This window comes from Mangifera indica, unplaced genomic scaffold, assembly GCF_011075055.1.
Source record: "Mangifera indica cultivar Alphonso unplaced genomic scaffold, CATAS_Mindica_2.1 Un_0001, whole genome shotgun sequence".
Taxonomy (NCBI): domain Eukaryota; kingdom Viridiplantae; phylum Streptophyta; class Magnoliopsida; order Sapindales; family Anacardiaceae; genus Mangifera; species Mangifera indica.
Window position 1 is genome coordinate 1,356,520 of NW_025401093.1, and position 71,782 is coordinate 1,428,301.

Genomic DNA, 71,782 nt, shown 5'->3' on the forward strand with positions numbered 1-71,782 from the left:
TCGTACGTTTGTGTTGTCTTGCTTCGTTGGTCTTTCTAATTCGTAACGCTATTGTTTAATTAAATTCGAGATCGTATCCGAATTATTAATCAATAAGAGTTAATTGGAATACATGTTTTTGGTTAACTAATCGTAAGGAATGACAGGTTAATTTAATACCACAACGAATATTTAAATAATTAATTTGATATTTTTGGTTTCGATGATCAATCGTAGTTCCAATTGTGGATGTGACCGAAGACTAAGGTTTGTTAAATTGATTTATTACTTTTAGATTATTTTACTGAATTTATTGTTTTTCATATAATTTGTATTCACCTCAAAACCCCCCTTTATTTCTTTGTTTCGATTTATTTGTGACAACGTACTAATCAAAGCTTTTCGAGGGAATGATCCCTACTTTCCTTTACTATATTTTTGTTGCAGGAATTTAGGATTTAATTTGGGTGTCAATGACAGCACGTACCAGTAAGCCTTGTAATTGTGTCATCCACAAAAATACTAAACCTATAACACGACTCATGCTTTAAAAGGTTATGTTGTGTTAGTTTTTAATAGATTACCTGTGGGCGTTGTTATGGGTCGGTATAGTTTTTTATTAATAAATTATTTTTAAAATTAATTATTAAATTTTACTAATTCATATTTACTTTTCAATTAATACAGTTTAAGATAGTACTTTGTAAATTGTGGATCGATATTCTAAATCACATTTTGTATTTATTTTCAAATGATATAAAATAATTTTTTATTAGTTAATTTCATATTATAATTAAAGGAAACTTTTCATTTTATTAGTGACTTAGTATTAGAACTTGTTTTTTTTTAACTACATTTTCTTGACTTACTCGATACTTGATGCAAGACAATTGTCACTTATATGCTCTCTCAACAAGAAGAACCAAAAAACTCACGTGCATGACCTTCAAACACGGTCGCAACTTAGTTTTTATTTTGTTTTTACGATTTGGTTAATTTTATTCCTTTATAATACTTTGGTAATTAAAAAAAAAAACTTAATATGTTCTAAACAAAAAAACTGTTCAAATCATTTAGAACGAATTCACTTTCGTAGATTCAATTGAACAGGAATAAGTGCAGTATAAACACTAAAAAAAATATTTGTAAGAACAAGTAAGAGTAGTGCAGTATAAACACTAAAAAAAATATTTGTAAGAACAAGTAAGAGTCTCTTACTTGTTTCTACAAGGTCTCTCATACAATGTTTGCACTAAACTTATTCTTTCTCATTTAAGCCTAAAAAAATAAATTTGTCTCAATCATTTGAACGCATTTTTTATTTAGAACATATTAAGTTTTTTCATTCCTAAAATCTTATAAAGAAAAATAATAATTAACAAATTGTAAAAATAAAATAGAAACTAAGTTGCTATACATTAAATGTAGAGTAGTAGATAAAGTGAAAAAAGAGAAGTGACACTGTCTAGAGGTCACACACGTGAGTTTCTTGCTGCTTATGTTATAAGAGTATATGAACAACAACTATCTCAGATTAAACATCGAGTAAGCCAAAAAGATGTAGTTAGAGAAAAAAATTCTAACACAACATCACCAATAAGATAAAGGGTTTCTTTTTATTATAATACTAAAATAAATAATAAAAAATAATTTTACATCATTTAAAATAAATACAAAATATGATTTGAAGGGTTGACTAAACATTTACGAAGTATTGTCCTTGGTTATATTAATTTGATAATAAATACAAGTTAGTAAAATTTAATAATTAATTAAAAATTAATTTATTAAAAAAATTGAGCACAAAATACAATTGAAAGAAATATAAAATATTAAACAATTAGAAACTAAATTATTAGATAAAATTAAAATTAGATTAAGATTTGAAAAAGTTTAAGATTGACATTGAACAAAGAAAATGTAAAGAGATTAAAAAATTATATTTTGAATGTGATTTGGAGAATGCAGAGAAGAGGTTTACATAGAAAATAATAAAAAATTAAAAAAAAACAATCCAAGCCAACAACTGCAGCCTTGGAGCCCAATGCCTATGAGGGTGCAGACCATTCTGCACCTGCAAAAGCATCCATTTTGTTTAAAAATATTTTTATATTTTAAATGGCCTGTTAAAATTGCAGGTCCTACTCCCACCGAAGGATTGAGAATGACTAAGGTGTTATCTAACAAAAGTGCCATTGTTTTAATGGAAATAAAAATATATGTAAAAAATTATTTAAAAATAATAATCTATCATCAGTTACATCGTTTTAGATTATCAATTATACCAAATTAATTCAAGGATATGACATTGTAACGTATGTTGTATTATTGTAATAATATTATTAATTAAGTTTTGATTTGTTTATATAATTATATATATAAATATATATTATCAAGTGATTAGATATTATTTTATTTTTAATTTAAAATTATATAATCATATAGTAACATATAATTTGTATAATCAATCATATATTAAAAATTATATACACATAATGTAATTGATATTTATTTATCTATTAAAAAATTTTCAAGAAATTGTTGTAAGTCAATTAAAAGAACCTCAACTTTGAGTTTTTATTAGTAATTATCTGAATATCTTCTTGTTCTTGCAAAGTAAATGTATGTATTCCTAAATATAACAATAGAATAAGACTGCATTATTGAATTTTATTTTGTCCTTTTATTTTACAAGTTATTAGGACAAGTGTCGCTAGGAAATTATTTACAATATAATGGTAGAATAAGTAATTATTTGTTCTCACATTTTAATTTTATGTTAAAAGATAAATGTCAGTATTATTATATTATTACCTCAGAAAGTTTAAGGGTTTTTGACATTTTTTATTTTTCAAAATTTTTCTTTTCTATTAAAAGAAAAATGGAAATCACTTTTGTTGACATTTTTGGAAATTAGGATTTAAAAAAATAATTTATAAAAAATTTATTTGCCCCTACGATTTTCCTCTATAACCATTGGTATATGTTTTAAACAAGTAAATATTCATGGTCAAATGACTATTCTCCATCCAAAATTTAAAAAATTATATTTTAAAGTAAATATTATTTAGTTTTTATGAAAATCATAATTTTACTTTTTTAGTGATATTATAAAACTTCTATTAATATGTAATATAAATATTAAATAACAAAATATTTTTATCAATTAAAAAATTTATCAAGAATTTCAAAACTTTAACTAACTTTAAAATACCACATTTTATTAAATTTTTTAGGAATATAACTTCTATTTTTGAAACTATCAAAAAAATATTTAAAAAATTTTTAAAACACCCTTAATTTTTTTTTTAAAATTTCAAAAATACTCTAAAATTTTAATTATACTCCTAACATTTTTCAAAAATGATAGTTCACCTTCATATAACCCCCATTTTGAAAATAAAAATCGAATAAAAAAATATATAAAATGACATTTTTGTCTTTTTACTCAACAAAATTTACTAATAGAATTAGATATTGATAAAAACATGACCTTTTGTAATTTAATAATAATAAATTTATCGTTTCAACAAACTTTTTGTGAAAATATTTTAATTTATAATTAGACACAAAAAGTTTTATTAAATAAATTATAATTATCGATTAGTCTAATACTTAATCATCCGGTTAACACAATATGATAATTGATATTTATAGCAAGATGCAAAAAGATTCAAGGAGTTTTGATAATCATCCAATGCTGCTATTCCTGGGCAGCTTGGGCATTGGCAGGATTTCACCCAAATGGCTGCAATGCTGCACAATCCGGAAAGGCAAAGTAGCAGGCAGACTGGTAGTGCTTGCTTCTTCCGAGAACTGCACAGACAGCTTTCTTGTGCAGACTTCAGCTCCAGTAAAAAACAGCTCAAGAGGAACACAGCAAAAATAAATCTCCATCGTAGAACCCAGCAACCAGTAGAAGAATAAATTCAGTCAAACAGACTGCAGCACTGGAGAAGAATAAAATCTGGAACAGACTGCATTAGAAGGAAGGCAGGATTCTATTGCAGTGAAAACCAGGAAGCAGAAACGTTGAGCTGCTACAGTCGACCAGAGAAAGCAGGAGAGTAGGACAGAAAATCTGGGCAGAGAAGTAGAGAAAATCTGGGACTGGATCCTGCAGAAGAAACCTACAGCAGCCGTAATCCCATGACAAGCACAGCAGGTAAGCAATTGCAGAGGTTGGTTCTGGAAAGACAGGACAATACAGGGAACCAAGGAAGCAGAGGATCCACAATCTATTCTGGAGCAGAACACCTGGAACCAGAAGCTGGACAAGATAAACAAAAATATCAATTGAAATTGATTTAGAACTTGGCTCTGATATTTGATCTTGGACAGAAATGCCTTTGCAAGTTCCAACAAATCAACGCAAGGAAACTTGCAGTATGCAAGCACAAACTTCCCATTTTGATAGCTTACCAAGAAACGATAAGCTGCGTGGCCAGGAGAGAGCTTTGCGACAGAAAGGATGATCCCAGAACTGCTTCATAAATAAAACAAAAGCAGGAAATAAGTTCGATACCAGATAAATGTTACCAATTTTTGCAGAAGAACAATCAAAAGACTTAAAAGAGGACCTAAGATTCAACAAGGTGATCTCAGGCTCTTTTGTACCCATTACCACACCCTTCTAAATCTGTGCTTGCAATAGGGAAAGGTTTTATGAAACAAGTTGAAGTTTACACTTCAATGAATTATTTGTCATTGAGATACCAACTTACTTGAGATTTTCAATGAATGCATGAATTTCAACAATATTTCATGTTTGTTTGAAAGGCATATGTGAACCCAATAATTGCAAATCAAACAGAGATACCAACAGAACAATGATCTTGCACAGACAGGATGGCTAAGGATATTCAATTAAAATGGTTTGTGTGAGGTCAGAACTGAAACAGAGATCAAGAGAAATGATTATAACAAAAGGCCTCCCATCTCTGACCTCAACTCAGGGAACCTGAGCCGCAATAATGCCTCACAAACCACAAACAAAAGAGCCTTATTCTGGAGAATTCATCGAAGTAAGCTCTGCATCCTTTCCAGAACTCTGAATATTCTATAAAAACAAAGCACAACACAATGAAGTGAACAAACGAAGTGCAGAAAATTATCGTTCTGAATTTTAAAATGATCTAGTTTGGTAAAGAGAAAACAAAGCACGTTTCCTTAATCATGACATTTTATGGTTGTAGTAGTACATATATCAAGGTTGCCTCAAATGACCTTCACGCTACTATTAAATTCAATAATTTTTTTGTATATTTTGTCTACAGAGTTATTGACTACTTCCAAGATAATGTTAATATAAAGGAAAGTTAATGATAAGGTCATGAGGACACAAGACCTTATTCTCAAGAAATAATGATTAGATGTAAAGGGAATGAGATAATACAAAGATAAGTAACTGTTAAATGAATATGTACCACTTTTTTCTGTGTAGAAATTGAATAGTAGTATTAAGGGCACCCTCCCAGCATCCTAATTCGTCATGCCATCCTTGTTTTACTTTTCGTAAACTTGGTACACTTAAGACTCCTTCAAAGAAAGTCTTCATATTGTGGCATTCCCAAACTATCAATTTTTTCAAAGCTGGAAATTTGAAGACGTAATTACCGGAGCTGAAGCTTGTGAGATTTTTTAAATCATAAAGTGACAACAGCTTTAATTTGTCAAAAACAATTTCCTCGGCTTTTGTACCCCCCTCACTTGATACTACTTCTGCCATCATTTTACATTCTGACAAGCTCAGTTCTTCAAGTCGTACCAGACTTTTGGCTGTTGAAGAGGATACTAAGTTTATCAGTCCATCACAATACGACACTCTTAGAGTTATGAGATTTTCAAAAGTTGTTGAAGACGACACTATACTAATCAAATTGTGGCAAAACTTCACACCTAACATTTCAAGATTTTGAAGAATTGAGTCCAGATGAGATTTTTCTTTCCACATGTACTCCAAATTGAAAAGCCCCCATAACTTTAGTTCCTTTATTTGTGTGAGCATGCTTACATCTTTCTCATCTTTTTCACATGAGAATATCTCTTTATATGAACTCGATTGTAGTACAAGTTTTTGGAGATTGTTAAATCTCTGAAGAATTCCAATTGAAATGTTAGATGATTCATCCTTAATGATCTTAAGAAATTTTACTTTGGAAAATTGATGTTTTGAAAACTGTTCTTGCCATATAAGTGTGACGTCTTTTCCACTTAGTATCAATTTCTCTGACTTGGAGTTAACCTGATGATTGATCAAATAAATTATAAAAAAAATTAATGTTTTTTTCAATATTTATAGAAAAAGTAAGGAGAAAAAAAAATTATGAATATAGACAACTAATATGTTATTGTAATATCAGTTGTACTATTTAGCTTTAATTTGTATGTTGAACATAAAAGAGAATCCACTTTTAGTGCATGTAAAATTAAAATTTTGTAACTTAATATTTTTTCTATAAAAAAAATTTCAATTAATTTGTACGCCGAGAATTCAAGTTTGAAGGCGGATAAGAAAATTCAAAGAAAAGCAATTTTAAACTAAATACATACCTTTTTTTCGTACAGTTGTTGTATGGTGGCATTTAGGTTACCCTTCCAACTCCGTTTGCTTGCATCCGTCCAATCTTCTCGAACTTTCTGTAAACTTGGTGTGTATAAGTTTCCTGCAAAGAAAGTCTTCATCCCAGGACAACCAGATACAGTCAATTCTTCCAAACATGGGAATTTCAATGCATAACTCCCAGAGCAGAAACATGTGAGACTTTTTAACCCTACAAGTGACAGCAACTTCAGTTTGCCAAAAACAATTTCATCTTCTGCTGCTACATCTTCTGTCTTATTTGATACTATTTCTGTCATCATTATGCAAAAACGAATTTCCATTTCTCTCAACTGCACCAATATTTTTGCCATTGAAGGTGTGAGTAAGTTCATCAATCCATAACACGAATCTACATTCAAAACTGTTAGATTCTCAAAAGATGCTGAGGATGGCAGAACATTTATCATTCTAACACAAGAATTTACTTCTAGAACTTCAAGATTTTGAAGAAGAGAGTCTAGTTTGGAGCCTTTTCCCCAAAGGTACTTTGCATCAGAAAGACCACGCAACTCCAAACTTTTTATTTGTATCAAGATCTTTGTATGTTTCTCATCCTCTCCACGTGTAAATATCTCCTCGTATGAGCAGACAGTGAGAATGAGTTTTTCCAGCTTAACCGGTCTCTGAAGGATGCCAACTGAAATATTGGTAGATTTATCCTGTTTGATCTCAATTGTACATCTACAAAAGTTTTCTGGAAACTGATGCAGCAATTTTATCATGTCATCCGCTCTGCTTAGGGTTAATTTCTTCAAATTGAGGTTAATCTGCAAACAAATTAGACAAAATAAAGCTAAAGTTGAAGTTCTCAAACAATTTGACACAAAAATATTGTATTTTATTTAAGCAGAAATAGAATATGAAAATATTTTGAATCAATGCACGGGTAAAGTAACTCGGATTTAAGGCAAACAACACTGGCAAAAGGTTAACAAATAAATATTTTTCATGTTTTATTTTTTGAAAAGTAAAAGTGAAAATACCACACTTAGTTTTCGTTCGTGCCCTGGTGATCTTTTTGGGTCAGTAGTAGTTGGTGCCCAGCAGGTGTTTGACAAAAGGCCACTGTTCATATTCTTTTTTATTTTGATTTTTCCAATGATTTTACTAATATATCATTCAATTGAAGAACACTTCCTTCTCGTGATTTTGGGAGATTGTGTGTTATTTGTATGGATTACTTCATTTTGGTTGGTTTCATAATTTGATTTTGAAAGATTGGTTTTTGATGCCATCTGCTTCATTTGCTTGATGCTTTAGGAAATTAATCAATAAAAAATTCAATAAAGAGGACCATTAATGTTCAAGCCTTAAAACGAAAAATAGCTTTTCAAATCTTTTCAAATCCATTTGATCAGAGGACAAACGCCATTACACATAATGTATTTTAAGGAGGGGAAAAATAACTTTTCAAATCTTTGGGTGAAGGAAATTATGCAAATTTTAAATAAGGGAAAAAATGAAATAAAATTTTTGTTTATTAAAAATTTTTATTTAAGTGACAGTTAAGTAAAGACACATATGGATACCAAAATGCAGCCTCAACAAATTCTATAGCGAAAAAAAAAAAGAAGACTTGTACCTTATATTCTGAAGTAAACATGTCTAGTCTACCACAATTATGCACCTCCAACTCCTTTAACATGGGCCAATTTGAGTTGTGTTTTCCATGGTAGAAAGTTGTAAGCTTTGACAATTCTTTGAGTTTCAAAAAGGCTACCCTTGGAAAAATAAATGTAGTAGTATCCTCAGTTTCTTCTTTAGCAATAATCTCCTTTAATTCCTCGCAACAACTTATCTCAAGGTGTTGAAGCTGCTCAAAGCTTTTGATTATAGATGATGGAAATACAAATTTTAGTTTTTGACAGCCATCCACAATCAATTTTTTCAAATTCTGATAGCGACAAGAGGTTGTTGGAAGTTTGTTGTCCCAAATCTTCTCAAAATTAGTTGCTCCAAGCTTCAATATTTTCAAACAAGGAAAAACAACCTGTCCAAAATTTAATGCCATTAAAAAAAAAAAGCATAAAACCTCAAATGAAGTCCATTTTGAGATATTCAAATCTAGAAATATAGTAAATTAGGATAAGACTATCATAAATCAAACCTTTTGGTTAAAAAATGGTATGACAGTATCAATTTTCTCATCCTCCGAATTGATATCACTGGACTCCAAATAAAGCTAAAGTTGAAGTTCTCAACAAATTTGACACAAAAATATTGTATTTTATTTAAGCAGAAATAGAATATGAAAATATTAAATCAATGCACAGGTAAAGTAACTCGTACTGAAGGCAAACAACGTTGGCAAAAGGTTAAAACATAAATTTTTTTTCATGTTATTTTTATTTTTTGAAAAGTAGAAGTAAAAATGAAAGGCACTTACCTTTTCGGCCAAAAAGAGGGATTGTTTCTCCCAAATATCATGTTGACCCTCATTATTATCAGAGAAGCTCATATATTCTGAACTGAATGTTTTTATTTTGTCACAATTACACACCTCCAACTTCTTTAACACCGGCCATTCAGAAGTGTGTACTCCAGGATAAAAAGTTGCAAGTTCGGGCAAATTCTTCAGTTTTAGGAAGGTTACTCGTGAAAATACAAATATCTTGTTTGCCTCCACTCCTTTTGAAATAATCTCCTTCAAAACACTACAATTGCATATCTCAATGTGTTCAAGCCGCTCAAAGCTTTTCACCATGGATGATAAAAATACATATTGAAGTTTTTCACAACCATTCAGGATCAAGCTTGTCAAGTTTTGATAGCAAGAAGAAGTTGCCACAAGTTGACTATCCCAGAGTATTTCAAAATTGACTGAACGTAGTTTTAAGACCTCCAAATTGGGGACAACAACCTGCACTCAGATTTTTTTTGTTGTAAAATATTACTAAAAACATTCAAGAATCATAGAAATACCAAGTTTTTTATTTTATTCTTTGTTCATTTTCAAAAAGAAATTGAAATAGTTTATCTAATAGATTTTGATTTTCTTGGACTATGCATTATATATCTCTCTTAGATATATAATGTTATAAAGCTCTCAGAACTCAGAATTAATTGCTCCAAGCTTTAAGGCTTCCAAACTAGGGAAAACAACCTGCCCAAAATTTAATGTTATTTCGATGTTTTCTTAGATTAAGTAGAGAAACAAAAGTTGTATTTCATTCATTTTATATATTATGACATGCCATATTAATGTTATAAAACTCTCTCTTGCCACCACGCTTATAAATATGTTCTTAGGTATCTTTCTCCCTATCTAACAATCATATGCAAAATTTCTTGTACTGAAATTCTAATTTCAAACAATTTTTTCTTTTAATAATTTGAACATTAAAAGAAGACTTTAATTCTTCCTTCGGTCAACGCACAGATTCACCTCAAGCCACTGCCACCTCATCACCCGCCACTGCCGGCGCTCCAGCCCTCTTCCATCATCACCGCCCGTCACCGTCAATCATCCACCACTGGTCTATTCATCCCGTTGCGTCACCATCTTCCCTCTGTGCAAATGGGTTTCCTTTTCTTATTTTGGTGACTAATTTGGTTTAACTTGAGGCTTTAATTGTGTTAATTTTGGTGTTGTGAATTAATTATTGTAGTTGGGAATTTGTATTGTGGAGTTTGTTGTGATTTGGAAGTTGCCCTAGTGATTTTTTGGGTCTATAATAGTTGGTGCCCAGTAGGTGTTTGACAAAAGGCCACTGTTCGTAACCCTATTTAGTTTTCGTTCTCTCAATTTTCTAATTCATATTCTTGTTGATTTTGATTTTTCTAATGATTTTACTGATATATCATTCAATGGAAGAACACATCCTTCTTGTGATTTTGGGAGATTGTGTGTTATTTGTATGAATTACTTCATTTTGGTTGGTTTCATAATTTGTTCTATTAAGTTGTTGAAAGATTGGTTTTTGGTGCCATCTGCTTCATTTGCTTAATGCTTTAGGAAATTAATCAATAAAAAATTCAATAAAGAGGACCATTAATGTTCAAACTTGAAAACAAAAAATAATAAGTTAAATTAGCAATTTGATGAGAGGACAAACCCCATTACACATAATGTATTTTAAGGGGGAAAAAGGTAATTTTTTAAATTTTTGAGTGAAGAAAATTATTAAAATTTTAAATTAAGAAAAAAATAAGATAAAATTTTTATTTTTTAAAAAATTTTATTTAAATGGCAGTTCGGTAAATACGCACGTGGATATCATGATGTTGTCTCAATAAACTCTATAACAAAAAAGAAAAAAGACTCATACCTTATATTCTGAAGGAAATATGTCTAGTTTGCTACAATCACACATCTTCAACTCCTTTAACATTGGCCAATTTGAGTTGTATTTTCCATTGTATAAAGTTGTAAGCTCTGACAATTCTTTGAATTTCAGAAAGGTTACCCTTGGAAAGATAAATGTAGTAGTACCCTCTGTTTCTTCTTTGGCAATAATCTCTTTTAATTCTTTGCAACAACTTATCTCAAGGTGTTGAAGCTGCTCAAAGCTTTTGATTATAGATGATGGAAATACAAATTTTAGTTTTTGACAGCCATCCACAATCAATTTTTTCAAATTCTGATAACAACAAGAGGTTGTTGGAAGTTTGTTGTCCCAAATCTTCTCAGAATTACTTGCTCTAAGATTTAATTCTTCCAAACAAGGAAAAACAACCTGCCCAAAATTTAATGCCATTAAAAAAAAAAAAGCATAAAACTTGAAATAAAGTCCATTTAAAGATATTCAAATCTAGAAATATAGTAAATTAGAATAAGACTATCATAAATCAAACCTTTTGGTTAAAAAATGGTATGACAGTATCAATTTCCTCATCCTCCGAAATGATATCATTGGACTCTAAATTAATTGTCAATTCTTTCTGTGTCTTTTGCGATGTTGAAACTGTATTTGCATTTGAGTAGAAGCTCGTAATCCTTGGAAGATTAATCAAAGTCAAGAAGCGTAATTGACAAAATTCAATCTTATCAATTACCTCATTCTTGTCTGCTCTATTTTTACTTTCAACAGCAAAAATCTCAGTCAAATTATTGCAATCTTCCACCTTAATTAATTGAAGCTGTGGAAGGCTTTTGCTAGCATTAGAGAATGAGAAGATATTTTCCAACTTATCACAACTTTTCACTTCTATAAATTTGAGGTGGAAGAAAGACTTTGTTGAGGGTAGACCATAACATATCTTTTCCAAGTTCGTCAAGTTGAAAAAAACCAAAGACTCCAAGAGTGGAAAGACATCATGAGGTGTGCACTTTGTTGAGTCAATAATGCACGAGATGTTAAGATTATTATGGACATAAAGATATTTTAAATGAGAAAAACCCTTCTTGTCTAATTCAGAGAGATCATTCTTGATACCCTGCAATTTGTCTAAGCATAAGAATTCAACATTCGATAACAACTGCAACTCCTCTTGCCAAATGAAAAAATTAAGATTCAGTTTCAATGTTCTTAAAGAAGCAGGCTTATTTAATGAATAGCTTTTAACCTTCATGTACTTCGAATAATCACCACCATATATGAAGTGCCTACCAAAATCAATAGCCTTATTTCCAATTGATATTTTGTACCTTTCTAACTTTTTGGAGATGAAGTCTTTTGGCAATATTTGATCATCAGAAATATCCATTTTTAAAGCTGTCAAATTGGACAAACCCATCAACTCTTCAAGTATGTCAAGCTTCCATGAAATAGAGCATCTGCTCATATATACTTCTTCCAATAGGGATAAGCTTGATATAACATTTGGTACTATAACTTCTAATTTCCAACAACAACTTAAATCTAATAACCTCAACTGAGTCAATTTACTTATTTCTCCAGCCAACTGTTTAATCTCACAATATCGCAAACTAAGAATCTTTAGTTTTCTCAACTCTCCAATAACTGTTATATCTGAAAATGAGCCATTATCCAAACATAACGTTTCAAGATTTGTGAGAAAAGCAAGAGATGTTGGCAAGGACAATACATCTAGGTGAAAGAAACTTAGAACCTTGAGGCTTCGCATCCCCGAAAAAAAATCTTCGAGGACTTCAAAAGAATCGTCCATCACCAAACTGAAAAATTCAAGTTTTGGACAATCCAAACCTTGAGACCAAATCTCACTAATCATATTACAATCTATTAGTGAGATTTTAGTGCATTTTTTCAATTGCTCTTTATCTGACCATTCCACCCTTATGTCATTTCGCTCTGTAAATACGTGATGATCTTTATATGCAATTGTTATGACAACTGAACGAACAACATCATGCATCGATAACCGTTCATTGGTTGAACCATCAAGCAACAAACACGAATACTTGAGTTCATAGACAAGACTTTCCAGCTTATTTCGTGTTTCTTCCATAGTGAAGTTAGCTCCTTTTAGTATATTTAAACTCATAATGAGTTTGAACAAGTCTAAAATGGTACTATTATTTACCATTAGACTACAAATTAGTAAAGTTTCCTTGAGCTCGTCACGTTTTAGATAATTGTAACTCAATGCTATCTTTGCATATTCCTTTTCTGGCAAGCCAGCAAACTTTGTTGGAGAAGGCTTTTTCAATTCTCGTAGGGCATCTTTCCATTCAGATTGATGTCTCTTGTATCTTAATGCTCTTGCTATGGTAGTAATAACAATTGGCAAACCCCGACATTCGATGCATACATCATTTGGCAGAGAATTCAGTTTATTTGTTCGATCAACCACATCACCTGCAAGGGAGACCCTGGATTTTAGATCAAGAGGCAGAGATATGTCTTCTATATGCTTCAAATATAATAAAATTGTTCCCATTTGAATATTGAAATTTTTTAAATAACAAATTCTTTATTACAGATCGTGCATTTAACAAAAGTATTAATAGCATTTCTGCTATGTGCTTCGAATTTAAAAACAAAAAGAGTGTATTTTTTTTTTTAACTGAAATAGTATCTGTGAAATTTTATGAAGTATATATTGAACATCTTAAGAACTAGATAATATTAGTTAATAAAATACAAAAAAAGAGATGTTTAATTAATTTACTAGTAAACTAAATTTGTATTCAATTTCAAAAAATTTATTTTTAAAAATGACATATAACAAGAGAAATTGAAATTTGAAGTTTAATTAGCACAATTATTACAATTATTTTTTAATTTCTCGGAGTAAATTTTCTTTTTATTATTTCACGTAATATAAATTAATCTGAATGAATATAATATGAAACAATTCTCTGATTACCTGCCATCTTCTTGAATAAGCTCCAAGCTTCTTCTTCCTTTAAGACACCCATCGAGAAATTATTCTTAGAATCCATACTCCATAATACATTAAGATCTCTTGCTGTCAGCAATAATTTACATCCTCCACGGTCATCTCCACAAGGAATACCGAGAGCCTCCAAATCTATTTGTTCCCATATATTATCTAAAATTACAAGCACTTTCTTATCATTCTTCAGTCTCGCATACAACTTGCTCGCTCGATCAGCCTCCGGATCAAATTTCACACCTAACTGACGCGCAAGTTCATCTTGAATCTTTTTAGGATCTGGTTTATCAGATACCTCTACGAAAACCACCTCATCCAAGATCAGGTTTTTCTTGGCTTGATGACCAACTTCTTTGACCAGTGTGGTTTTACCAATTCCGCCCATCCCATTAACCCCAATAACTCCCACCTCAGGATCATCTAATGCCTTAAGTACATCGTTGAAAATTGACCTTCTTGATTCAAATTCCTCATAATCTTTGTTAGTGAGCCGAATGACTTCATCAGTGGTAGGAAGAGAAACTTGAGCAAATGTTTCTTTTTCCTGAAGAAGTTCAGTTATAGCGTTCAGCTTTTTCCATGCTTTCCTGCCATTTTTGTAGCAAGTGATCAAGTTGAAACAACTGCTATTTGATTTCTCTTGAATCAGCTTCTCTGTTTCTTCGATGGTGGAATCCACATCCCCCTCCCAGTCCTTAACATTCTGTTTGACCTTTTCCACATTTTTTTCAGCAGCAACAACCTTAGCCTTCACTTCATCTCTTGCATCCTTCAGCTTTCCAGCTCCTCTTTCAAGATTGTGAAAGTTGGTTTTGTAGTTGTACAAGTACATAAACTGACGCCCGATCGGAGCACTTAAGCACTTTCCAACTTCTAAAACAGCATTCCCAGCAGTTTCTTCCATTCTCAAGCACAAAGAAAGATTTGGTATCAGACAGATTAGAAGGAAAAAATGGAAAGGAAAAGGAACTCACAGATCAAAACGACAGGGTCAAACAGATACAGGACATTTGTAGTATTGATTGGTAATTTTAATTAAATTATTCTTCTAAATGAGATATAGATGAAAGACTAAAATGTTTGGTTAGTCAACAAGAAGACACAAAGAAAGCAACATGCCAACAACTTTATGCATTATTCAGCAGACATTATAATCTATAATATTTACAGTTATGAAAAGAAATTCAATTTAGGAGTAAATTTTACTTTTCTTCCTGATAGCAGGAAATAATTTCCACATCCTAATTTCTAATTAATTTATGTAAGTCTTTAACATACTTTATAGCAAAGGGGGAAACTTGAACATGCATTATTCACCATGGTAGTGCAGTGATTATAGATTTTAGTCATAGAGATTTTTAAATTTATGATTGATAATACTATAGATCAAATATTTAATATTGGAATGTATTATTGCTTCAATTTTTCTTTTTCAAAAGGAAAAAAGAGTTAGTAAATATCAAAAATTTAATCCACTTAACTTAAAAAACAAAACATTAAAGGCATTAAACTATTGTCATAAACATTATGAAAAAAAAAAAAAAGAGGAAGAAGTTAATTCCACAATTAAAAAGAAAAAATGGGCTTGTCCAATTTCTTTAATAATCAATTGTAGTGATACTCTTGCATTATATGATCAATAATTGTGGTAAGCAAATTTTTTAAGATGGTCACTTTTTCTGCATACAAATAAAACAATATATATGAAAAATAAGTGTGAATTTATGTATTAATTATATTATATTATTATATAATTAAATATTATTTTATTTTAATATTAAATTATTAAATTATATAATTATTAATAGATAAATTAGTTGTGCATAATTTAATTGTATACGTTGGTAGAGTACAATTAGATTATGGAGGAGAAGCATGACAATAATTTAGAGTGAGACAAAGCTATCTATGTCCAAACAACCTTAATATCTTTTTCTTTATCAATTCCTTCGTAATTCCAGCGTCTTCTTGTGCCATTCTTCCTCAGGTAAACTCCCTACAGTTTTAGCAACAACGTTAATAACCACGGTTCAAAAAATCGGATTGAATTAATCAGTTCAATTGATTAAATTAAAAATTAATTTTAAATTCAAGCTAATTAATATTAAAAGGTCATTTATTTATTAATTTGGGTAAATTTAATAAATCAAACAAAATTAATAAAATTAAATTTGATCAAAATTTAAAATATTTTTAAAAAACTTAATTATTTTTAAGTAATTTAATTATTTTAAATTATATTGGATAAATTTTTAGAAATATATAAAAAAATAAGTTCAAAAATAAAATAAAAAAGTATCTCATAATCATAAAATATCTTATATAGATAATAATTTATAAAATTATATATTTTTTTTAAAAATGATAATTTTTTAATCTAATTATTTTTTTAAAAATCAGATAAGTAATAATCATTATTTTTAAATAATTAATAATTTTAAATTAAAAATAAAATAATATTTAATTATAAATTAATAAATATTAAATATATATTTATTTATCAATCTAAATACATAAACATAATATTTTTAATTCGCTTCAATTTTACTTTAAAGTTGAGGAAGACAACCATGAAAAAATCAAAATTAAAGTAACTTTGAAAAATAATTTCGTGATTAAAACTAGATTCTGAAAGAGATGCAGTCTGCAGTAAAATAATTTAGAATGAGAAATAATTTATATTTAAAATTGGGTAAGACGACAATGAGCAAAACAAAATTAAAGTAATCACAAAAAAAATGTACGATTTCAGCTAGATTCTGAAAGCGATACAGCCTGTGTCAAGACAATAATTCAGAGGCCAAAAAAACCTAAATTTTCATCCGTGATTATTAAAAATCTAAATTTTTATTAATAAATTATTAAAAATAATAATTCTAAAAATAAAATTATTATTTAATTAATAATAATTTAAAATAATAAAATATTTTTATTTTATTTTATTTTTAATTTTAAAAATTAATTTTTTTTTTTCGTAATTAAACTTTTAAATCTAAATTGGACCTAGGTAGCTCTTTCTCATTCTAAATTATTGTTCTAAATTGGTGGACCTAGATAGCTATTTCTCACTCTAAATTATTGTCCTGCAGACTGCATGTCTTATCACTTTAACTCACAGTCGTTGGCTCCACGCTTCAGTATCTGGCGTGATGTCACGCCTCTTTTCACTCATCCACAAAAACTTCGTTAACTAGCGCCCGCTCCTCGCTAAGATACGCCGCATCATTCCTTTTTCACCATGACATTGATTAGCTCTACTCCACGCCGTTGTTAAAACAGCCGAGTTCCAACACACCGACAACACCTCCAATTCAGTAAAAATAAAATAAATTAATAAATAAATAAAATTACCAAAAAAAATGGATGAAAATTTGTTTGAGGCTGCAGACATGTTAACATGAATACTCAGGAGACATCATAATATCACTAAATCTATAGTAATAACAGTAATGTAAAGAAATTCACCATAAAATATTTCAACGGTTCAATTTAGGAGTAAGGGTTTCTTTTAACTTTAATGTTGGACATGAATCAAGTTGGCCTATACTCAAAAATTAACTTAATTTAGTTAAAATTCATTTAGGTTGAATTTAAATCGAGTTCAAATAAAAAAGTTTAATTCGTTTTTTAAACTAAACCAAATTTGAGATAGATAGAGTTTGACTTGTAAGCTAAAAATATGATTCAATTCAGTTTGAATTTGACTCACGACTTAATTCAAATATATTAAATAATATTATTTTGTGAATGAGTCATGAATTTGAATCATGAATAAAAGTTACATATATATTTAAGTCATAAATTTAAATTATAAATTTAAATCAAAATCAAATCAAATTTAAATCATCTTTTATATTGACTTGATAAATTTAAATCAAATTATTTTTTATTCAAATTAAACTTAAATTAGAGAATATTTAAATTCAATTTGATTGTGGAAAATAATTTTCACATCCCACTTTATAACTATTACATATAAGATGGTTTAGCAATAAATGTAAGGGTGGGTAATTGAATGTGAACACAAAACAAGGTGGGTCAAGAATCTTAGACAATTGACTTTGGAGGAAGAATTTATTTCCTTGCAGGAAAATTTGTCTATGTGTAAAGAAGCTCCAAAACTTTCAAAAACTCTATGTTCTTAAGCAAGGGATCTCCAAAAAATTGTTGCCTTGATCAAATGGTAAAGCATTATGAAGGAAAATACGTATTCTCGCTACTAAAAGTATCAACTACCATAACCTGATTAGAAAGAAGAAAGTCTGTCTGCATAAATATTTCTCTTCACTGCTCCTAGTCTTTGAGGAGGCCATACAATATGGGTGATCCTTCCTTGAACTAGGCCCAAAGGAATCTGCCAAGAACAGTTCGCTTAAGCAGAAAAAAAAAAAAATTGCTGAAGAGAATCAATTAGCGACTATAAACTTTTAAAAATAGCAGTAAATAATAAATCAGAAGGATCTAAACAAGTAAGTTGGATTGAAATACTCTGCTTAAGAATCTTGAGATCTAATCATAAGTAGGGTTGGATTCAAACCAAACCAAGCCCTAATATGGACTACCTCGCATTCAGTTCCAATCCTAAATAGTCTGTTTGAATTAGAATTGGCCGAAAATGTTGTCGATGGTCACCAGTCAAATGAATAATACCATTGATGCATAAATAGTGTTTCCAACTAAATGCATAATTGCCAATAGAATAAATCGTGTTGCCAGAGGGAGATGCAAGCCCAACTCAAGCTGAATTACAGAATTGAAGTTCCAACTCAAATCGAACTAAACACTAATTTGAGTCGAATCCAACCCTAATCATGAGGTTATTCATAAGTATGGTGCTTTGAAGAACTTACTGGGCCATAAGTTCTTGACTCCATGCTAGAAGAAGGATTGTCTCTCTCAACCCAACAATGTCCATCCGGAACCTTCAAAACATCATAAGAACTGTGAGTTCCAATCCAGTCACCTGGCAAACCAACAATTCTCTTCACATGTTTCTCTTTGTGATTGCGAGGTGATCTGCAAAAATTTGCAACTACTAATGTCAGGTTCCAGCATCAAAATTTTGCATCAGTGTATGCTTCACCAGCTTTGAAATGAATCTCACTGAACATTTCAACACCATCGCATAACAAAATTCTATAACAAGAACCAAAAGCGAAGAGTGATGTTCAACAGAACACCAAGAATGCATAGAGCATATCATATTAAAAGAGTCATTCAATTCAAATCCATTTCAAGTAAAAATAAAAAATCATTTTACATTTTCTTCGCTTAAAACATGTGCAATAGTTCACTGAATTCGCATAATTCACTAATAAAGTATAAATATTTCTAAGCATCATATCAAAACAAAACGACTAACCGAAAAACAATCACATCTCCATGTGAAAACTTGTAATTTCCCAGACAAAATTTCTCAACTAGAACATAGTCATCTGCACGAAAAAACTACAATCAGAGAATGAAAATTACCAGAAAAAATCTTTTCGAAAAAAAAAATTTCAGATAATGATCCCACAAAAGAATCAGCTCTAGGATTAAAGGCGGGTGCCATAGATGCGCCGCGTACCGGAAGAATGCTAGCATAACGATCTGAAAAAGTAAGGCCTATGAGTCCGAATGTGAGGACGTTCTTAGCAAAGCTCCATAAAAAGCTGTGAGATGCCATACCCAGATGAAATTTCTCACAAATTGATGCATTTCAAATGAAAAATGAAACCTTCTGCAGCTGAAACTATCAATGTCAGAAGAAATATAACAAAGCCCAGAGACAATTTTGTTGACAGGCAGATAGATATGAAGTTATACGTTAATTTAAACTCATAAAATTGGAAATAGAACGGGGGATATTGAGAAGAAGGGTTTAGGGTTTATCTTGCGGTAAAGAGAACAGCAATGCCTAGGCAGAGCTCCGTACTGTTCGGGCCGGGCCTTCGGCCTCTGTTATTTGTTTTAGCAGTATTATTTAAGCCCATGAAGTTTGAATCCTGTCAACAATACTTTACAATTTGAGAAAATATTTACATATAAACAAAGTTTAAATTAATTTCCAACTTTATAATTTTGCATTCTTACCCCCACATACTTGGGGTCATTGCGCAACCCTTTTTATCAAACTCAAGATTTGGCAATTCTGCTCTTTTTTTATTTGACAACAAAATAAGCAAAAACATGTTAGTAAATCATTCATTATTATAATTGATAGCTTATAGTATATAGATTTAAGCATTTTGATGTAAATTTAGAGTGTTTTTCGCCGAAGTTTTTATGATTGTTTTTTCCTCTGAAATAGCTTGAATCCTTTGGGCATTTTGATGAAATTTATTAATGAATTTGTGTTAGAATAGGTTTAGGATTGATTTGAGATAAAATTATAATTGAAAAAGATAAATTTAAGATGATTTAATCACTGTGCATGATTTGTAATCATTATGCAAAGCACACGTGGTGGTTTGGGCTAAAAACATGGTTGTATTTGTTATTTTTCAAATCAAGCAGGTGAGTGGGGTTTAAAGTAACTTTTAAGTACATGGGGAACAAGGGCTATAGAGCATATGGTTAGTGTATTTGGTTATTTTTCACCATAAGTGTTTTATTCAGTACATGTGATCCTATTAGTAGGGGTTTTTAATATTTTCTAATTTTTTGGGGTTTATGATTTTTTTATTGGGGGCAAATTGATTTTTGTTACCTTAGGGTTTTTTATGTGTAATTTTCCAATTTTTTATGCATCTTTTCAAATAAAACAAATATTACTCTAATTAAGAAAATATTTAACTAAAAATATAAAATATAATTTTGAAAAATTCGGTACAAAATTTGGTAAATATTAATTTATCTCTACTAATTAGAACATTAATTTACCTATGATAAAATTTCAATTTTCTCCCACACAATGAAAATCATATCTCCACATATTTATAATTGTCAAATAACCTCAATATGGGGATAGTGAAAATGTGAAATTTCCAAATTTATAGGATGTATTTGTACTACTCTTTTATTGATACAAGAGTAAAGTTTATTTAAAAAAAATGGAAGAAAAATTGAAATTAAATTAGGAGTTTCACTCATATCTATTTATCACTCATAAAGTATATTATTATCGTTTAGGTCTTGTTGGGTTAATTTCTAATTAAAAAATATATATTTGATAAAAATTAATTTTCAATACTTAAATTTTATAATAAATTTTTTAACTTAAATACTTTTTATTCGGTTTGAACCATAAACCGAACTGCACCAAACTGTATATTTTCAGTTTGGTTTGGTTTGGTTTGAAATTTTCTCAAACCATTTTTTTCAATTTGGGTTGAAAAATATTGTAAACCGCACCAAACCGGACTATGCACACCCCTAGCTGCATATGTGCTTGTGGGTTTCATCAAAGTAGAGTTACGTGGCATGTAATGTTGATTAACATTTTTGGTTAAATAAGAATCGGCTTGCAAGCCTTCACGAGCTTTTGTCTCGCGAGCCTTCATGAGCTTCTGGCTCGTCAACCTTCACGAGCTACAGCTTGAGAGCTGAGTCAAGCTTCTGGCTTGCGAGCCTTCACGAGCTGCAGCTTGCGAGCCGAGTTGAGCTTCTAGCTCTCGAGCTTGACGAGTTGCTCGACTTACAGTTCGTATTCGGGCTCGAGCTTGATTTCTCTGAATATTTAAGCTCGGGCTCATTAATACCTGGCTCGTTTCGAGCTCATTCAAGCCAAGTTCGATTTTGAGCTCGAGCTAGCTCGGTTCGAATCAACCCTAGCTACAACACGGCCTCATATAATATACGACAACGGTACTCTCCCAATGCCCAAATAGGGAAAATGTTTCTATATGCAGCATAAGTGATCATACAATTTCTATTGAACACTCCCATGATCTCCTGCAATCAAAAGATATGTAAAAAATATGTCGATAGTCATGAAAATTATATTGACTACACCATTCTGTTAGTACTATAATTGAATATTTTACTTTCTCTAAAACTGATTATAGATTTGTTGTTGGAGAACTTGTTTATGCTATGATCACAATAATAAGACCATCGAACATGCATAAGATCAACGAAATTACCTCCTGTGGAAAATCTCCATTCTGCATTTGGGAATTTATCAAATATCTTGCAGCGCGATGCAACGGTGTTGGATCTCTATTGGCCTACTCCAATAATTTTAAAACTATGTCAAGCAGAGAAAAATACCATAACCACAAGAAATATATAACAGTTAACAGAATTAGCTCATGAATGACAGTTTCAAAGAACAAAAGAAACTTGACACACAGATAGATGCAGCATCCTATGTCAAAAATGTTAACATGACCCAACTCTACCAATTCAGAAGATTTTCCCATTTTTATTATTGCTTCCTTGCATTTGAACAATTTTAATGACAGGCAGCGTTAATCCATGTAACATTTTAGGAACTGAAGAAAACAGTTGATATATACCTGTCCAGCATCAATAAGAGCCAACATAGCCCATCCAGTATTTACTATATGAGACCTGTCACCTTCAAGGTTTGAATAAACCTGTAGAGAAATCATATGAAAATGTAGAAATTAAAACATTTTGCCTATAAATTTGGCAATCTCCAGCCTCATCAAATTACACCATTATGTATATTATGACTCCATCTCCACATGCTTTCCCCTTTCCAAAGGAAAGGGGAACAATCAGACAATATGTAGGCGCGTTTCATTAGCATTTTGTTAAGAAGGCACTCAGTTCTATGCCCCAAGGTAAAATAATGTTACAGATACATCAACCCTTTCAAATCTCTAATACAGGAAATGTATTTAATCCAACAATATTTAATTTTTTTATATTTATTTGTATAGAGAGAAAGAGAGCACCTTACAAAATTTACTTATAACAATTATTGATCATATAAGACAAAATAGACTACCACTTTAATAAATTATTAAAAAAATTGGGCAAACCCATTCTTTCTTTTTAATTATGGAATTAACTTCTTCCTTTTTATTGGTTGTTTTTCGTAATGTTCATGATAATAGCTTGTTGCTTTCCATGTATTGTCTTTTTAATTAATTGGATTAAATTTTTGATATTTACCAAGTTTTTATTCTTTTTGAAAGAGAAAAATTGAAGCAAAAATACATTCCAATATTGAACATTTAATCTATAGTATTTTTCATCCGTAACCTTATCTCAAGCGTGTTAGGAGTTCACTTTCTGCTATAAAGAATGTTAAAGCCTTACATATATTAGTTGGAAATTATTTCCTGCTATCAGGAAGAAAAGTAAAATTTACTCCTAAATTGAATTTCTTTTCATAACTGTAATTATTATAGATTATAATGTCCCTTGAATAATGCATGAAGTTGTTGGCATGTTGCTTTCTTTGTTGACTAACCAAACATTTTAAGTCTTTCATCTTTATCTCCTTTAGAAGAATAATTTAATTAAAATTACCAATCAATGCTACAAATGTCCTGTATCTCTTTGACCCTCTCTTCTTTTGATCTCTGAGTTCTCTTTCCTTTTCAGTTTTTCCTTTCTAATCTGTCTGATACCAATTCTTTCCTTGTGCCTGAGAATGGAAGAAACTGCTGGGAATGCTGTTTTAGAAGTTGGAAAGTGCTTAAGTGCTCCGATTGGCAGTCAGTTTATGTACTTGTACAACTACAAAACCAACTTTCACAATCTTAAGAAAGAAGCTGGAAAGCTGAAGGATGCAAGAGATGAGGTGAAGCTTAAGGTTGTTGCTGCTGAAAATAATGTGGAAAAGATCAAACAGAATGTTAAGGACTGGCAGGGGGATGTGGATTCCACCATCGAAGAAACAGACAAGCTGATTCAAGAGAAATCAAACAGCAGTTGTTTCAACTTGATCACTTACTACAAAAATGGCAGGAAAGCATGGAAAAATCTGAACGCTATAACTGAACTTCTTCAGGAAAAAGTAACATTTGCTGAGGTTTCTCTTCCTACCGCTCACGAAGTCATTCGGCTCACTAACAAAGATTATGAGGAATTTGAATCAAGAAGGTCAGTTTTCAACGATGTGCTGAAGTCATTAGATGATCCTGAGGTTGGAATTATTGGGGTTTATGGAATGGGTGGAATTGGTAAAACCACACTGGTCAAAGAAGTTGGTCATCAAGCCAAGAAAAACCAGATCTTGGATGAGGTGGTTTTCGTAGAGGTGTCTGATAAACCAGATACTAAAAAGATTCAAGATGAACTTGCGACTCAGTTAGGCGTGAAATTTGATACGGAGGCTGAACGAGTGAGCAAGTTGTTTGAGAGACTGAAGAATGGTAAGAAAGTGCTTGTAATTTTAGATAATATATGGGCAGAATTAAATTTGGAGGCTCTCGGTATTCCTTGTGGAGATGACCGTGGGGGATGTAAATTATTGCTGACAGCAAGATATCGTAATGTATTATGGATTATGGATTGTAAGAAAGATTTCTCGATGGGTGTCTTAAAGGAAGAAGAAGCTTGGAGATTGTTTAAGAAGTTGGCAGGTAATCAGAGAACTGTTTCATATTATAGTCTTTTCTTCTGCATATCTATGAAAAATATTTATATTCATTTAGATTAATTTCTATTTACTGTTATATATTACGTGAAATAATAAAAAGCAAATTTACTTTGAGAAATTAAAAAATAATTGTAATAATTGTGCTAATTAAACTTCAAATTTCAATTTCTCTTGTTATTATATATATATGTGTCAGTTTTATAAATAATTTTTCTGAAATTGAATACAAATTTAGTGTACTAGTAAATAAATTAAACATCTCTTTTTTAGTATTTTATTAACTAATATTATTTAGTTCTTAAGATTTCAATATATGCTTCATAAAATTTCACCGATACTATTTCATAAAAATACTCCTTTTGTTTTTAAATTCGAAGCACATATTAGAAATGTTATTAATACTCACTTTAAATGCATGATCTAGAATAAATAACTAATTGTCTCAAATATTTTTATATTCCAAAGGGATTGCTTTTATTGTATTTGAAAAATATGGAATACATATCTCTGCCTATTGATCTGCAGTCTAGGGTCCCCTTGCAGGTGATGTTGTTGATCAAACAAATAAACTGAATACTCTGCCGAATGATGTGTGCAACGAATGTCGAGGTTTGCCAATTGTCATTACTACAATAGCAAGAGCATTAAGGAAGAGGAGACATCAATCTCAATGGAAAGAAGCCTTCCGAGAGCTAAGAATGCCTTCTCCAACAAAGTTTGTAGGCTTGCTAAAAGAGGAATATTCAAAGATAGCGTTAAGTTACAATTATCTAAAAGGTGATGAGCTCAAAAAAACTCTGCTAATTTGTAGTCTAATGGGAAATAACACTACCATTTCATACTTGTTTAAACTCATTATGAGTTTAGATATATTGGAAGGCGTTAATCTTACTATGGAACAAGTACGAAATAAGCTGAAAAGTCTTATCTATGAACTCAAGGAATCTTGTTTGTTGCTTGATGATTCAATCAGTGAAGAGTTTTCCATGCATGATGTTGTTCGTTCAATTGTCATAACAATTGCATATAAAGATCATCACGTATTTACAGAGCGAAATAACATGGTTAAGGAATGGTCAGATAAGAAGCAATTGAAAAAATGCACTAAAATCTCACTAGGTGATTGTAATATGAATAGTGAGATTTGGTCTCAAGGTTTGGATTGTCCAAAACTTGAATTTTTCAGTACGGCAATGGATGGTTCTTTTGAAATCCCTAAAGATCTTTTTTCGGGGATGCGAAGCCTCAAGGTTCTAAGTTTCTTTGGCCTAGCTGTATGGACCTTGCCAACATCTCTTGCTTTTCTCACAAATCTTCAAACATTATGTTTGGATTATGGTAGATTTTCAGATATAACACTCATTGGAGAGTTGAGAAAACTAAAGATTCTTAGCTTGCGATATTGTACTATTCAACAATTAGATGAAGAAATAAGTAAATTGACTCAATTGAGGTTATTAGATTTGAGTAATTGTACGACACTAAAAGTTATAGTACCGAATTTTATATCAAGCTTATTTCGATTGGAAGAATTGTATATGAGTGGATGCTCTATTTTGTGGAAGCTTGAAATACTTAAGGAGTTGAAGCATTTGTCTCAATTGACAACTTTAGAAATAGATATTTCAGATGATCAAATTTTGCCAAAAGACTTCTTCTCCAAAAAGTTGGAAGGGAAAAAATTGATTGTCGATGGCTGTCAAAAACTAAAATTTGTATTTCCATCATCTATAATCAAAAGCTTTGAGCAGCTTCAACACCTTGAGATAAGTTGTTGTAAGGAATTAAAGGAGATTGTTGTCAAAGAAGAAACAAAGAGTACTACTACATTTATTTTTTCAAGGGTAGCCTTTCTGAAACTCAAAGAATTGCCAGAGCTTACAACTTTCTACCGTGGTAAACACAACTCAAATTGGCCCGTGTTAAAGGAGTTGGAGGTGCATGATTGTAGCATACTAGACATATTTACTTCAAAACATAAGGTACAAGTCTTTTTTTTTTTTGTTGGGACTACATTTTGGTATCCATATGTGCCTTTACTTAACTGTCACTTAAATAAAAATTTTTAATAAACAAAAAATTTATTTCATTTTTTCCCTAATTTAAAATTTTCATAATTTCTTTCACCCAAAGGTTTAAAAAGTTATTTTTTTCCCCTTTAAAATACATTATGTGTAATGGTGTTTGTCCTCTGATCAAATTGCTAATTTAACTTAATATTTTTTGTTTTAAGGCTTGAACATTAACAGTCCGCTTTATTGAAATTTTTATTGATTAATTTCCTAAAGCATTAAGCAAATGATGCAGATGGCATCAAAAACCAATCTTTCAAAATTAAATGATGAAACCAATCAAAATGAAGTAATCCGGACAAATAACACACGATCTCCCAAAATCGCCAGAAGGATGTGTTCTTCCATTGAATGATATGTCAGTAAAATCATTAGAAAAATCAAATTAAAAAAGAATATGAATTAGAAAATTGAGAGAACGAACAGTGGCTTTTGTCAAACACCTGTTGGGCACGAACAGTGGCCTACTACTGACCCAAAAAGATCACCTGGGCACGAACGAAAACTAAGTGTGGTCTTTTCACTTTTACTTTTCAAAAAATAAAACATGAAAAATATTTATCTGTTAACCTTTTGCTAATGTGGTTTGCATTAAGTACGAGTCACTTTACCTATGCATTGATTCAAAATATTTTCATATTCTATTTCGGCTTAAATAAAATACAGTATTTTTGTGTCAAATTGTTTGAGAACTTCAACTTTAGCTTTATTTTGTCTGATTTGTTTGCAGATTAACCCCAATTTGGAGAAATTAACCCTAAGCAGAGTGGATGACATGATAAAATTGCTGCATCAGTGTTAGGTCCCAATCAAAGCTTAAATAAATAGAGTTCAGCTTAGGGTGAGAACAACCCAAATTTTATATCGAAAATTAATGACTGCTGTACATCTCCTGAAAGAAAGTTAAATACAAAAACAACATAACAGTGTTTTCCCACTAATTCTCCCACTACTTAATAACTTCTCCCACTACTGCTTGCATGGCTACGTAATAACTGCTTCTCCACTACGTAATAACTTCTCCACTACTGCTTGCATGGCTACGTAATAACTGCTGATCCCACTACTTGATAACTGCACTGTTTGCATCCCACTACTTGATAACTGCACTGCTTGCATGCAACGCCATCACGTCGTGTAGTCCATGGCCGAATATTTTGGATTCTTGTGCGGCACTCGTACAGACCTTCTGGGTTTATCATTGCCCTCCTCTTTCAGTGGAACCTTGTCCTCAAGGTTCAGAAAGCGAGTCTGCAGTTCCTGCGAATTTTCCCAGGTAGCATCTTCAGCGGGAAGACGTTTCCATTTAACTAAACTTTCTTCCACAAATTTAGATCCACGTTTTATCCAACGTGTATCTAATATGGTTTCGGGCTGCAAAATGAAGTCACCATCCGGTGAAATAGGCGGCATTTCAGAACTGATAACATGAGTATCACCCACGTGTTTCTTGAGCATGGACACATGAAAAACTGGATGTATACGAGAGCATGAAGGAAGCTGGAGCTTGTAGGCGACAGTGCCGATTCGTGCTTCCACCAGATATGGGCCGTAAAAACGACTTGCAAGCTTCTGAGAGGCCCGCTTAAACACTGATTGTTGACGATAAGGATGGAGCTTGAGAAAGACCAGATCGCCGACCTGAAATTCGACATCTCGGCGCTTCGAATCAATCCGTTGTTTCATCTGATTATTGGCAGTATGGAGATTTTCCTTGAGTTGTTTCAGTAAGGCATCTCGAGCAACCAGGTTTTGATCGACGTCATTTACCGAACAGGTTCCTTCATGATATGGGGGAATGGTTGGTGGTGGTCGACCGTAAAGGGCTTGAAAAGGAGTCATGCCAATGGAGGAATGATAGGTGGTGTTGTACCAAAATTCAGCCCAAGGCAAGAAAGAATACCATTTTCGTGGTTGGTGATAAACAAAACACCGAAGGTATTGTTCCACACAACGGTTCACTACTTCGGACTGGCCGTCGGTTTGAGGGTGATAGGCTGAGCTCATTTTCAATTGCGTTCCAGAGAGTTTAAAAAATTCCTGCCAGAAATGGCTAAGAAAAACAGGGTCGCGATCACTAATGATTGACCGTGGCATTCCATGTAGTTTAACAACTCCGTCGACAAATTTCTCGGCTACTATCTTTGCTGTATATGGATGGGACAAGGCTAAAAAATGTGCCGATTTGCTTAGTCGGTCAACGACAACCAAAATAGTTTGCTTGCCAGTTGAAGGTGGAAGTCCGTCGATAAAGTCCATGGTGATATCATCCCATATCTGACATGGGATCGGTAGGGGCTGTAGGAGTCCGGCGGGCGCCAAGGTGTCGGCCTTAACGCGTTGGCATGTTTGGCAAGAAGCAACATACTCCTTCACTGATTTGTACATGGCAGGCCAATAAAATTGCTGAGCTAATTTTTTATACGTACGAAGTACACCCGAATGGCCTGCCCAAGTGGAATCATGAAACTCTTGCAACAGCTGTTGGATGACATCTGAATGGGGAGGAAGGACCACCCGATTATGATAATAAACCAAATTATTGCGCCAAATGTAAGGGCTGCCTGGGTGGTCGAGTGCTTGCTGGCGGAGTCTTTGCATGTAGGGATGGGTTATAGCTACAGTTTTGATAACGTCCCATATGTGCGCACGAGAAACGGTGAGTGCATCAAGGCTTGGGCTACCCACTACTCGTGATAAAGCGTCAGCTGCGTGGTTTTCCTTGCCTGGTGTATATGTGATTTCATAGTCATAGCCAAGCAATTTAGAAACCCATTTTTCTTGCTTCGGTGTCGCAATGCGTTGTTCGAGTAGGTACTTGAGGCTCTGGTGGTCGGTTTTGATGTAAAACTTACGGCCCAGCAGGTAAGGTCGCCATGTTTGGACAGCTTGGATGATTGCTAGCATCTCTTTGGCGTAGGTGGACCAAGACCGTTTAGTGGTTCCCAATGCTCTGCTCATGAAGGCAATTGGCTGCCCTTGTTGAGTGAGAACTGCGCCTATGCCATCGTCGGATGCATCCGCTTCAATGATAAAGGGTTCAGTGAAATTCGGCATGGCTAGTGTTGGAGTTGTAGACATGGCTTGTTTAAGAATCTGAAATGCATGTTCCGCGTCGTCGGTCCATCCGAATTGTCCCTTTTTTAAGAGATTAGTGAGAGGTCGAGCGATGACGCCATAATTACGGACAAACTTCCGGTAGTAACCTGTAAGGCCTAAAAATCCACGTAACTCAGAGACATTAGTAGGCTTAGGCCAATTCAGCATAGCTTGTATTTTACCTTGATCCACTTTAACTCCTTGTGGAGTCACAATATGGCCTAAGTATTCCAACTCTTGTTGACCAAAAACGCATTTGCTCAATTTAATATAAAACTGATGCTGCCTTAATATTTCGCAAGCTTTCTGAACATGTTTAAGATGCAGATTCCAATTGGGGCTATATATTAAAATGTCATCAAAGAACACTAGTATAAATTTTCGAAGATAAGGACGAAATATGGAATTCATAACTGCTTGGAAGGTGGATGGGGCATTGCAAAGACCGAAGGGCATAACTAAATATTCATAATGACCATTGTGAGTACGGAATGCTGTTTTGTGGATATGTGGAGGATGAATTCGTACCTGATGGAATCCCGCCCGTAAATCAAGTTTGGTGAAATAGGAAGCCCCATGGAGTTCATCAAGCATATCATCCACAGTAGGAATTGGGAATCGATCTTTGATGGTCATTTCATTAAGTGCTCGATAGTCCGTGCAAAATCGCCATGTCCCATCTTTTTTTTTGACCAACAATACAGGTGATGAAAAAGGACTAGTACTAGGTCGTATGAATCCCAACTGTAACATGTCTTGAACCTGTTTTTCAATTTCAGCTTTCTGAAAGTAAGCATACCTATAAGGTCTCACGTTAATGGGCTCAGTCCCGTCTTTCAAGTTGATGTGATGATCCACTGCTCGAAGAGGCGGTAATTGCTTAGGCTCCTGAAATATGTCTTCAAATGCTTGCAATAATTGTTGCATTTCGGAATGAATTTGTGGTGATAACGGTTGTGTTGTTGCTTGAAAACACAAGGCAAATACTGAGCTCCCATGACGGATGTCTTTGGAGATGGCTTTTAGGGATATAGGTTGGATCGCTTGGTTGTTGATGCCATGCAAGATGTGAGTTTGATTCCCCAACGTGAACTCCATCGTCAATTGTTTCCAATTGCATGATACAGTTCCCAATTGCTCCAACCAATGAATACCTAACACCAAATCCAATCCACTTAATGGTAAAGCATAAAGGGTAAGGATAAAAGGAATTCCCTGAATTAAAACAGGAACATTTTCGAATCGCCCTTGACATTTTAATGGTTCTCCATTTGCCACCTTTACACTAAAAGGCCTTGTAGGAATTGCCGGCAATTGTAACACGTTGGCCACTTTCTCACTAATGAAATTATGGGTAGAGCCACTATCAATAAGCACAACCATTTCATGGTGTCCAATTTTTGCCATCACTCGCATGGTCTGAAAGGTGGACCAACCTGAGAGAGCATGAAGAGATATTTCGGGCTGGGCATCCAGATTTGCTTCATCATCTGAATGATCATCGCCACCTTCTAGCAAAAGGAGTTGAGGGCTGCGACACTTGTGTCCTGGTGCAAACTTGTCGTCACAATTGAAGCAGAGTCCTTGTGCCCGTCGTTTCTGCATATCCTCCCAAGTCAACCGTTTGATTGGAGTTGATGGTTTGATTGGTGTTAAGGAAGACGAGTCAACTAGTGCCCGAGCAAATGGCTTGTTGAATCTGCGCTGGCGGTTAACTTGATCATCCTTCATCCGAGCAAGACTGATTGCTTCCTTCAAGGATTTCGGTTTGAACATCCGAATTCCTTCAGCTATCTCAGCCTTGAGTCCGCCCATAAATGTTCCAACCAATGCCTTTTGTGTCCAACCTTGCACCCGATTTCCTAACCTCTCAAATTCTTTCTGGTATTCTCGTAAAGAGCCGACTTGTCTTATTTTAGACAAAGCTTCATCAAAGTCGTCACAATCGGTGGGACCGAACCGAGCCCATAGTTCTTCGACGAATAATTCCCACGTTACTTCTTTGCCTTCTTCCGTGTAAGCCCGACGTAGCCATTGCCACCATTGATTTGCTTCTCCTTGCAGATGGAAGGAAGCCAAGGACACTTTCTGTATTTCTTGGGTGCCTTGATATTCAAAGAATTGGTCCACCCTGGTGAACCATTCGGTAGGGTCATCACCAGAGAATCTGGGAAAGTCGAGTTTGGCTAGTTTGGAGGAGAACAGAGGGCGCCCCCCTTCATTGGTGTCCCGAGTTCCCTCTCTTGTCTCATGGAAACGGCCACTGGAAGGATTCCCATGGCGACCATTGATGCTTTTGGTGGGTGTTTCTTGCTTAGAAAGTAAGACTTCAGACATCTTGCTAATAGCATCCTCCAATTTGTGCAGCCGATCAGCGACGCTAAGTTCCAAATGGGAAAAACTATCTTGCAGTCCACCGAGTCCTGTTTCGAGGTGTTCGATCCGCTCTTTATTTGTAGCCATGGTGTCTAGCTCTGATACCAATGTTAGGTCCCAATCAAAGCTTAAATAAATAGAGTTCAGCTTAGGGTGAGAACAACCCAAATTTTATATCGAAAATTAATGACTGCTGTACATCTCCTGAAAGAAAGTTAAATACAAAAACAACATAACAGTGTTTTCCCACTAATTCTCCCACTACTTAATAACTTCTCCCACTACTGCTTGCATGGCTACGTAATAACTGCTTCTCCACTACGTAATAACTTCTCCACTACTGCTTGCATGGCTACGTAATAACTGCTGATCCCACTACTTGATAACTGCACTGTTTGCATCCCACTACTTGATAACTGCACTGCTTGCATGCAACGCCATCACGTCGTGTAGTCCATGGCCGAATATTTTGGATTCTTGTGCGGCACTCGTACAGACCTTCTGGGTTTATCAATCAGTTTCCAGAAAACTTTTGTAGATGTACAATTGAGATCAAACAGGATAAATCTGCCAATATTTCGGTTGGCATCCTTCAGAGACCGGTTAAGCTAGAAAAACTCATTCTCAGTGACTGCTCATATGAGGAGATATTTACATGTGGAGAGGATGAGAAACATACAAAGATCTTGATACACATAAAAAGTTTGGAGTTGCGTTTTCTTTCTGATGCAAAGTACCTATGGGGAAAAGGCTCCAAACTAGACTCTCTTCTTCAAAATCTTGAAGTTCTAGAAGTAAATAATTGTGATAGAATGACAAATGTTCTGCCATCCTCAGCATCTTTTGAGAATCTAACTGTTCTGAATGTACAGTGGTGTTATGGATTGATGAACCTTCAATGGCAAAAATATTGGTGCAATTGAGAGAAATGGAAATTAAATTTTGCAAAATGATGACAGAAATAGTATCAAATAAGACACAAGATGTAGCAGCAGAAGATGAAATTGTTTTTGGCAAACTGAAGTTGTTGTCACTTCAAAACTTACAATGTCTCACATGCTTCTACTCTGGGAATTATGCATTGAAATTTCCATCTTTGGAAGAATTGACTGTATATGAATGTCCTATGATGAAGACTTTCTCTGTAGGAAACTTAAATACACCAAGTTTACAGAAAGTTCAACAAAATTGGTCGGATGAAGGCGAATGGAGTTGGAAGGGTGACCTAAATGCAAACTTGAATTCTTGGCATAAAAATTAATTGAAATTTGTTTAATAGAAAAAATATTAAGTTATAAACTTTTAATTTTACATGCACTAAAAGTGGATTCTCTTTTATGTTAAACATACAAATTAAAGCTAAATAGTACAACTGATATTACGATAACATATTAGTTGTCTATATTCAGAATTTTTTTTTCTCCTTACTTTTTCTATAAACATTGAAAAAAACATTAATTTTTTTATAATTTATTTGATCAATCATCAGATTAACTCCAAGTCAGAGAAATTGATAATAAGTGGAAAAGATGTCACACTTATATGACAAGAACAGTTTTCAGAACATCAATTTTCCAAAGTAAAAATTTTTAAGATCATTAAGGATGAATCATCTAACATTCCAATTGGAATTCTTAAGAGATTTAACAATCTCAAAGAACTTGTACTATGATCAAGTTCATATAAAGAGATATTCTCATGTGAAAAAGATGAGAAAGATGTAAGCATGCTCCCACAAATAAAGGAACTAAAGTTATGGGGGCTTTTCAGTTTGGAGTACATGTGGAAAGAAAAATCTCATCTGGACTTAATTCTTCAAAATCTTGAAATGTTAGATGTAAAATTTTGCCACAATTTGATTAGTATAGTGTCGCCTTCTACAACTTTTGAAAATCTCATAACTCTACAAGTACAATACTCTGATAGATTGATAAACTTAGTATCATTTTCAACAACCAAAAGTTTGGTGTGACTTGAACAACTGAGATTGTCACAATGTAAAATGATGACAGAAGTAGTATCAAGTGAGGGGGTACAAAAGCCGAAGAAATTGTTTTTGACAAATTAAAGCTACTGTCACTTTGTAATTTAAAAAATCTCACAAGCTTCAGCTCTGGTAATTACGTTCTCAAATTTCCAGCTTTGGGAGAATTGATAGTTTGCAAATGCCACAATATGAAGACTTTCTTTAAAGGAGTCTTAAGTGTACCAAGTTTGCAAAAAGTAAAACAGGGATGGCGTGACGAATTAGGATGCTGGGAGGGTGACCTTAATACTACTATTCAATTTCTACACAGAAAAAAGTAGCACATATTCATTTAATAGTTACTTATCTTTGTATTATCTCATTCCCCTTACTTCTAATCATTGTTTCTTGAGGATAAGGTCTTGCGTCCTCATGACCTTATTGTTAACTTTCCTTTATATTAATATTATCTTGGAAGTAGTTAATAACTCTGTAGACAAAAGACACAAAAAAAATTATTGAATTTAATAGTAGCGTGAAGGTTATTCAAGGCAACCTGCAACCTTGATATACATACATATATATACACTAATACTAGTACAACCATAAAACGTCATGATTATGGACACATGTTTTTGATTTTTTTTGTCTTCACATTTTTTTTTCTTTACCAAACTATAGATCATCATTTTAAAATTTAAAATGGCATTTCCCTGCACTTCGTTTGTTCACTATCATTGTGTTGTGCTATATTTTTACAGAATATTCGGAGTTCTGGAAGGATACAGTGCAAACTTCAATGAAATCTCTGGAATAGAGCTCTTTTGTTTGTGGTTTGTGAGGCATTATTGCGGCCCAAGTTTCCTGTGTTGAGGTCAGAGATGGGAGGCCTTTTGTTTCCATCTTTATTATTCTGCTTCTGCTTTTTCGTTTTGCCTATTGTGGTTCTTGCATTTATAATGTAATTTGAATTATTTGTCTACATGAATGAATGTCTATATTTAATGAATCTTTGGTGTATGATGATTCTATTTGGTGATATTGTCTTTGTCAAAGTTGTTAACAACAGACTAGATGTAAACTTCAACTTGTTTCATAAATCATTTCCCTATTGCAAGCACAGATTTAGAAAGGTGTGGTAATGGGTACAAAAGAGCCTGGGATCACCTTGTTGAATCTTGGGTCCTCTTTAAGTCTTTTGATTGTTCTTCTGCAAAAATTGGTAACATATATCTGGTATTGAACTTATTTCTTGCTTTTGTTTTATTTATGAAGCAATTCTGGAATCATCCTTTCTGTCGCAAAGCTCTCTCCTGGCCACGCAGCTTTTCGTTTCTTGGCAAGCTATCAAAATGGGAAGTTCATGCTTGCATAGTGCAGGTTTCCTTGCGTTGATTTATTGGAACTTGCAAAGGCATTCCAGTCCAAGGTCAAATATCAGAGCCAAGTTCTAAATCAATTTCAATTGATATTTTTGTTTATCTTGTCCAGCTTCTGGTTCCAGGTGTTCTGCTTCAGAATAGATTGTGGATCCTCTGCTTCCTTGGTTCCCTGTATCGTCCTGTCTTTCGGGAACCAACCTCTGCAATTGCTTACCTGCTGTGCTTGTCATGGGATTAGTGCTGCTGTAAGTTTCTTCTGCAGGATCCAATCCCAGATTTTCTCTACTTCTCTGCCCAGATTTTCTGTCCCACTCTCAGATTTAGAAGGGTGTCGTAATGGGTACAAAAGAGCCTGAGATCACCTTGTTGAATCTTGGGTCCTCTTTAAGTCTTTTGATTGTTCTTCTTCAAAAATTGGTAACATATATCTGGTATCGAATTTATTTCTTGCTTTTGTTTTATTTATGAAGCAATTCTGGAATCATCCTTTCTGTCGCAAAGCTCTCTCCTGCAAAAATACTGCAATTTTCCTTGCGTTGATTTATTGGAACTTGCAAAGGCATTTCTGCCCAAGGTCAAATAACAGAGCCAAGTTCTAAATCAATTTCAATTGATATTTTTGTTTATCTTGTGCAGCTTCTGGTTCCAGGTGTTCTGCTCCAGAATAGATTGTGGATCCTCTGCTTCCTTGGTTCCCTGTATTGTCCTGTCTTTCCAGAACCAACCTCTGCAATTGCTTACCTGCTGTGCTTGTTATGGGATTACGGCTGCTGTAGGTTTCTTCTGCAGGATCCAAACCCAGATTTTCTCTACTTCTCTGCCCAGATTTTCTGTCCTACTCTCCTGCTTTCTCTGGTCGACTGTAGCAGCTCAACGTTTCTGCTTCCTGGTTTTCACTGCAATAGAATCCTGCCTTCCTTCTAATGCAGTCTGTTCCAGATTTTATTCTTCTCCAGTGCTGCAGTCTGCTTGACTGAATTTATTCTTCTACTGGCTTCCTTCTACTGGTTGCTGGGTTCTACTATGGAGATTTATTTTTGCTGTGTTCCTCTTGAGCTGTTTTTTACTGGAGCTGAAGTCTGCACAAGAAAGCTGTCTGTGCAGTTCTCGGAAGAAGCAAGCACTACCAGTCTGCCTGCTACTTTGCCTTTCCGGATTGTGCAGCATTGCAGCCATTTGGGTGAAATCCTGCCAATGCCCAAGCTGCCCAGGAATAGCAGCATTGGTCACCTCATCCTTGCAGTTCTAGTTTTTTTCCCAGGCGCAACAATTATGCTCGTTTCTTCTTGTTTGTTGTTACTGTTGCCCAGGAATAGCAGCATTGGATGATTATCAAAACTCCTTGAATCTTTTTGCATCTTGCTATAAATATCAGATTTATTTATTTAATTTATTTAATAAAACTTTTTGTCGTAATTATAAACTAAAAGATTCTTACCCAAGGTTTGTTGAAACGATAAATTTATTGTTATTAAGTTATAAAAGATCATATTTTTATTAATATCTAATTCTATTAATAAATTTCGTTGAGTGAAAAGACAAAAATGTCATTTTATATATTTTTTATTCGGTTTTTTTTTTTCAAAATGAGGAATATCTAAGAGTGAACTATCATTTTTGAACAAAGGTTAGGAGTATTAATAAAATTTTAGAGTATTTTTGAAATTTTAAAAAAATTAAGGGTGTTTTAAAAATTTTTTAAATATGTTTTGATGGTTTAAAAAATAACTATTATATCCTTAAAAAATTTAATAAAATGTGATATTTTAAAATTAGTTAAAGCTTTAAAATTCTTAATAAATTTTTTAATTGATAAAAATATTTTATTATTTTGATATTTATATTAAATGTTAATAAAAATTTTATAAGTAAAATTATCTTTTTTATAAAAACTAAATAGAATTTATTATCAAAAGCAAATGAAGAGTTAAAATTTTGTTTTTTAAATTTTGGATGGAGAATAGTCGTTTGACTGTGAATATTTACTTGTTTAAAACATATGAGGATGATTATAGAGGAAAATAGTAGAGGCAAATAAATTGTTTATAATTTTTTTTTTAAATCCTAATTTTAAAAAATGGCAACAAAAGTGATTCCCTTTTTCTTTTAATAAAAAAGAAAAATAAAAAAAATAAAAAAAATGAAGAAAATCCATAAGAAACAGGTCTTTAAACTTTCTCAGGTAATAATACAATAATGTTAACATTAATCTTTTAACTTAAAATTAGAATGTGAGAACAAATAATTTACTGACAAGTTACTAATTATTATCAAATTATTCAAATTCCAATATATGTAAAATAAAACGATCAAATAAAATTCAATAATACAGTCTTATTCCATTGTTATATTTAGGAATTCAATAAATTTTTTTAGTGGATAAATAAATATGAATTAAATTATATGTATATAATTTTGAATTGATAATTGATTATATAATTATATAATTTTAAATTAAAAATAAAATAATATTAATATTATTATAACTATACAACATACGTTACAATGTCAAACCTTTGAATTAATTTGGTATAATTGATCATCTAAAATGATGTCATCGATGATAAATTATTATTTTTAAATGATTTTTTACATATTTTTTTTATTTTCATTAAAACGATAGTACTTTTGTTAGAGAATACCTTAGTTATCCTTTAAGATTAGACATAATAGGGGGTCCCCTTATCCTCTGTCCTTTCGGTGGGAGTGTGACCTGCTACTTTAACAGTCCATTTAAAAAATAAAAATATTTTTAGATAAAATGGATGCCAAGCCAATAACGGTTGGGCTCCAAGGCAGTAGTTGTTGGCTTGGATTTTTTTTTTATTTTTTGTTATTGTCTATGAAAACCGCCCTCCCCCCCACTCTCCAAACCACATTCAAAACATAATTTTTTAATCTCTTTACATTTTTTTTTAATTCAATTTCATTCTCAAACTCTTTCAAATCTCAATTAAAATTTAATTTTATCTAATAATTTAGTTTCTGTTTGTTTAATATTTTAATTTTTTTCAATTGTATTTTGTGCTCAATTTTTTTAATAAATTAATTTTTAATTAATTATAAAATTTTATTAATTTGTATTTATTATCAAATTAATATAACCAATGACAATACTTTGTAAATGGTGGATTGACCCTTCAAATCACATTTTGTATGTAAGTAAATCAAAGTTGAAATTTACAGTAAATAGATTCAATTATATGCTTGTGTGAATTCCATCAAACATGTTCCATGAAATGGCTTTTAACAAGCCCACAGAGTCAAAACACAAATGCTACACCACAAATGTCTTAATAATAGAAAATTATCCCTATTTGTTTATAATAAAATTATATGTATTTATTTTAAGTATATAAATAAATACATATTTATGTATATTATCACACGATAAGTAATCAACCAATCATATAACGATGCATATAAAATGTATACTTATTTGTATATTCAAAATACAAGCACAGATGCATTCAGTTGTTGCAAAGTTGCAAATACTCAACTCAAGGATTGATTGTTGACTTGATGTAAGCATTGTTCTTCCGCCCAGAAAATTTATTTAAAATAAATAGACAAGACACTTTTTAGAGAAATTTTCTTTCCCACCCAAGGTTTGGTCTCGAAACACTTTTTCACCCCAAGTTGGCATAAATAACACTTTTCCACCCAAAATCAAGCATATTGAACATCTCCCACCCAAAATTAAGTTCTGTTAATGAAATAGTAATATTATAAAGTGAAATTACCATTTTATCTCTATTATCTCATTTTTCAAAATTATTATCTAACCCTAAATAAACAAAAATTAAAAATAACTTTTAAATATTCAAATTATATAGCAAACCTCTTATTTCTATTTCTTTGCACTCTCACTTTGTCTTCCTCTCCTCCTATAAATATGAGTATCTTTGTCATAAAATTTTATATCATAGGGGTAAAATGTAATTTTTTTAAATGTTTGAGGTCATATGGTTGTTTGAGGTCTTTTTGAAAAATTTTAAGGGGTTATTAGTAACTCAAAAAAGTTTGGGATCTTTTAAAAAATTTTAAAATATTTTTCTATCCCTATAGTTTAAAAAATGACAGTTACATTACACTCTCCAAAAGTTGAACACAATATAACAAATTATAAACATAAATATCATATTACAGTTGTTACGATCATATAGTAATTTTAAAGTACATAGGAGTTTGAAACTTTTTAGAGATTAATTTATGAATTTTTAAACATTCTCTTACATCTTTACTCGGCAAAAGTTCCAATGCCCTCTCTAGAGTGATGTCCTTCGCTTCCATATTCTGCACTCATAATTCAAAAATGAAAAAAAACAGGCACCAAAATTATTGTAGGGAAAATCCATCAGATTTTTTTTCCATTAATCACATTATAATTAGTAACAATGCTTTGAACAACACATTCCAAGATTGATGAAGGTGAAGGTGAAGGTTTGGGTAGTTACAGAGAATCATAAAGGTAACTTTTTTATTTTCAATTCTGTACCTTTGGAACAGAAGCTATAGTGCGTCGATGTCAAACAGAAAATCCAGCCTTTGTATGCTTTAATATAACTGGATGTCCATCCTTTGGATGGTTTCCCTGACAAATGATAACATAAATGAGTTTAAGAACAACCCAACACATACATAAACATTAATCAATATAGAGATTAACAACCGATACCAGTTTTTTTTTTTTTTTTACTGGAAACAAAAGGAATATTACTAATAAAGACAACAGAAACAATCGCACAGGGATGAACTTACTAATGTTAAAGGTAACGCAGCAGCTCCAGCGCGTCTTCAAGTGTAATAGAGTCCACATCCTTAATCTAAAAAAAAGATATATCCCATCCAGTTTTACGTTTGTTTAATGAATTACAATCAACAAAGTGGCAATACAAGTATTTGCAGTACTAAAAGAAACAGCCTTGCATGGGAAGCAGTGGCCTCCTAGCTTCACCAAGCTGTACATAGAATCCATAAGGACCCTTCTTCAAAAGAACCTGAAAGAAATTATTTCCATCTTCAGTTCATTAAATTATGCAACTCATTCAAAGCGAGATAACAAGTCACCAGTCCCATAGACAAAGAAGAGTAAAATTTGAAGCAAACCTTTTCATTTGAAACTGGATGAAGACCAATTAATTTTGGCTCATCAATGTTAGTGTTCTTTTGCGGAGCATCTTCTTCATCATCATCATCAACCATATTGTGTCTTGGCTATATAACTGTAGACCAATGCAAATAATTCAAGTATTAACAGCAACTCAAATATATCATATGAGATTTGAATAGTGAATTTTTATAAAACTATCAGGATAAAATTTTGTTAACCCCCTTTATAGCATAAAGTTTTCACTTACATCCCAATTTGATTTTTCGCTTAAGGATTAATGAACCCATGTTCTTAGAAAAATTACCTTGTTCGCCTATAAAGTTTATAGTTACAGCCCTATCTTGCCTAAAAATTAATGTAATAAGCTAAATGTTACCCTATTCACCTGTAAACTTATTCAATCCTATTTAAATACAATCCAAACTCAATGAATCTCCATCACATTCATAACTCAATCACCAAAGCACTCATAATCTTTTATCAGTTCTAACTACCTCCTCTATCTCATATTTAACTCTTTCTAGGGAAAGAAATACTAGACTCTTGTGATTCGCGTAGACGTTATACTTAAACCTATACAATTAATACCGACAAATTTTTAATGCAAAGACAACTGCAACTAATTCCAGAGCATAGGTTGGGTATCGAATCTCATAATCCTTGAACTGTCGGGAAGTATAAGTAATCACTTTCCCTTTTTACATCAGCACAACTCCCAAACTCTAGTGAGAGGTATCTGTGTACAAATCATACTTCTTGCCCTCAGTCGACAACGCCAAAACCGGTGTCAAAGTCAATCTTTCCTTTAATTCCAGGAAGCTCCTCTTACAAGCATCTGACCATTTGAAAGGAACATTGGTTTAGGTCAACTCAATCAACGGTTAGGCTAACTTAGCAAAGCCTTCTACGAACCGTTTATAATAACCTGCCACTCTTAGAAAACTATGCACCTCCTTAGCTATTTTGGGTATCTGCCACTCTAACATAGCTTCAATCTTACTCAGATCCATAGAGATATCATCAACAGATACCACATGTCCTAGAAAAGTCATGCGGTCCAACCAGAACTCATATTCCAAGAACTTGACATATAACTACTTCTCACGTAGTCTCTATAATACAAACCTTAGATGCTACTCACGCTCCTCATGAGTCTTGGAGTTTACCAAGATATCATCAATAAACATCACAATAAATTTATTAAGACAGTCTTGGAACACTGTTCATTAAATCCATGAAGACTGTAGGTGCATTAGTCAATCCAAAGGGCGTAACCACAAACTTATAATGCTCATACCTCGTCCATTTTCAAGCACAATAATTGGATCATCAATAGTTAATGGCATTGATATTTGTTGCCACTATATCATCTCCAAAAGCCTTTCATGAGCAATGCAACTAATATGGTAACCTTACATGATAAATATCACCATTTTTCCTCTGCTTTAACATGTCAAGGAAAAAAACAATACTCTGGCTTCAATCCATTTATACTTGATTGGTATTCAAAATGTTAATCATATTAGGCTTTTGTCTGTAACAACAGTATGACTTGCAATTTGCATTCTAAGATCATGTGACTTACCTAATTGTCCCTAGACACCGAACAAATTTTGATCTCATCAACAAATAGGAAATTTATTTTAGTTAGCATAAAAGAATTAGATTAAATTACATGGAAGAGCATTAATAGAAGTAATAATTCTATACCAAGTCAAAGTACTAGTGGTTGATGGATGAAACATAAGGTTTAAAGTATCTAACCCTCTCTAGTCTACAATACGGTGCATAAGTTCACATTTCTTATACAATAAGTACCAGAAAAGAGAAAAGAGTCATAAATACTTGAAAGAATACCTAATCCAAACATACTCGTCTTTTGGATGACTAGACAACTCATTTTAGATCTTCTGATAGATCTCAAAGTCTATGTATCTTCTTGCTTCCCTTTAAATTTGAGAAATTCTCCTAGAACATATTTATTACCTTTAACTTCCAACCTGCCAATGAATAGAGAGGTTTTTATCATTTTCCCTCAAGTGGCTACAATGTATAAAACATATCAAATTTATGATGGAAAAAAATTCAATCAAAGAATAACCTAACATATGAGAACATTATATCTGTTCCATAAACTTGGTGGGATGCAACATGTTTGACACAAGTCAAACCTAATTTTAAGGCTATTCAAACCAACAAATATATACTTAAATTAGAGTCAATGAACAAAAATAATTAAGGGTGAAGGGCACCCTCAATGCTCTAGATTTTGATGCTGCTCACGGTATCAATGCCAAAGAGGATCTTGCCTAAGTCAAGCAAGAGTGAAAGACTCTAAGCAGATATTTTCAGAGAACAACACAAAATTAAATTTATCCATTGAATTTGAATCCTAATATAAATTGAATTATAAACAAGTTATGCATTTTAAAAACCTAAAATCAGCTGGTGGCAGCCTACCATGCGAAAGCTATGTGCTAGCATGCAATTTCGGTACAAACATGGATTTTTCATATTCTTTGGAAAAAGATGGACCATAAATCTACAACCCAAAAACTTAGAATAAATCATCACGGTCTGGATATCTATGAGATAATATCTAGCACCAGCTAAGCACCATTTTATACCATAAACTATGGCCATTTTATCAGATCACAATCTTTTTCCACTATGAGAACTGAAGCAAGGATGATAGGTCCATGTAAAACAGTTAATTATTGCTAGTTTTGTTTTAATTTTACAGCAATCGGGAAATTCAGGGAGATGGACCAGAAATCCTTGGAAAAAAATTAAACATCGTAACTTTAACAAGTAATCACAACAAACTTGTTTTCGTCACTGTTTACATAAGTGCTTTAATCTCTACTATTCAGGGTCATCTTTACATACAAGAGTAACATACATATGACTAATATGTAAACATGTTTTCATCACTATTTTTGTAAGTGCTTTAGTCTCTACAATTCAGGATCATCTTTACATACAAGAGTAACATACATATGATGCAGAAGATTGGATTGCAGGTTTTACTATCTATGAACTAGGATTTTCTTGATTGGTATCTATGTTATCTACCAAACAGTTGATTGACATAAATTCAATATGACAATATGCAAAAAAAAAAAAAAAAAACACAGAATATCAAGGTACAGAAAAATCAAAAGGAAAAAAACAAAACCTGTCCCAGATTGGAGCTGTGCTGAGAATGAAATTGAGTTGCTGATTAATAGATTCCTGCATCTCTTTTTTTTCCACCACTAAAGGCACCTTAAGCCAGCCAGACAGCATATTTTTTTGTTCTGGTTTCAATAGTGTCCACTGCTCAAAGGTGATAACCGCGGGTGGAAAATTGTTTGAATAAATGGAGCTAGAAATATAAAACCAAATTTCATAAGTTAATCACTGATAATCCTAAAATATTTTAACAACCAAGTATAACACAATCAGTACTTCACACTCAGAATATAAACAAAGTTAAGGGCATAACTATGGAAATGGACTCCAAATTATGTAACTTCCTTTTCTGAAATATTTTCAATGTCATAATCAAAATCATTCATCTTTCTCTCAGTGCAACTACTATTTATGAGCAATAAAAAGCTCTGTGAGTCAAAATATTTATGTTGAGTTTCAGCACTATAATGAACCAGGTCAAGTTCATAACTAAGAAATTTTTCCACCCAAAAATTAGTCTGTCTTCGGCTGCTTCAAACATACAGATGACACATTACAGTTATCACCAATAGCAAAGGCATAAATTTATTGTTTAAGAAATTTCATCAAAATTACAGTAATAGATACAGGACAATATAAAATCAGTAATTCTGTCATAATGTGATATGCATTCATCAGTTAAAGCAACTGAAAAGTAAATCAATGCTCCCCAGTTACAGCAGAATATACTAAACTGCAATCCTGGGCACACCATTATGGAGATTTAAACACATACCAAAATTTTGGATTAGGAAGCATAACTTTGTACAAGAAATATCCTTTTGACAGGGCAACTCCCCTTTGTTAATAAAAAGAACAGAAGCTTGTTTTTTAACTTCCTCCACCTGAGACATAGAAATTACAAAAGAAAAAATAAATTATTAATAAAAATATCTGTGTAGTGTATTTTCCTCTGTGAAGCTATAGATATCAGATACTTAAGGACTGGTAAAGAAAACCAAATGAAAAGAAATATTTCAAAATCTAATCAAAACATCTTCTGAAATAATGGAGAACAAGTGTTCCATAAAGGAGCTGTACACAATGAAATACTACTAAACTCACAACATAAGGCAACAAGTTTTAAATAATGAAAAACACCATTGCAATACTTTAGATCATTCACATAATTACAATTTTGTTACAAATTAGATTTCCCACAAAATATGAAGTTCAGAAATGATTAAGATATAGAATGCTATGCAGTTAATACAGACACAGCAACTGCAACAAGAAAGGATCAAAAAAATTTATAGTCTTAAATTCATCATAGATAACAGTGATTGATTTTTAAGAATAGCCATGTTGCACCATCAATACAAGAAGCATGCCTAATTAAGTCACTATAGAACAGACATATATAACTATGACTTACAGGGTCAGGTAATGCTGTCATCTGTGCCCATGCTAGCCTTCACAAACCCAGCTGCCATCTCCATTGATTGATACAAATCCTGAAAAATTCTTCACAGAAACCACCACGGCCTCCCTCTAAGAAAGCATTAATTATATTGCCATGAATGTTGATAAAAGAAAAAAAGAATAAATAAATAAAGAATAAAACTAGGATTATGCTACCATAACAGGGGTAACATATACGTGCAATTTCATTACATGAAATGTCAAACTAGACATTTACAAGTCTATTTTGCTAAACACTTAATTCCTCTTGACATCTGCATTTTTATTTTCCAAATCAACTCATATAAGTACATAAGTTTAAAAAAGCGGCATGGAATTATGGAGTTCACGAAATTTTTTCTTATAGAAAATTCAGTTGACAGTAAATTCAGTGTCCTTCGTTAACTTATGACACCAAATTAATTCAAGCATTAATGTGCCAAAGGAATGGATATTAAAGTGCAAGATTTTAGGTCCCCACCTGAGACTTTCTATCTCACTATAAGTTTTAGCATTACAAATTTAGTAATTCTACATATGAAAATGAATTACACAACAATATAAATGATAAAAATGAAAACTTTACCCTTTAGTAACAAGAACAATATCTATATTCTGTCACGAACCCGTATCCGGATCCGGAATTAGGAGCCCCACGTGTGCCTTACTAATCTACAAATTTAGTAAAATTAATAAATAAAAAATTAGCTTTCTAATAAGATACCACACAAGCCAAAATATTAATATAATTAAGCTTAAATTAGTAGAATTTTTAAGAAAATACTAAAAAAAGAAGTAAAAAATTTAACCTATTTGCCACTGAGAAAATCGCATTAGAATCGGAGGTTTCGATGTCCAAAACGTTGTCGCCGTAGAAGATTCGCTTGAACGGTTTGTAAATTAGGGGACCGCAAAGAATCTGCACCCACATGGTGGTCGGAATCGGCTATGTTTGGTTTCCCGAAAATGAAAGGTAGTGAATTTTCCCGGAAAATTTATGTAGTTTCAAAATTCTTTCATGTGTCAATCGAGTGAAGTAGACTGACTAGTACTTTCATTTCACGTGTCATCCATTTTTTGGTTGGTTTAATATGAATTTTTTTATGGCCGAAAAACTATTTCCCACTCAAGTTTGGATGTATTCTCAAAATTATACTAATAAAATTTAAAAAACTCAAAACCTTATTCATATATTAAAGATAAAAATAAAATTGTTATTTTATTAAAAAGTTTTAAAATTCTAAAAATTTATTACAGATTCAGGGTGAAAGTATCATTCTCCCAAATAAAACTTCAAACACTAAATAAAAAACAAAGAAGATAATATTTGAATTAAAAAAAACTTACAAAAATTAAATAATTTTTATACAAAATATTACTTGACAGAGTAAGTATCCACACACACACACACACAGAGAAAACAACTTAGCTATAAATACTTGTTTAAATTATTATTTTTTCTTTTTAAGCGAATAAATGAATTTATTTGACTTTAAATGTATAAGGGTGTTTTCCATCCAAAAGGTTAATCTAATTTTCTTAAGGAAAAATATTATAAAAATATTATTTGTTAGTAAGGGAAAGGTTAGAGGAGTACCATGGAAGACAGCCTCTAAAGGGAAAATAAAAATTTGTCAAATATAATTATATGTATTCATTTTGAGTATATCTGAATGATTTTGAATTAAAGATAAAATAACATTCAATCATATGATAACACACAAAAGTGTATATCTATTTATATATTTAAAGTAAATACTTATAATATTATTCACTATAATATATAATATATCAAGTAAGATATAGGTTCAAACATTTTGTATTATGATACAATTTGTGACCCCTTAAATTTACATTAGAATGAATTTTAATGAGAACATGACATTGTGCCAAAAACAGAAATGGAGTTAAAGGTTAGGTATTGGCTATTGGGCCTACGCTTGAGTTTAATTTTCAAACTGCAAGCTTTTATTCTTGGCCCATCACCAGGGTTTTTTTGACTTTTTAACAATCAATGCTGTTTTAATTATATTATTTCAAAATTAGTTATTTAATTACTATTGAAGTATGAATAATTAATATATATTATAGTTATCTATATTCATAAATGAAATATTTCAATGGGAAATTTATGTGATTCTATTTATTGACACAATTAAATTATATATATTTATTTTAGGTATACAAATATATACATATTTATATGTATCATTATATGATTGTGTGATTTTGAATTCAAAATAAAATAATACTCAATTTTGTAATGAAACATATAAATATGTATATATTTATATATTCAAAATTGATACGTATGATAGTACTTTAAATGAAAATATATGTTTTGTTTTGTTTTTTTAAATTTAATTTCAAAATAACAATAGAGAATGTCTTTAATAGTTTCGTGTAGTGTCGATTTCACAAGTTTCAAGAGATCTCCAACCTAGCATTATTCATCTTCAACTCACTAATAATTTATCAACCCACAAACAAAAAAGGAAAAATGGGATTTTTTGATAGATTATCCTTAGTTGCTATTTGTTAAAGGGAAAGATAAATTATTTTTGGTAACCTATTTTATATTATTGAGATTATTTTATTTGATTGATAGATAATAAAAAATTATAATAATCTTCTGTTATAAATAATAATATGATAGGTAATATAAATGATAATATTTTATTATTAAATATATCTTTAAAGTTTCCAAATATAATACCGAACTAACAATTTCACATTAAAAAAAAATAAAGTTGTCTCCTAAAGTTTGAAAAATGTATCACATATAACTATTTTACCTTATGGATATTCAAAGTTTAGAAACTTTATCAAAGAAACCCATTTGTCCTAATTTCTATGTATTGTTATTAGTTTAAAAAACAAATTCTCAGTTTCTTCTCCCTTTCAAACCATCTTTTCCCTTCTCATTTATCAAATGATTTAGAGATAAATCAAAAAATGATTGATTAATAATGATATTTTAATCATTTTATATGTTTTTAAATAATCAATAACACAAATCAAATAAATAAGGATAATATAATAAATTTAATCTTTGTATTTATATTAGAGCCCACTTTTCATTAGCGAAATTAGATTTTAGATTGAAAAAAAAAACGTGATTTATATTTTTTAAGGGATGGAAAATTTTTTATTCATATCTGTTTAAAAAAATTTTAAACAGATCCGCTTTTTACCAATGTAAATCGATTCGCTTTTTATTCATATCTGTTTTATTCATACCCATTGCTTAATATGCAAAAATTAAGCAAATATTAGCCTCTGTTGGGAATAATTACACATGTCAGGATCAAATTCTATAAAATATGTAAATACGAATTTGTGTACTCATTTCAATTTTCAATGAAACATCTTCGAATACTACACGAGGTGTTAACGTTAGTCTATTTCCATGACACTATTTGTGTACGTACTGATTCTCATTTGGGAGACAAATTTACTATGTATTTCATTATTAGGAGAAGAGAGGAGAGATCCTTTTTCTTTTTGATAAAAATGGCATAATTCTTTTGAGGAGGCAGTTTGGACAATTTATATAAGTCCAATTGCCCTCCAAATTTCTCTTATAATCGCCTTTGACAGTTATATTCAACCAAGTCAAGTCGATCCGTCATGGGTGGACTGGTATCCAATTTCTCCCACTCATATATGACAGAAGACCCGAACCAAATGCTTAGTCACAAAAATCTCATACAGCAGTACATTTCATACTTGCAAATGTGTCATGCAACCTCGCGAGCAACCTGTACTTGGGAGCTAAGTACTATGCATCTATTAGGAATATCATAGCTACTTCAATTCGAATAAAACAAAAATAAAGCGATAGGCTCGCAGCACACTATACTTACTCAATAACACTAGCTCATTTTAATCCCTCATTTATCATTGTGTTATTTTTCTATGTATCTATGATCAAGTCCAATCTCTATATGAGTGATATAATCGACCGGCTAATGGACACACGTAATATATAAGTCTTCCTCTTCTACTCGAAATTCTCAGTTTAAACTTAACTACTTTTCTAGTCATGTTTTATAGACTGAATCATGTGTGGTCATAGGTTCTAAGCTAAGATAATAACACTAAGAGTAAATATAGAACAACAGTAAAGAGTCAAAGGGTACCAATATGAGGTAATCCTCATAAAGTCTCACACAGTGAGGGAGCAGGGATTCATCCTCTCACTACTTTAACTGGTTGTCTTACTTATGCACACATGGTATGAATCATATACTACAGTATGTATTTTCTCAAATGTCATTCACAACACTATACAAATCTTAGTTCAATCACTACACCCAGCGCCTAACCTGAGTTCTTAATCATTTTTACACTTGCAGATATTTATCTATATTAAGAATTCACATCTGGCATTCATAAGTTATTTGGAGGTGAAAAATCCAAATCAGTCATTTTCAAATGTATCTATTCATGACCTTATCTTGATCAATCATCAATGTGACATTTTTTATTTCAATAAATCTTTTCTTAAGAAATTTGTCTCCCATTTGTATGCTCTCTCAGCATCACATTTCTCAAGAATAATGTCTCATCTTTACTCACTCTTTCAGTGCCAACGGTGATTGCTCGTGTGAATGAGCCAATCTCTAACTTGTATGACATTTCAATCTTATCGAGCTAAAAATGATGTGTATGTAGTGAAAACCCAAAAATTTTGAGACGTAAATTCAAAACATAAAATGAAGTTAAATTCATGGTTTTCGATGTTGTGTCACTAGTACAATATATATAAGTTCAACACTCATCAATCATAGTCTACGTAATCCAAGAAATTTAACATGTGCAAGATATACTTTTTTTGGAAGAATCTCGGTCAAAGGATCAATGACCATACAATGTGTAAAATTATATTGTACATTCATTTCCCTCTTGAAAATTGAGTCTCTTATTATGTTGTGTCTAGTGTTGATACGTTTGGTTATCTTATAAAAAATTCAAGATCTTTTATTTCAACAGACAACCATTGATCTGACAATATTGTCCTATTTACTCAAATTCACGAAGAATCTTCTTAACAAAACAGTTTCTTACACATTTACTGAACAGGTTAATACTAGGCTTTTGATGTGGATATGACTATGTATCTCTGTTTCTTATAGCTCCAAGATTTGGGCCTTTTTGGAGTAAGAAAACATAGCCTTAATTTAATTTGCATTTGTTTAAACTCTTTCTCCAATTGGCATCTTAATAGCCAATCAAATGCAAGTCAGATCTTTAATCACATAATCAATCATTCATAGAGCCTTTTAAATATCAAAATTCTATATACAGCCTTCCAATGCTCTTTTAACATTTACTTATATTAACTAACCAACCTAATAACAAAAATAAATATCTAGGCATGTATGCACCATAACATACATAATACATCTGATGACATTTAAATAGGTAACCTTTGACATTTCTCTGCTTTTATCTTAAGTTTTGAGACATATCTCTTTTGGGTCAATAATTCATCATTTAACACAGGAATATCAACGGGTTCACAATATACTATATTGGATTGTTCTAGAACCTTTTGAATATTACGCTCTTATGACAGAGTTAAAAGTTTCTTTGAACAATTCTTCTAAATATAAATTCATAATATGTATTCTGTTTTCCCATATTCTGTAAGTCAAAAATATAGACAACCATCATTTGATGATTATCGCTTACTTCAAATCATTTCTAACTATCTATACATCATTACACACATTGATAGAATTATAAATTTGTCATCAGACTTTGTCACATAGACATGATGGTCTTGATTAATCATTTCAAAGTTGTAAGATATTAACACTTATAAAATCATTTTAAATTTCAAGTACCAGTATCTGGATGACAGTTATAGGTCATTTAACATCTTTGAAGCTCGCATACTCTACATTTCAGACTTATAACAACAAGAGCTATATGTTGTTTCATATAGATTTCTTTGTCAAGTTTTCCACTAAGGAAAATTGTCTTGACATTCATCTGGTGTAATTCTAAATTCAAATGTGTTACTACAACTAGAATCAAATATATTGAAGTAAATCTCATAAATGACGAAAATATCTTTCTATATAATCTATACCTTCTCATTGGGTATAGTTTTTCGCTATTAAGCGAAATTGTATCTATTTATTGAGTCGTCCGCCTTACAACTAATTCAGAAAACCCCTTCATTCCCAATGAATTTTTGATCTGGTGATAAGTCAACCAAAACCTAAAATTGGTTTGTTTTCTTTGTATTTCATCTCTTCTTCCAATGCATTTTAAAATTTTCCTATCAAGGGATGAGACAATTATTTCAGGTTCTTCATCATCTTGGGGAGTGGTTATGAAAATCTCGTTTTCACTTCAAAATGTCATTGGAATACTTTTGGACGTCCACTCCAATACAATTAAGAATTAATGCTCCCACTATTCAAAATAGATTAAAGTTTAATCTCAATGTTCCCACTAGGATGAGATGAATGAAGCAAGCAATTGAGGATCATTATTCCCACTATCCAAAATAGGTTAGAGCTCAATTGTATTTGCTTCCATTATTTAGAACAAGTATAGGTCTTATATCTTAAGACTCAACTAATGATCACTAAGATATACCCATTCTCATTCTTTTTCTCATCTTATTCAGATAAACTTTTTATCAACATCATCTCTATTAAGAAAAATATCCTTTATGAATGTAGTATCTTTAATACAAGTTTAGTTAATCTTCCAACGAAATTCTCCCTATTGAACACATACCCTTTGGAGTGCTCAACATATCTGATAAATATACATTCATTTCTTTTCAGTCCCAATTGTTTAAACTTATAGGAAAAGTTATTGATAGACATTGCTAACCACTGAGGTTGCAATCAATTAACTCATATTATCTACCTAACCATAACTCATAAGAAGTAGAAGATCTAGATTAGTAGGCAATCGGTTAAGTACACAGGCAGCAAAAAATATCATATCATCACAAAGTGACTTGATGTTTTGCTTGTGTTTTCATTGACTTAACCATTTCTAATAGAGTTCAAGTACTCTTCTTCGTTACATTGATTATTGTGAAGTTTTGGAATTACTATTTACCATACTATTTCTTTTTCATTACTTAGTTTCTTGAACCTTCTGGACAAATGCTCAAGATCTCAGTGAGTTCATAAAACTCTTATCTATTTTGTCTAATTGATTCTTAACCTCACATGTGAACAATTCTATTTATGTGAAAGTTTCTAATAAACTTTCATAGGCCAATTTATTCAAACCATTTTGGCCAACATGCCCTAATGTAACATGTCATATATTTGCATTCATATCCATACACATAGAAGAAACAAATAATGAAAAACTTAACATTATAAAAAATGTAAGGTGACAAACACCATATAACTATTCAACCAACAAACCAAATTTGTAAAGAACAATTCTATCACATTTCAATAAAATACTTAGAGAAATTCAAATTATATCCTAGTTTAAGAAGAACAAGTACTTTAACCAAGATTTGTTAAATATTTGAAGCATATTGGATTTCATGTAGGTATAGGATTCGACCACCTACAAAACTCATTTGTAGGTGTCTATTCCTCTTACTACAACCTTGTTGTTATTGCCTATATACATCTAATTCACTTTATTCAGAATTCGATAGAAATCTACTAAAGATCTTCTATCATGAACTACTTGTTTGGTGGCTTCTAAGTCCATAATCCACGTAGGATAATACTCAGTTAATATCATCGTACTAGTGAACAAAGTTTCATCACTTTATGTTGGACAAGACTATCGTTTTCAGTTCCACTCATTCACAAGCGATATAATTCTTGTTACTTCTATTGCAACTACTCATCTTATTTTTGTCTCTTCTTCTAGTACTTTTGCCACTCTTCATATTTTGATTCCTTGTTCTTCTTCTTTGAGCATTAAACGATCTCCTTCTTGTATAAGGACTTGAGCCACTCACTTTTAAAAGTTGATTCTACAATGTATGCATGATTACTAAATTCAACTGCCTCAAGGGCGCTTGTCCTTTAATTCTATATGGCAAGAACAACTAACAAAAGTCCTTCTTTCATCACTGTAGGTCATATGTATCTTTATACACTCCCACTATCGAGAAGAGATCATTTTTCTAAATAAACCTACTGTTCATGTATCAGGTTACGCGTAGTTGACTTTAGTTTCATAATCAGATTTGACATTCAATCAAATTCAATAATCAACTATCTTTATTTGGGGACTACAGTTCCCCTAAACTTTTTAACTAAAAACATACTTATGACATATGCAGTTGAATATCACTAGTACTCATATACCAGATTGTTATTCATGAAATTGATCAAAATATCACACGAAGTGGATCTTGCTTCTTACATGCGTGATCTGCATCCACATCATGTTTGTGTAAGGCATTCATTTACGTTTCTATCCCTTAGTCAGCCACAACTCTATCTTAACCGAATCTACGCCCTCCAAAGTCTTTTACTCATCTAGGATATTATGCATTTCAAATGTCACATGGTTTAATTCTCTCTATTCAGTATCATTCTCATTCAAATTAACCATCATTTTCTAAGATGTTATGGTTAACTAGATCACAAAGACATATCCATCAGACACAATGCTATCAATGCAATCAAATATACATCAATCGTCGTAATTAAGCATTAAAATTTTAAAATATCTCACATAAGGCACAAAATCGAAAGTTTACTATGTTCCAAATCATCTTGCATGACACAAATGCTTGACGTTTTCAACTTTAATCTAATTGAGCCAATATTAATTCTGGATGAGAATTTCATTAAATTTTACCAATCTCAGAATTCCCACATTTAACTAATATATATGATACAACGAATGCATCATCTATCTTGACTAGGACTATTTCATCAACCCGTATTGATCTTGAAGTCACTTTATCTATGATAAAGTCTCTATTACATTGTGTTAGGTCAAATACCTTACATTACATTAATTTGGGAATAACGTTAAACTAGTGGATATTTTCTCGTACATTACTAAGCGTCGTTCTATAACAAGTTGTAATGAATCCACTCAGTCCCAAAAAGTTTCAAATTATGTCACGAATAAGATTATTGATTACGGGGGCTCATATTCATGCATGGATATTATCTCTTTTCCAATTAAGAGAATTCAATAGAGTATTTATAGTTTCGACATGCAATGCGATGGTCCCTAGTCAACAACCTTGCATGAAGTAGAAACATGTATTTCAAAACACCAATATGTGTTTTCAGGAGTCGAAATAAGATATTATATGTCATTATATGCCGTAAGACCCATGGAACACATCTCATATTTAGATCCGAGTACTACAGAACATCCAAGGATCAGAAAATAGGTTTCACGTGCTAAGACGTGCTAGAAATGGATGTTCATGTGCTATCACGTGCCACAATAAGCTCATACGCTCCTTCACACATCGAGTCGACATCGAACGCACCTTCACGCATTGTAAAAGAGTTAGCACGTGACTTCACGCCCTAGGAATGAGGCAAACACGTCAGAGAAAGACTGTCATACGTTTCTATGCATTGAGATTGAGCTTCACATGTCGAATTTGTCACGCTCCTCCATGCGCTCACACATGCTAGTAAACAGTATGGTCAATGTTTTGACTGTTGACCGGTTAACTGACCCAATGGATCATTAACCAAATCGGGTAACCCGATTGACTCAAAGGGTTAATCCATTGATCGGTTCGGGTCTTGACCAACCCATTGACCAAAGGGTCAGGTAATCAAGTTTCACTAACCCGAGTTCGACCCAAAATTACACATAAACCCTAGATTTTCTGTCTATCTAATTGGTCGTTTTTTGACGATTTTTCAGTGTCTAAACTATAAGGCTTTTGTAGCCCAGTTGACGATGAGTCCTATTGTTCCAATTTCTGACGTCGATGGCGCTGGAATCCGTCGAAACGACGAGGAAGCATAAAGACGCCTATGGTCTCGGTTTTGGGTCAATTTTCATTGATTTCGACGTTAATTTGAGTCGTTTTTCAATTCAAAACATGCAATACCATTGCATCATTTATTCAACATGTTTCCCAACACCAATTTCGTGCAATTTTGGTCGAATTAAATTCGTGCCCAAAAACAAAATTTTAAACAAAATTCAATATATAGATTCTAATTTGCATAATATACGCAATACAATTCATAGAAAACATAATAAATACGTATCCTAGGCTCTGATACCAATGTTGAGAATAATTAAATATGTTAGGATCAAATTCTGTAAAATCTGTAAATACGAATTTGCGTACTCGTTTCAATTTTCGATGAAACGTCTTCGAATATTGCACGAGGTATTGACGTTAGTCTATTTCCACGACACCATTTGCATACGTATTGATTCTCATTTGGAAGACAAATTTACTATGCATTTCATTAGTAGGAGAAGAGAGGAGAGATTTTTTTCTTTTTGATAAAAATGACATACTTCTTTTAAGGAGGTAGTTTGGACAATTTATATAAGTCTAACTACCTTCCAAATTTCTCTTATAACTGCCCTTAGTAGTTATATTGAATCGGATCGGGTCGACCCATCATAGGTGGACCCGTATCTAATAGCCTCTCTTCTTTATATATCTCTTTGACTTTTGTGGAAGAACTAGTGGTAGCAAAATAATTGTTGGTGGATTGATTATGTACACTTTTACCTTATCATAATTTAAAAATGTTTTTATTCCTTATGTGGTATGAATGTTATAATGAAGTTCTCTTTAATTAATGAACCGCGATTTGCTTAAGCTATCGGTTTAATTTCAAAAGTTTTACTAAATATTGAAACGAAATGCTAATTAAGTTGAAATTATACTTAATTTTGTTGAGCTAAGTTGCCAACCAAGTTATGATAAGATGATTTGAATATTAATAAGATTCTATCAATCGGTTAAAAAGAATAAAACAATTGATATAATATAGAATTATGAGTACTCAAGGGTTGTTTTATATTTTTTTTTCCAATAATTAATGTATATATAGACAAAAACAATGCAGCTATAGGAGGTCTAAGAACAAACTAAACTCACCCTGTTTAATGGCAAGATAATAGAAGCAAGTTGAGACTAGCGCTGCTGCCTAAGAAAACACTATACAAAGCTAAGTTTCTTTTGAAAAAAAAAAAACAAAGATGGATGATTAGACGATTTTATTCAAAAGTTTCAAATAACATGTATATTTTGTCAACTATTGGCGAAATTATGTTAATAGCATGCTCAAGAATATCATAGATAAATTATGATTACTATATTTTTTATAATAAATTACGATCTTTTTTTATTGTTTATATGATGATAGACTATTTTCAATTCCACCCACATATGGCTCATCTGTCTACAATTGCCAATGGCACTAATTTACTATATATTAATTCCTTATTAGCCAACCTCGTCAACGATAATTGTCTCTACAAGTATGCAACTAGTCAGCACGGCCTTAAATCAAGCTTATTGTGATGAAAGATGAAATTTTGATTGGTTCATTGCTCAAACTCGCTTTGCACGCTTGACAATGTACTCCCTCGTCACGCTCAATCTTTTCCTTCCATGAATCCAAGTTCAAAATAGTGTACATGGATTTGAATGAAATTCTATATCGGTTTATGAATGCAATGGTATTTTCACTTCCATTTTAATATTATATATATATAATTTTAAATACATAATTAGATATATAGATAATATGTCATCCTGTGATTAAAAATTATTTTATCTTTATTTCAAAATTATTCAATCACATGATGACATGTTGTTTATATGTCAAATTATATATTCAATAATATGTATACATAATTTTACTAATGATAAATTTACCAATTCAAGCCTTGAGATATAAACAATATCATGAATTGATGAGTTTATCAAGTTGTAGACGATTCTAGACAAAATCATTATTCATTTTTGGCTGAAATGATAATGAACTCTCACCCAACTAGAAGACCGTCACAATTACCAATTACTGAAACCAATTACCAAACAATTAGTAGAGATGAGTCTGGATTCAAACTGTTATTCATTAGAAACATTATTGTCATTTCGATTATCTACAACATCGTCTTTGTTCCTATTTTCATTAGCTATTTATCTTGTCATACATTATAACAAAAACAATATTTTATGGCTTTTTTTATAACATTTAATCAAAAGTCATAAAAATTATGGGAAGTCAAAATTTAATTTTATATATTATGACATTTATTATAATTGACCCCATATAAATATTTGATGACATTTAATCAAAAGTCACTATAAATTAAGGAAAGTAAAAAAATTAATAAAGTGATGCTATAGAAATATTTAGTGGTTTTTTTTATGTTATTTAATCAAAAGCTATGAGAAGTAAAAAATTAATAATATGATATAAAATTTATTATATCTGATGCTATAGAAATATCAAGTGGTATTTTTTTGTATCATTTAACCAAAAGCTACTAAAAATTATGAGAAGTAAAAAATTAATAACATTTTGTAGCCTTTATAATAATTGACACTATAAAAATATTTAGTGACAATTTTTTTATGACATTTAATTAAAAGCCATTAAAAAAATAAAAATAAAAAAATTATTAATATATTATTAATATATTATAATTTACCCAATAGGAATATTCAGTGGTATTTTTATTATAATATTTATATTAAAAGTCACTACAAATAATGGGAAGTCAAAAAGATTAAAACTTACTGTGGAATTTATAATGATTGACGTTACAAATATATATAGTGACACATTTGTAACGACGTTTAAATTGAAAGCTATTAAAAATTATGAAAAGTAAAAAATATTTATAATGTATTCTGATATTTACAATAATTGTTACTATAAGAAATTTTGATGGGGATTATTTTTTTGGTTTTACTAGATTAGACAGTTATTGTCATCAGGGCATATTCATTTCATGTCAGTTAGGGTTTCAAGTTATAGACCTTCAATCTTAACTTAACTCGAAATAGAATCGTATCAAAAATTTTCAATCTTAACCTAATCCGTTTTAGTTTTGAGTCATTTTGGATTGACTCGAATTAAATTTTATGTAAAAAATTCAACCCTAAGTAAGGGTGGATACAAATCAGGTTGAGCCCAAACATTGCTTCGCTTGAGTTTGACTCAAATGAAAAATAGTCCAGCTTAAGTTCGTCAGGCCAAAATTAAAGGTAACTCAATTTCAATTTGAATAAAAAATGATTTGGCTTGGTTTAACTTAAATTCATAGTTTGAGTAAATGGTTCAAATTTGTGAGTCAATTCGGCCTGAATTCATTATTCCAATTGAGTGTTTGAATCTATGACTCGAGTCTATATCTCATTAACAAAACAATGTTGTTTTACTCTAACAATATACAAAATCATTCATTCAAACTGAACCAAACTACAAATTCCTATTATAAATTTAAACTAATCTGAATGAAGAATTCAAACCAAATCAGGCTGCAAATTCAAACTATTGGTTTAAAGTATGAATTTGAATCAAGTTGACTTGAATACCTCCTAACTCGAATTTGGCTTCGTTTAAAAAATGAGTTGGATCTTCTAACTTGAATTTGGCTTGAATTCGAGCCTAGTCGAATTGATTTGAGCCAAATTTCAAGATCGAGTCATCTTGATTCGGATTAAAACCTAACCCAAATTTTTGTATTATATTGGGTTAACAGATAATATTAAAAAATGTCAACTCTAAATTTTACAATTGGTGTTTTTTTTTTCATATGGAATTTTTAGTAGGAAGAATTTCAACTTAAATCTCAATTTATTTAAAAAAATGTCTCCAATGATTTTTATTCTTAATAGGCCAAAAGACTATTTCCCACCCAAGGTTTGTTGAAATGACAAATTCTCACCCACTAAGTTTGGAAAATTCAAACACTCACTTACCATCCATGTTTGTTAGTGTCTACTATTAACTTTAAAAAAAAAAAAAACTTATTTACCCTTTTATGAGCTTAAACTCTTAGCTTTCCCACTACATCACTATTCTTCTTTAGAACCATTTTCTCTATAAGTCCCACTCTCACTCTCTCAAGAAAGAACATTTTTGTTGAAATTCTATTACAGTTTAGTCTTTAAACCCCTTTCTCTTCTCCTTTGAAAATGAGGATGAGGTATCATCACTTTTTTAGTGACAGTGATTATAATTATTTCACTTCCACCTGCTCTAATTTCAGCTCATTTCTTGCCCAACAAAAATGATCAATCCCCTCATGGTTACTCCCGAACGCCACAAAAAAAGAAAAGTACGTGGGATGTGTTCCAGAACTTCATGGGTTGTCATCTAGCCAACAAGATCAATGACGTAAACAAGATCAAGCAATACTATCACTACATCAGTTACATTTCAGAGTTGTCCTCAAACATCATTGATGACTTTGGTGATTCACTAGAATCGACCACTAAGACCTACAAGAGAAACTTCAATCTTGAACCTACTGGTCAACTCAATAGTCAAACCATTCAATAAATCTTATGACCCAGTTGTGCAATCTCGACATGGTGGTCAACAGCTTAACAACTATGAACTCAGTCAAAACACTCATCTCCCCACAATTGGCATTGTAGTTACTTTCCTGGTACTTCGTTGGTGATCAAACAGGCGAGATCTAACATACAAATTTCTACCACAAAACCAATTGGTCGATGATGTAAAGCACGTTTTTGTGAATGCCTTGAAAAGTGGTTACAAGTGATCTCAATGACTTTCACTCAAAGTGATTATTATACAAGCAACGATATCAGGATCAGGTTCTTTTCTGAAGGCCATAACAATGGATAATGTTTGATGGAGTTCTAAGAACATTAGCACACACCTTTTCATTGCCTAGAGGACAGTTCCATTTGGACAGTGATGAGAACTAGGTGATCTTTTATAGAAATAATATTTTCTACTAATAATTTGACCTAAGACATTGAGGATGAAACAAACCCTACTAAACGCAAGAACACAAGATAGAGAAGAAAAGAGAACGAAGATTCTAGAATACAGGAGATAAAACGCATTATTATTGAATGGGTGTGAAAAAAATTACAAAGTATAGAAATCTCAATCTCTTATGTAGTATGGTGGAAAATTACAATCTCTTATTTGGTCCTAGCATGGAAAATAGGGTTAGAAGCCAATGCATTTGCACTTTGGTTATCACACCAAATGACAGGAGGTTTAAGAAATTCTAGCCCAAGTTTAGTGAACAAAATTTTCACCAAGGCCATTCTTATGGTTGTGTGAGTTAATGCTCTATATTTAGCTTTTGTGGGTGATAAAGCAACAACTATCTACTTTTTGGAACATCATTGTATCAAGCTGACACCACGAAATAAACAATACCTAGTTGTAGACCTTCTATCTTGGATATTATTGACCTAATCTAAAATATGAGTAGCATTCAAGTTGCAAGGTAAAGTTTTTGTGAAAGGACAGTCTATGATTCAAGATACCTCTAATGTATCTAAGCACACACTTGTAAGCTTTCCATTGCAATTGGGTAAGATTCTGAAAAAATTGATTGAGTTTATTAACAGAATAGGGAATATCTGGTCTTGTCAGAGTTAGGTATTGTAGTACTCCTATTAGGCTATGATAAAGTAAAGGTTGATCAAAGGATTCACTATCTTTTGGAAAGAGTTTTGAGTCAGTAGCAAAATGAGTGGTACAAGGTTTGGACTTTTGTATATTGGCTTTGTGAAGGAGATCCTTAGCATACTTAGTTTGAAACAAGTGTAACCCATTATTATTCCTAGTGACTTCTAGACCCAAAAAGAAGTGAAGAGGCCCTAAGTCTTTTAATGCAAATTGGTTGTTTAGCTGAGAGATGAGTATTTCAATAAAAGCAATGTCATTGCCAGTTAGCAAAATAGTATCCATATAAACTAATACATACACAATAACTTGACCAAACCTATAGATGAATAGGTTGGTATCAACCATAGAAGGAAGAAAGCCCTAAGATAGTAAAACAACTTTAAGTTTGTCAAAGTAGGCTCTTAGTGTCTGTTTAAGCCCATACAAGAATTTGTTAAGTTTTTAGACAAATTTCTGACTAGAAGTGTCACTAGAAAAGCCTTCTCGTTGATGCATATACACAGTTTCAGACAAATCACCATTCAAAAAGGCATTGTTAACATCAATCCACCTAATATCCCAGTTGTACCTGGCAACCACATTTAGAATAACCCTAATTATAGCAGATTTAAACACAAGACTAAAGGTTTTAAAATAGTCCAGGCTAAAGGTTTATTGAAACCTTTTAAGAACAAGTCTAGCCTTATATCTTTGGACAAACTTGTCAAGATTATGTTTAACTTTGAAAACCCACTTACACCACACTATAGGCATGCTATTAGACCAAGGAATTAGAATCTAAGTACTATTGGAAACTAAGGCATCATATTCAACCTACACGACTTGTTTCCAATTAGCATCAAGAAAGGTTTTAGCTACTGTATATAGCTCAAAATTGGATAAGAGATAAGAGGTAAAGGCACTAAAACACACAAGAGAATGCCTAATGACACTAGAGGTTATACACTATCTTGGTCGAGGAAGCTTGCTAGTTTTGGTTCTAATTAACATTGGGTGTACGTTGCTAATAGATAGAGCTATGGTTAGAATTGTAATGAAGTAAGGTTCAAAAACAAGTTGAGTATTATAGAAGGATGATAAGAGACTAGACAAAGATGTATTGGATGATAAGTAAGTATGTTGAGGTTGTGTTGTAGAATGAAAAGGTGAAGGAATGCGATTGGCAATATGGGAATTGTTACTCTCAAGTGTATCCTGATCACCATTATCTGGTGGAATAAGACTATAGACTTTTGGAAAGCTAATTACTGTTAGGGCTATTGGAGGAAATCTAAAAGTAAACTGATGATCTTATAGAGAAAAAGATTTTGACCATGACTGGGGGGAATAAGCAAGTTGAAACTTAGTATCATGCTTGAAAGGGAATTCAAACTCATTAAATTTGACACTTTGAGCAATATAAACTCTACCTATGGCAAACAACCATTTATACCCTTTATGAGAAGTATTATAGCCTACAAATGCATATATCTTTGTATGAAAGTCAAACTTATGAGACTTGTATTGTCTCAGATAAGGAAATACTATGCATCCAAACATCCTAAAGATAGAATAATTGGGAGACTTATGAAATAAAACTTAAAATAGTGAGACAAAGTTTAATGAGATAAATAGAGGTGTGAAATGCAAGCCACAGAAAATGCAGAGGCATGCCACAATGAGCTAGGAGAGTTAACCCTATTTCTATAACCTATCTATGTTTCCTTTTAGCCCTCCCATTCTGCTGATAAGTATGAGGGCATGAATGTTTAAAAGTCAAAGAGGTTACCAAAATCGCTCTTGTAGTAGCAGGTTTGGTGAAGTATAGTTTCTACCTTTCGATTTTAGGACAAATGACACAAGTTTGACATTTTGATACCATGTGGAAACAATATTTTCTACTGATAATCAGACCTAAGACATTGAGGATGAAACAAACCCCAACTAAAAGCAAGAACACAAGATGGAAAAGAAAAAAGAAAATGAAAACTCTAGAATATAGGAATAAAGTGTATTATTATTGAAATAAGTTGAGCTGACAAGTTGTTTTTAATTAATTACCAATTAAATGTTAGAATAGTGTACTTACTCTTCTTTCTAGAATATTAATTATTTTAACCAACTTTCTTTTATGCTATACATATGTAGTCATTCTTTTTTCCACTATACATAATTAACCATATATACAAAAAATCTAAAATGCCTTTAAAAATTTGGCCAAACATTCCAAAACTCTTGGTCAAGCTATCAAAAAAAAGCCAAGCCAAACTCATCGCTAACAAGCCAAACTCATAGCCAACAAGCCAAGCCACCGACTGTTCATGGACAAATCAACCCAGTTAACACGTCATCGATACATCTCCGTTGATAGTCAATGTTGGCACTTCACTGACAAGCTAAGAACAATTGATGGCTTGAACAATGTTATAGATATCAAAGGAATGATGGCTTTTAAGCTCTCAATACAACTATATATGTTTCATCTAGAAACCATAACATATCAACTTTACAAACTCAAAAAGATTGCATAATTTGTATTTGTTGGTTATTAATTTCAATGACAATATTGATTGGAAGCCAAAGAAAGACATAAATTAGAGATGCTAATTGACTTGAAAAATATTAAATATATCATGTGGCCTTGTTCGGCTGGCCAACCAACTCGGCCATAGCTGGCCTGTTCAATTTTCTCTCACATTGTACATGCTTTATAGACTACTTCTCTTCCTCGTACTTCCTATTCAATTTCACATGGGTGTGTTTTAACAATGGTACACTTGTACCTTTAAATAGCTAAGTGTATAGGTGGGACTAACATGGTAGCCTAGACGTACATGTAACTTCAACCAAACCATGAGCATACTCACCATTGAGCGGGTGTACTCATAATGATCACTTGTGTGTATTCAATAATCTTAGGTGTACTCAACGTTGTGTGAGCATACGTCTCACATTGTACACCCATACATCTGCATCTGGAAACACAAAAATCCTTTTGGTTTTCTACCCGAACACCTTACTCTTTAATCAAAATAATATGCAATTCTGATTATCACACAACATTTATCTCATACAAAATTCTCAGTCATATCAAAATAACAAATTATAGATCATTTTGCAACATCTTATACCTTTTTCATACATAATCACAAAGCCAAACACTTGCAGTAATTGTTTCCAACCATAACTTAGATCTATTGCACATGCTTTTCATACTAGATTCCAACAAATGTACACTTAATGTTCACATGGCTATGGCGGTAATTCTTGTGTTCTTAACAACTTCTAATGCCCTTACTACTAGTTGAACTTGCAATTCTTCCTTTCTTTGTGATGTTCTCTCTATAATTGAAATATGTAATAATCAGCCAAACACCCTACGCAAGTCTTTTTATTTTGCATAAAACTTAACACATATGACTATGTATACACAACACACAAGCATACTTGCAATCATAGTAAAAACCATGATCCAAAATTTTTTGAAACTACTCTTATCCATAAGTTAACACATCATACGAGTGTCAACCGATGGTTTGTTAAGTGTCTAATATGGCACGACCTTCTAAAATGTACGTTGTGTCTCAGGCTTTACTACTACTACAAGCCAGCACAACCCATTAGCACGATAGGCCGCCCAAAGTTGGCCTAACCTAACCCTGTATGGTCTATTGTCAACTTTAATTAAACTTTAAATTAAAAGAAAATCAAAATCCATAAATAAAAATTCAAAATTTAAACTATAATCATGTTTTTTTTTTTTTGTTTTATCCAAAAAAACAAAGGAGTGAATTATTGGGCTATAAAGGGAGGAGACTCATATTTGGACATGTGGAGGAAGGCAAGAATTAATCAGAGGAAAGACATCTAGTTTCAAAAACTAAAACTACTAAATCAGTTAAAAACACATATAATAGAAAATATATAATTGAGTTGTGCTTTTATCATTAATCATCTTAAAAATAAGATGCAAAGGGTGGCTCTAACTCTTCAATATGTGGTCAAATAACAATACATTTGTTATTTCTTACACTCCATACTCATACAATCCGAATTTCTCGCACCCACCCAACCAAATTGCACACCTAATTGAAATCAATTAGGACCAATTGAGCTGTTTTGAGAGTATCTATTTGTTAAATATTCATATCTTTTACACTCCTATATCTATTGTTTGAAAAATTTTGTGTGGTGCTAGAGATAAACTTAGGGAGATCCGGTCATTGGAAGTTTTTCATAGGCTTTTTTATCAGTTTTTTGGGGCTTGTATGGACAAATTTCCTATTCCTCTTCTTAATACAAGTTCCTATCAATCACCTAGCCAGATTAAATAGAAGAAAAAGGTGGATGCTACTTAATTCCCTCCCTTTTGGACTGAAATTATTAAAAATATTAGAGTATAAGATTATATCACTTACCAAGGAATAGAGATGCTTCTGAAGCAAAACAATTAAATCAGTCTTCCATGGGTCCAGTGTCTTCTTTATCTTTTAGCTTGTAAGATAATCTTGGTTCTAGATATTTTTGTAAAGAGTAGAGATTCATAGAAAGAGTTTTAGGGACGAACTTCAAAAGATGAGTTTGCAGTTGAGGAATGTTACCCCACCTTTAAGCCTATACTTATAGACATATTGGGCATTGAAAGAAGGATGTGGGTTGAAAAGGGTTTACTAGAATATTCAAAAAGGCATAGATAGTGGGGTATCCGTGCTGATTTTCAGCTAAGTAAGACGCCACTTGTGATTTCAAGAGAAATTGTACTCATGGGTACCATCAAAGAAAGGCAAACAGAGGAGCTAGAGAAAGGTGATATTCTAACTATTCAATTGCATGATGTCTTTCATTTTGATATAGAAGAAAACTATGACCAATGGAATGTATCAATAAAAGCATGATAAGATGATTGAATATTTTCTAAGTCGCATTGGCCCAAAGACATTGAGTTAAAGAATGTACTCGCTGTCACTTATAAAAGAAATTCCTCTTTAAATATCCAAAAAAAGTCTTAAAGCCAGACGAAGGGTAGAGTTCACAGATTCTCCTTTGATGGAGTACACCGACAATGAAGCTTGTCTATAAGTTGTTGTCCCTCTGTGTGTTCACCCCATATTATTTTGAAATGATGCCTTACAGTAAAGCTGAATTTTTGAACAAAACTGAGGATGAAAAAATCAATTTTGTTTTACCTCCAAAAATATATCAAGATGAGTGGAAAACTTTCATGCTCGACTTAGTAGTGATGAGAATTCTATAGACACAAAACTTTTTGATAGTCTCAATGGTAAAGATATGGAAGTTGCAGTTTCTAGTTGGGTTGCAAATAATACTGAAGGGGTTAAATTATCTTTTGAAACATATGTCATTATGTATCAAATTTATGGAAAATAGAAAGGGAAGGGAAGTCTTAGGCTATTAATAGAAGTCTTGGTGCAAATAGTTTAAATCCGCTTTGTTCATGATAGAAATTACTCTTGAGTAACGTGGGATAGATTGAGAGATTATTGATCAATTTAGTTGAAGTGTAGCAACAACTTTTGATCTGTAACCTTGAGGATAAGGTGGGACTGACTGAGGGGGTAGTGTTAGAGCCCTAATTATTGAAGTTTATTCATGCAGGTACAAAGGAGAAAATTTCAATGGAAGTTTAGATCCAGCATTGGAGAAAAGTGGTCCTGGGAGATCCATGTTAGCAGCTCCAAATGTTTACACCTGGCTGATAAAGAATGGAGAGGATAGTGGTCAGTTGGAGTAATGAATAAAAAGGGAGTGGGGAGGATTGCATGTATCAAGGAATTGTCTATAGAGAGTACTGACCTCTCAATACAACCAGCTTTGAGTAAGGATTGTTGATGAATAATATCGTTCTTGAGCTCCATTACTTCAACTGTCTGCTTCGTTTCCTTGATTTACTGTTCCATTGCTGCCATTTATATTATGTTTTTTCCTGCAAATTGTGTTGTGGAAATTCTGTTGGAGTAGTGTACTGAGAGTTCGCTGGAAAAGCAACCAGGTTCTCATCAATGATAAATGTTGAATTCATTGTTGGATAATTGTTCATGTTGGAAAAAGTACTAATTAATTAAGACATACAATAAATTGATCTGGTTTATAAATGTAGAGCTTTTCGTTTCCTTTTTTTCTTTCAAATTTAGACGAAGTACTGTCGGATAAAAGTTCTTACATTCAAGTTTGCTGATACCTTATTATGAATTCAAGTGACCAAGGTGAACATGGAAAATTTGTCATGATTACCATTGTGTTTGGGACTTATTTTTCCAAATTCCTTAGACGGCTATTTATTTGGTGTTTTGTTTGCTTCAATCTCTTTTCCTTTTAAAAAATTTAATTAACAGCGAACACTACTGTTGTGATATATCATATTTGTTACTCTGTGCTTATGCTTGCCTTTCTGTTTTGCTCCAGTATGTTGGCAATAGTCTTTGACAAAGATGTTTTAGATTTGCGAATGAAACCTGTTTGGTTGAGTGCCTAGTTCAACTGGTTGCAAGAAGCTCTTGGAAGCAACAAGAAGTGGAAAGTAAATAGAAAGAAATAACTTAATCCCAGTTACTCTAAGGGAAACAAATACTGGTGGTGGATGACGATAGGGTTAACAGGAGTGGCAGAAGGTGCTCTAATTATATATGGAGCAACAGTTAATTGCCTTTAAACCACCCCATGACTTTGATGCTTCTTTCATGGATCCACAAATGCCAGATGACTAATTAACCTTTTCTTTTCTACTCTTTTTCTCTATTTTAGTTCTACGTTATCACTCAGCCATTGTACTACTAGTTTTACTCTGCTTCAAGACTAATAAAGAATTATCATCTAAAAATTGCACAGATCTGAAGCTAACTCAACAAATGCAACTACAGTATTCCACTAGTTTTTGCAAAACTCTATCATAATGTTATAGACTCAAATGTTTGAGGAAATTATCAAATAGAAATAAAATCCACCTCAGTAGCAACAATGTGTTTTGTTAGTTTTGTCTAAATTTAGTATATTTTGTTAAAAATTATAATAATAACAAGATCAAATCATAAACCACTTAAAATCATCTCGAACCAAACCAAACGAGATCCTGCACACGCCTATCTCAAATATTTATGATATTAGAACTTATATTGAACTCAAAATCCATTGAGTTGATTGATTAACTTGACCATTAACAACATAAATAATGTACAAATACTGTCCCCAGAAGGATACTTTTTTCTTATTCTTGCTTAGTAAACTCAATCGAAGAACAGTCTAAAACTTTCAAAAACTCTACATTCTTACGCAAGGGATCTCCAAAAAAATGTTGCCTTGATCAAATGGTAAAGCATTATTAAGAAAAATATGTTATCTCACCACTAAAAGGATCAACCAGCAAAACCTGATTAGAAAGAAGAAAGTCTGTCCTCATAAATATCACCCTCAACCGCACCTAGTCTTTGAGGAGGCCATACAATATGGGTGACCCTTCCTTGAACTAGCCCCAGTGGAATCTGCCAAGAACAGCTCACTTAAGTAGAAAAAATAAATGCTAAAGAGGATCAATTAGGGACTAAGCATTTAAAAGTAGCAGTAGATAAAAAATCAGAAGGATCTAATAATTGAGGTTGGCTTGAAATACTCTGCTTGAGAATCTTGAGATCTTATCATGAGTCGAGCCGGATTTGAACAAGCCGAGTTGGTTGAAAATGTTGCCAGAGGTTGCTAGTGAAATGAACAACATCACCATCAATATAAATAGAATATTGATGGTGATGAATATTTTCACCGACAAAATAAACAATATTGCTAGAGGAATATTCGAGCTAGCGAAATGTTAATAAAATATTGTCAGAGGTTGCTAGTGAAACGTTAATAGGATGAATATTATCATCAACAAAATAAACAATATCGCTAGAGGAAGATGTGAGCTAAACTATTAAATTGAAGCTCCAACTCAAATAGAGGTGAAGATCAATTTGAGTCAAGTTGTCTTGGTTCAAATCCAATTTTAATCACGAGGCTTTTTGTAAACATGGTGTTTTGCAGAACTTACTGGGTCATAAGATCTAGAGTCCATGTTAGAAGAAGGATTGTCTCCCTCGACCCAACAATGTCTATCCAGAACCTTCACAACATCATCAGAACTGTGAGTTCCAATCCAGTCACCTGGCAATCCAATTATTCCCTTCACATGTTTCTCTTTGTGATTGCGAGGTGAGCTGTGACAATTTGCAACTTCTAATGTCGGGTTCCAGCTTCAAAATTTTGCACCAGTATATGCTTCAACACCATTGAAATGAATCTCACTGAACTAAAAGATTTGTGAGTGATGCTCAACAGAACACCCAAGAATGTATAGAGCATATCATCCTAAAAAGAGTCATCCTATTACATTTCAAGTAATAGGTCACCGAATTCGCATAATTCACTAATAAAGTATAAATATTTCTAATCTTATCAAAACAAAACGACTAACCGAAAAACAATCACATCTCCACGTGAAAACTTGTACTTTCCCAGACAAAATTTCTCCACTAGAACATAGTCATCTGCACAAAAAAAAAAAAAAAACTGATAATCAGAGAATGAAAACTACCAGCAAAAATCTTTAAAAAAAAAAAAATTTCCAGACAATGATTCCACAAAGGAATCAGCACTAGGATTAAAAGTGGGTGCCATAGACCCGCTGCGTGCCGGAAGAATGCTAGCATAACGATCTGAAACAGTAAGGCCTATGAGTCCGAATGTGAAGAACTTCTTACCAAAACTCAAAATCTAGCAATTTTACTCTTTGTCTTGAGATAAAAATTACCAAAAAGGTTAATAAATCTCCTGACTATGTTTAATAGCTTATAGTATATAGATTTATGTATTTTGACGTAACTTTAAATTGTTTTTGTTGTGGTTTCTACAGTTGATTTTTTTTAATGAAATAGTTTAAATCCTTTGCAATTTTAATAAAATTTGTTGATGGATTTATGTTAGAATCAATTGGTGATGACAATGAATTTGAAAATGATAAATTTAAAATGATTTGACCATTGTTCGCAATCACCATGTGAATCACACATTGTGGTTTGGGTTGAAGACATTCATACATTTGTTATTCTTCAATCTACACTGGTCACACAATATGATTTTTAATAACTTTCAAGTATGTGGGTTGGGGGACTGGGGACTGGGGTGCATCTGATGGGCATATTTGGTTATTTTCCATCACACGTTTTATTCAATACGTGTGATTTGTGCGGTGAGGGTTTTTTTGATATTTATATATTTTCAAGATTTTCTAATATGTTTCATTAAAGGGCAAATTGATATTTCTTACAAATTTTTATTCATCTTTTTGAATAAAGCAATTATTATTCAAATGAAGCAAGTATTATAACTAAAATATAAAATATATTCTTGGAAAATTCAATATGAAATTTCACAAATATTAATTCACCCCCACTTAGTGAAATATTTATTTACAATCTATATGGTAAATATCAGTTTACCCCACATAGGTATAAGTGTTTATGGTAAGATAGTGAAAATGTGAAATTTTAACATTTATAGGATCTGATACTCTTTTGTTAATCCAAGGTTAAAGTTTATACATAAGTATAATTTTGGCATTTAATTAGAGGTTTTAGACATGTCACAATTAGATTTCTGAATTATGGTTATTTTATTTAATTTTCAATTAAATATATATATATATATATATATTTGATAAAAATTAATTTTTAATATTTCAGTTTTATAATAATTTAATTTTAACTTAAATTAAACTTTAAATTATAAGAAAATCAAAATCCTTTTAAATTAAGAGGAAATAAAAAAACAAAAGTTTGTTAAACTATAATTTTTTTTGTTTTATTTAAAAAGAAATGAGTGAAGATCTACGCTGTTAAAAGTGAAAGAATAGTTCACTCTGTTACTTACCAAAAAAAAAAAAGATTTGGACTGTAAGGGAGGAGATTCGTATTTGGACATGTGCAGGAAGGCAAGAGTTAATCAGAGGAAGGACATCGAGTTTCAAATGATCACTGATAAATAGGCAAAGATTGATGGTTCTGATGGTGTTAAGAAGAATGAGAAGTTCCATAAGCTTTTGAAAGTTTCAAAGGAGAATTGTGACTGGGTTTAGCGCATGCAGGTGTGATTGATCGTGCTTTTTGGATTTTGAAATGATTGTCTACTTTAGTCGTAAAGAAATTTATATTTGATAATGGGAATTTGGAATTGCTACTGTTTGTTAGATAAAACACAATGAATTATTTTATCACAAATCACAACCACAAATTGAGTATATCCTACTTTGTTCTTATTGGCTTCATTTTATCACAAATCACAATTCAATATGTTGTGTGGTTGGTTTCTCTGGTTCTTCTAGTTGCAGTGTGATTAACTAGAGCAATCCAAAAATAACTTAATGATGTCAACTCATATGGTTTTGGAATTGTCATTTTTCTAGTATAGGTTCCTCATCTTAGACGATGCTTCACGTGAAAATCACCATCATAATTGTTGCCAATAGTTCACAAGTATATGAGTCAATTGAATAATATAGAAAGATATTTGTCCCATAGAAATTGTTTATTGAATACTAATTCATTTTATAATTAAATTAGCTAGAGAAATGAAATGTTATAGTTAAAAATTGAATTAAAATTAATTAAAATACAAATAACTAAGTCAAAATTAATAAATAGAAATAAACACCTAACAAATTAAAAATGAAATACCAATTTAAAGAACCCTAAGGACTTATGATTTCACTGTCAATTACTTAAAAATCAGTTACGAATCTAATTAAAATCAATGATAAGATGAATTGTTGATAGTTGATTATTCTATTTTACCCAATTTCTCTCTCAAGGTTAATTAGATGTGTTAAGATTAAAAACTTACCTACTTTTGTAGTATGATGTTAATTAAAACTCATTAATTTCCATGACAATCAATTTACCCACAAATTATTTATATTTATCTTTAAATAAAACTCTAGGTTTAGCAAATGCGTAAACTAATTGGGTATATATTTCTCAATATCACACTCTAATCTACAAACAAGCATGGTATTGGGCCCTAACACCAAGCAAGAAGTTAAAATCACAATTATTAAATCAAGCATTCATCATCATTAATTAAAAATCAAAACTCATTGAATAATCTTTGAGAATTTATAGATTTATCATAAACTCTAGCAAAAGAAATTAGCTATTTATGACTATAAAGTTCAAATTACAAGATAAATTTGAG

The 71,782-nt window shown here is 31.9% G+C and overlaps 5 protein-coding genes and 1 long non-coding RNA gene across 19 annotated transcripts; 2 read left to right on the forward strand and 4 right to left on the reverse strand.

The window, feature by feature from the left end:
* Positions 1 to 3,606: 3,606 nt before the first annotated feature.
* Positions 3,607 to 17,475, reverse strand: LOC123205052 (probable disease resistance protein At4g27220). 10 transcript variants are annotated; one of them, XM_044621844.1, is made up of 10 exons: positions 16,960 to 17,475; positions 15,765 to 15,839; positions 13,814 to 14,740; positions 11,378 to 13,302; positions 10,852 to 11,259; positions 8,970 to 9,443; positions 8,166 to 8,573; positions 6,532 to 7,350; positions 5,406 to 6,223; positions 3,607 to 4,462 (listed from the first exon to the last, which is right to left on the reverse strand). In XM_044621844.1, the coding sequence occupies exons 3-10, from the start codon at positions 14,673 to 14,675 to the stop codon at positions 3,913 to 3,915; spliced, it is 6,264 nt and encodes a 2,087-aa protein (XP_044477779.1). In that variant the 5' UTR covers positions 14,676 to 14,740; positions 15,765 to 15,839; positions 16,960 to 17,475; the 3' UTR covers positions 3,607 to 3,912. The 10 variants fall into 10 exon arrangements, 7 of the variants coding, with proteins under 7 accessions (XP_044477779.1, XP_044477780.1, XP_044477782.1 ...); XM_044621845.1 differs by having other exon boundaries at positions 16,913 to 17,475; XR_006499715.1 differs by lacking the exons at positions 15,765 to 15,839; positions 16,960 to 17,475 and adding an exon at positions 4,925 to 5,038 and having other exon boundaries at positions 4,091 to 4,249; positions 4,402 to 4,462; positions 13,814 to 15,024.
* Positions 17,476 to 17,890: 415 nt separating this feature from the next.
* On the reverse strand, positions 17,891 to 19,511 carry LOC123205094 (mitochondrial inner membrane protease subunit 2-like). Its single transcript, XM_044621908.1, has 4 exons — positions 19,413 to 19,511; positions 19,206 to 19,291; positions 18,694 to 18,859; positions 17,891 to 18,197 (listed from the first exon to the last, which is right to left on the reverse strand). The coding sequence occupies exons 1-4, from the start codon at positions 19,509 to 19,511 to the stop codon at positions 18,090 to 18,092; spliced, it is 459 nt and encodes a 152-aa protein (XP_044477843.1). The 3' UTR covers positions 17,891 to 18,089.
* Positions 19,512 to 21,618: 2,107 nt separating this feature from the next.
* Positions 21,619 to 22,374, reverse strand: LOC123205107. The gene is made up of 3 exons (XR_006499767.1): positions 22,285 to 22,374; positions 21,910 to 21,993; positions 21,619 to 21,718 (listed from the first exon to the last, which is right to left on the reverse strand). It is a non-coding gene; the product is annotated as an uncharacterized LOC123205107 (long non-coding RNA).
* Positions 22,375 to 23,278: 904 nt separating this feature from the next.
* Positions 23,279 to 27,218, forward strand: LOC123205095 (probable disease resistance protein At4g27220). Its single transcript, XM_044621909.1, has 3 exons — positions 23,279 to 24,327; positions 24,888 to 26,326; positions 27,147 to 27,218. The coding sequence occupies exons 1-3, from the start codon at positions 23,394 to 23,396 to the stop codon at positions 27,216 to 27,218; spliced, it is 2,445 nt and encodes an 814-aa protein (XP_044477844.1). The 5' UTR covers positions 23,279 to 23,393.
* Positions 27,219 to 34,511: 7,293 nt separating this feature from the next.
* On the forward strand, positions 34,512 to 36,613 carry LOC123205106. 3 transcript variants are annotated; one of them, XR_006499766.1, is made up of 4 exons: positions 34,512 to 34,731; positions 35,133 to 35,286; positions 35,362 to 35,813; positions 35,889 to 36,613. XR_006499766.1 is itself a non-coding variant. In XM_044621923.1 (3 exons), exons 2-3 carry the CDS (start codon positions 35,468 to 35,470, stop codon positions 36,210 to 36,212), a joined length of 354 nt encoding a protein of 117 aa, XP_044477858.1. In that variant the 5' UTR covers positions 34,997 to 35,286; positions 35,362 to 35,467; the 3' UTR covers positions 36,213 to 36,613. The 3 variants fall into 3 exon arrangements, 1 of the variants encoding a protein (XP_044477858.1); XR_006499765.1 differs by having other exon boundaries at positions 34,523 to 34,731; positions 35,362 to 35,484; positions 35,876 to 36,613; XM_044621923.1 differs by lacking the exon at positions 34,512 to 34,731 and having other exon boundaries at positions 34,997 to 35,286; positions 35,362 to 35,484; positions 35,876 to 36,613.
* A 2,722-nt stretch (positions 36,614 to 39,335) lies between these two features.
* LOC123205105 lies at positions 39,336 to 46,008 on the reverse strand. Of its 3 annotated transcripts, none has more exons than XM_044621921.1 (10): positions 45,776 to 46,008; positions 45,553 to 45,638; positions 44,941 to 45,054; positions 44,302 to 44,410; positions 43,531 to 43,719; positions 40,349 to 40,464; positions 40,169 to 40,239; positions 40,001 to 40,065; positions 39,738 to 39,833; positions 39,336 to 39,535 (listed from the first exon to the last, which is right to left on the reverse strand). In XM_044621921.1, exons 6-10 carry the CDS (start codon positions 40,442 to 40,444, stop codon positions 39,480 to 39,482), a joined length of 384 nt encoding a protein of 127 aa, XP_044477856.1. In that variant the 5' UTR covers positions 40,445 to 40,464; positions 43,531 to 43,719; positions 44,302 to 44,410; positions 44,941 to 45,054; positions 45,553 to 45,638; positions 45,776 to 46,008; the 3' UTR covers positions 39,336 to 39,479. The 3 variants fall into 3 exon arrangements, 1 of the variants encoding a protein (XP_044477856.1); XR_006499764.1 differs by adding an exon at positions 42,225 to 42,352 and having other exon boundaries at positions 39,337 to 39,535; positions 40,001 to 40,239; XR_006499763.1 differs by adding an exon at positions 42,210 to 42,352 and having other exon boundaries at positions 39,338 to 39,535; positions 40,001 to 40,239.
* Positions 46,009 to 71,782: the final 25,774 nt, after the last annotated feature.

What these genes read in the sequence shown, in the direction of transcription:
- LOC123205052 (XM_044621843.1), bottom strand. Translation starts at nt 14,747, where the DNA reads ATGGAAGAAACTGCTGGGAATGCTGTTTTAGAAGTTGGAAAGTGCTTA. An exon ending in CTTATTCAAGAAGATGGCAG is followed by an intron (nt 13,303 to 13,813) that starts GTAATCAGAGAA and finishes TCTCCCTTGCAG; the next exon opens with GTGATGTGGTTGATCGAACA. An exon ending in TATTTCCTTCAGAATATAAG is followed by an intron (nt 9,444 to 10,851) that starts GTATGAGTCTTT and finishes ATCTGAGTGCAG; the next exon opens with GTTGTTGTCCCCAATTTGGA.
- LOC123205094 (XM_044621908.1), bottom strand. Translation starts at nt 19,511, where the DNA reads ATGGCATCTCACAGCTTTTTATGGAGCTTTGCTAAGAACGTCCTCACA. An exon ending in GTTATGCTAGCATTCTTCCG is followed by an intron (nt 19,292 to 19,412) that starts GTACGCGGCGCA and finishes CTCTGATTGTAG; the next exon opens with TTTTTTCGTGCAGATGACTA. An exon ending in GGAGATGTGATTGTTTTTCG is followed by an intron (nt 18,860 to 19,205) that starts GTTAGTCGTTTT and finishes AAATTTTTGCAG; the next exon opens with ATCACCTCGCAATCACAAAG.
- LOC123205095 (XM_044621909.1), top strand. Translation starts at nt 23,394, where the DNA reads ATGGAAGAAACTGCTGGGAATGCTGTTTTAGAAGTTGGAAAGTGCTTA. An exon ending in ATTGTTTAAGAAGTTGGCAG is followed by an intron (nt 24,328 to 24,887) that starts GTAATCAGAGAA and finishes GTCCCCTTGCAG; the next exon opens with GTGATGTTGTTGATCAAACA. An exon ending in TATTTACTTCAAAACATAAG is followed by an intron (nt 26,327 to 27,146) that starts GTACAAGTCTTT and finishes ATTTGTTTGCAG; the next exon opens with ATTAACCCCAATTTGGAGAA.
- LOC123205105 (XM_044621921.1), bottom strand. Translation starts at nt 40,444, where the DNA reads ATGGTTGATGATGATGATGAAGAAGATGCTCCGCAAAAGAACACTAAC. An exon ending in ATCCAGTTTCAAATGAAAAG is followed by an intron (nt 40,240 to 40,348) that starts GTTTGCTTCAAA and finishes AATTTCTTTCAG; the next exon opens with GTTCTTTTGAAGAAGGGTCC. An exon ending in AGGAGGCCACTGCTTCCCAT is followed by an intron (nt 40,066 to 40,168) that starts GCAAGGCTGTTT and finishes TCTTTTTTTTAG; the next exon opens with ATTAAGGATGTGGACTCTAT.